Here is a 72,089-nt window from a genome sequence, read left to right on the forward strand (position 1 = left end):
AGGAAGACCTGAGTTTGAATCCAGTCTCAGATATTTGCTAACTGTATGATCCCAGGCAAGTATCTTAGTTTCTGCCTGACTCATTTTCCTCATCTGTCACATGGGGATATTATAATAAAACCTTCCCAGGATTGTTTTGAAGAAAAAATGAAATAAAATTTGTAAAGTATTTTGCAAACCTTAAAGTTCTATATAAATGTTATCATTATCTTCATCATATTTATAATCATGGTCATTGTCATACTCGTCATCATCATCATCATTACTATCACCTGTGTGATTTCCGGCAATTCACTTATTTCTGGGCCTCAGTTCCCTAATTTGTAAAATAAGGTGACTGGATTACCAGGCAGAAGAGCTCATAATTAGTCCCTCATCTCAGAGAGTATTTTCATCAATGGACAGATTGGCCTGTCTTGATTAATTATGACAGCAAAAGCTACTTTCAAAGAGGAAAAAAAATAAGGTTTTTATAAATAAGTGATTTAGATGGATGTAATATCTCAGTCATTAGAGTTGTTTTGATGAAACAGTGAACTGCAAAACTTTTATTGAATGCTTTTTTAGAGGAACAGTAGAAGGAAAGGGACTAAACTGCAATCTCCTTCCCCCCCACCCCCAAAAAGAGGGGAATGCAAACAGGTTAGAAGTTGAAGATAACTTTAATGTTTCTTAAATTTGTAGAGAGTCCTTATACATACTGGAAAATCAAGAGTAGAAACAACAAAGGAAGTGAAATGTCTATTATCAAAAGAGATCATGTGGACTAAAACTCAACTTAGTCAGGTTAAGTTTTAATATGAAATGACTATTTCACTAAATGCAAGGAAAATTTTATGAAAATAACCCACATTTCTTTGATGGTTGGATGGTAGAATGGTTTATGTTAAGAATTTTCAACATCAGGACAATCTTCATTTTTTAAGTCAGTTTTTATTGATATCTTTTAAAAAGCATTACAATGATTCCTCAAAGTATCTTGTCCCTTCCTTTTCCCAGTGAACCAACCTATATAACAAATGATATTTTTGAAGACAAGAACAATGAAAATTAGAAAAGGAAATTAAAATTAAAACAACTGATCAAAAAAGACTGAAAATATATAATTCTTGGCAAAGGTAAAGGGTGTCTTCTGATATATCTTCTTTCAAGACATGATTGTTCTTTATAATTTTGAAACATTCACTTTTATGAATGTTGTTAGAGTAATTATGAATATTGTTCTTATATATGTTTACATGTAGGTCTTTGATGTTGCTATATAGCCATCACATTCATCATTTCTTTTCTTTTTTTTCCTTTCTTTCTTTTTTTTTTTTGGTGAGGCAATTGGGGTTAAGTGACTTGCCCAGGGTCACACAGCTAGGAAGTGTCAAGTGTCTGAGGCTGGATTTGAATTCAGGTCCTCCTGAATCCAGGGCCAGTGCTCTATCCACTGCGCCACCTAGCTGCCCCACATTCATAATTTCTTACAGCACAGTAACATTTCCTTACTTTCATGTAGCAGAACTTTAGTCATTACCCCATCAATAGGCATTTATTTTTTTTTGAATTCTTTGCTATCACAAAAAATACTGTCATAAATATTTTTTCTCCTTATTAATGACTCCCTTGGTAAGTGAGCCTAATAGTGGAATCAGTGCGTCAAAAAGAATGGACATTTATTCATCTTTTTTAAAAATTTCATTTCAAATTGCTTTGCAAAATGGTTGTACTGTTTCACAATTCTACCAACTAATGGAATAGTTTGCCTATGATGTCACAACTCTTCTAATCCTAGCTATTCCCATTTTTCCCCTTTGATAGTTTTTAGGGTGTGAGGTGAAATGTCAGAGTTGTTTTGATTTGCATTTCTCCCATTTTAGTGACTTGGAGTATTCTTTCATTGTGCTGTTAATACATTGCTTTTCTTTGCAGAACTCTTTTTACATATCCTTTGTATACTGATAGATTAAGGAATGGTTTTTAGTCACATTTGCCTGCTTTTTAAAAATACTGATATCTTGTATACCAAACTCTTATTCCCAATCAAGTGCTTCCCTTTATATCTTATGTACGTTGGTTTGTCCAGAAGATTTTCAGGTGCATTTAATCAGAATCGTTTTTTTTGCCTGTAATTGCTTCTGTCTCTTTTTTGGTTAAGAATTATATTCCTGGGGGCAGCTAGGTGGTGCAGTGGATAAAGCATTGGCCCTGGATGCAGGAGGACCTGAGCTCAAATCTGACCTCAGACACCTGACACTTACCCTGCAAAACACATTGCCCTGCAAAAAAAAAAAAAAAAAAAGAAAGAATTATATTCCCTACCCATAACTGAAAGAGGCATATGAGTTACTTCTAGGTTTTAAAAAATAATATTAACTATCATATTAATGTCATCTATCCCTTTAAGATGTACTGTGGAACTCACTATAAGGTATTGATCTAAGCCTAATTTCTGCCAGATTGCTTCTAATTTTCCTATCAGTTTTTATCAAATAGTAGTTTTTTCCTAAGTAAGCTAAGTTTTTTGGTTTGTTGAACACTGGGTTTTTGAGTTTCATTTTCCCCCTGATTCTACATTGTCTATTCTGCCCCAGTATTTTTTGCCAATATTTTTGATGGCTTCTGTTTTATAATATAATTTGAAGTATGGAAGTGCTATTCCTTCTTCACCCCTACCTCTTTGCAAAACACTTTATAAATAACATCTCATTGATCCTCACAACAGCCCTAGTGCCTAGGTGCTATTATGATCATTCCCACATTCTAGATGAGGAAACTTGGTTAGGTAGAAGTGATTACTTGCTTAGAGTAACTACTAAGTGACTAAGACACGATTAGAATTCAGGTCTTCCTGACTCTGTCATCCAGTGCTATTCACTATACTACAATGCTGGGAATTTCAAAGAAAATTCAGAGGAGTCTTTCGTTTGAATATAGGTCATTAAATATATTTTTCAAAATCACAACAACTCAAGAATGTTAAGAGTAATAATTACTGTCATTGGAGGATGTGCCTATAATAATGAACTAATGGGCCTTTTGAAGTAGTGAACTACACAGTTGAAATTAAGAAACTGACTCCACAGGATACAGTGAAATAGTCATGCTGGTATTATTGATCCTTATTTATGATGTCAGACTGCTAAAGAACTCATCAGGATGTCTTGTCAAAAAGCTGATCAGAAAGATTATTATCCATTAATGCCCATCATCCATTAATATTATAACATACTGTCTAGAATCTGAAGTCATTAAGATACAATATAGGCACACATCTTATGGCTGCTATTCAGCTGTCAATGAAGAAGACTGAAATGGCCCAGATGGTGAATAAGAAAAGTATAAAAAACACCATTCCTAAATTTAAAACACTGAAATATAAATCCACTGCACATTGCTCCTTTCAAGCGAATCGCATTTTTGCATAATTTCAGGCTGCTCGATTTATTATACTTATCACCAACAAGTGATATTTAAGTTTTCATATGGCATTATAGGGTAATGAAAAGAGTACTCAATTCAACTTTGGAGAGACTGGGTTCAATTCCCAGTTCAGACACTTCCTGGTTATTAAAATTTGGGCATGTCACTTAGTTTATCTTTGCACCTCAGTTTCTTTTTCTGCAAATTAAGGGGATTGGATTAGATGACCTAGGTCCTTTGCTCTAAATCAATGATCCTATAAACTAAAAAATAAATTACCTAATTGAAAAGACAATTTGGGTCAAAATCAATACGTATGTCTATGCTTAACATAAGCTTCTAATTAGCTGTTTAAATGGTTATATATAGTCTTGCTCAAGTAGGTTATTCAGTTTTGTCAAAACATCTTCTAATCCCAGAGGGCCAGTAAAACATGTGTCTGTTTTCTTTTCAGTTAATCTTTATGAAAAGTTGCAAAGAGCACAGTCCTGTAGTTCTTAAAATATACAAAGATGTGCCAAGGTTGTTTATAGCACTTATGTTCTCAAAGATCCTTTTAATGGCTATTTCAAGGGACTTAGCTACTTGTTCCTTGACATTTATTATTTGTATATTAGTCTTTGGTGACTCATATGCCTTGCTTGAAAGACTAAAGACACCCCTAAAATTCTCCAATAGAATTATTTCTTGAAAATGAAATTACAACAAACCTTTCTTTTCAAATAAAACAATATTCATTTCCCTAATTTCAAATATTTGAAAAGAAAGTACACATTAAAATGGGGAGGGGGATGGTGACTGCTAATGAAAAGTATTATTTTAAAATGATAAATCTAAAGATCAAAATAAAATGATTATTCATTGTACTATCCAAATAGCCTATCTTTGTACAAAAAAAAAAAGCAAAAAAGCAAAAGAAAACCCTTTCATCTTCACAACTAAATTGACTAAAAGGCATGGTTTCCTAGCAACATTCATTGTGTTTATGACCTTTCCTCCAATCTGAGCACACAGATGTGGTTTTGAAGCTAATAAACATACATCATCCAACCTAGTCTGCTTCAGTTTCCCTAAAACAGGTTGTGCGAAATAGCTTTCCTCCAAAAATTGAGCTTTGGAAATAAAAAATATATTCAAAACAGGTTTGAGAATTAGTACCATAAGGACTTTATGGGGTGAGGAAAATAAAAATAATAGCAATTTGTATTTCTCTGAAACATTCTGACTTTTACATAGGGCATGGTACTTTGTAGACCAAGTTATAGATCTGATGGGGACAATTGTTTTTCTTCATCTGAAGAAATTCATATAGTTGTTCTGTGCCAGAATTTACCCAGGCATAAAATGGGATGAACAATATTTTCTAATTTTTTAAGGGATCTTTCAGGATCCCTGTCTAGATTTTGGAATGACTGGGGTAAAAACAATATAAATTTTGTTTAGGTTCTCAAATAATAGTAATAAAAATTATTGCTCTGTTCTAACTAATGTCCTAAATTTCAGATAGCACTGATATCCTTTTTCTTCTTTGAATAATAAAAAATACTAGGGCATTATGAAAATTACATCTTTGTAACTTTGTTACACTGTTAATTTCCATATGTTAAATGCACTGGCATAATTCCAGGGTGGGGGGGGGAGGAATTGGGAAGACATTTTCATAGGGTGCTCTTTTGAAGACATTAAAAGAAAAAGAATGGCCTGCTGGCTAATCAGCCAAAGGGTGTAGCAGCTAAAGGGCTTGGAGCCTTGGTCTGTTTGCTTCAGCACCATCTAATGAATTCCTCCAAACGTATATGTTTTGTGCATCACCACCACAGATGCAGGGTTTACTGAGTCTTGCTTATTCAAAATGAAAATAATTACAGGGAAGCTTTTAAGCCAGATGTTGAAAATCGCTAGAGAAGCGTTTGGGTCGGCATGTTTGACAGAGTTTACAGAAGTGGCTACTCTAACTGGCAACTGAATACTTGGTACACAATTAGCAATCGATCTTCCTTGTTTGCTAAGTATATATTTCTTTCATTTTAAATAATTGTGTCTGAGGTTAAGATGGCAATAAGAGGCATACATTTTCTACCCTAATCCTTTTTTAGTAAGGCTTGTATATGGCTTTGGCAAAACAGTAACTCCTTTACAAAATCCTATGGTATTTATTCTCTCATCCATATAAGATTTTCTTTGTTTACAAAGTCAAATGGATGTTTTTTTTAAAAATTGTCAGATCTTTGATGTCACAGTTTAAATACTAGCTCAGCCTTTTGGAGTCTTTTTCACTGTTATCAATAATGAGGAATCTATGATTAATACATAGCAGAGGAATTGTTAAAATATAGATATAAATGCAGATTTATATACATAGAAAGACAGAGATATAGATAGCTAGAGGGATAGAAATAGGTAAAGATATATAAACTTAGACATATACATAGATATTGATTTCCGTTGTTTTTAGGTCATTTTTTTACTTTTACCCACAGGAGTGGTTTGCCATTTCCTTCTCCAGCTCATTTTATAGATGATGAAAATAAAGAGGGTTAAGTGACTTGTTCAGAATCACACCATTAGTAAATGCCTGAAGTCAAATTTGAATCCAGGTTTTCCTGACTCCAAGTCTGACACTGTGCCACCTAGTTGACCCATAAGTATTGATAACTCTAGTTATGAACTTAGAAATAGTTATAGAAATAGATATAGATAGGCACAGACAGATATAAATATTGATATATAGGTATATATGATTTAATATTTTAATATATAATTATGTAAGAATATGGAGATTTAGACATATGTATAGATAGAGAAATAAAAAAGAAAGCACAATTAAAGAGTTAAGGAGAAAGACCACCAATCAAAACTAGCATTTCCTAACCAAGTAATATGATTCCAGGTTTCAGATATTCTAAACAGGAAGATATAGAACTATAGCTATTAGACACATTCATTGTTGTTTCTATGTAGATAGCTATGAATATAGATAGATATAAATTCAGACATGTACATGGATAAATATAGCAATAGCTATCCGTATTGATATATAACCAAGTTAGACACAGTTCATCTCTGTGATGGCCTAGAATGCTCTACATAGTTACAGTTAATAAGTAAGAATATTTTTCCGTGTATCAGTAGCAGTTTGTATTATGAAAACTATTGAAGATTTTGATATCAAACTTTAGCAAAGTTAGTCCCATATATTTAATTCTGAATTATTGATGAACCTCAACAGGCCAAGATTTTAATATTTAGCTTTGCCACTAGTTAGCTATTTGATCTTTGGCAAATCATTTTTTTTCTTATTGCTTCAGTTTTCTCATTTGTAAAATGAGAGGCTGAGACTAGATGATGTCTTTTTTTTTCTTTCTAGTTGGAGAATTCTAGGTAGCATGTCTGAAATTTATGTTCTTATGTGCTATAAAATACTGGATTTGTAGTCATGGATTTAAGAAAGTCTAATAAGTATAAATATCAAATTTGCCCCCTCTAGCTTCTATGAAGTCATTTTGCTTACTCATGTTCTCCTCCTGCCAATTACTGTGGACATCAACTAAGGTGACCTAGACCTATGCTACCACTTGGTGGCCAAAGCAGAACATTCTAATCCAAGGATTCTTTTGAAGCCAACTCCCTCCACCACCCTTGCCCCTACCCTATTTTTATGCTCCCTCACTCCAGGAAGATGGTGAGATTATTCCAATCAATGTTGACAAACATTCAATTATTTTAAAAGTAAATTAAAGGAAGATGAGGAGGGGAAAAAAGAAGGAAAATTGAGGAAGAGAAGAAGGAAAAGAAGGAAAAGAAGGAAAGGAGATAGGTAGATTGAGACAGAGAGAGAAAGAAGATGACAAATGGGGAGCAGGAAAGGGAGAAAGAAGAAGAGGAAGAAGGAGGAGAAGGAGGAGGAGGAGAAGAAGAACAAGAAGAAAAAGAACAAGAAGAGGAGGAGGAGGAGAAGATTGTGGAGGAGCAAGAACAAGTGAGATGGCAAAGTAGGCGGAGGAGAAAAAGGAGGAGGAAAAAGAGAAAGGGTAATACTTGAAAACTTCCCAGAAATTACTTTACTTAATATAAATCCCTCTAATGACTTTGTAAAAATCATTCTCTAATTAGATTTGCTCTCTCAAGTATCAGCATTCAAGATAATTAAAAAAAATTCAAGGGGCAGCTAGGTAATGCAGTGGATAGAGCACTGACCCTGGAGTCAGGAGGACCTGAGTTCAAATCCGGTCTCAGACACTTAACACTTACTAGCTTTGTGACCTTAGGCAAGTCACTTAACTCCAATTGCCTCACCAAAAAAAAATCACATTCAATTCCACTGTTATACATCTTTTCTTAAATTCTACTGTTGCAACAATATATTTTTCTGTGTATAGAATTTCAGCTACATCGTATATTAGATAGATGTTGTAGGCTAACCTCAGAAGCTAACTTTATATATAGAATAATTTATATACAACTTTTGGAATACAATAAGCTTATGAGGTGAGAATTGTCCATAATTGATGTTGTCAAAAGTTTTTAATTGTAAAAGGAGGTGACTTGGTCATATAGTGAAAGTAAGGGATAATGATAGATGGACAGTTATGTGTTCTACTGCTGCCCATACAATGTCAAGAGGTCAAGAAGAAAGCCCCTAGAATTGGAGGTAGAATTCCTGTGGAAGATTTCCAGGAAGACAAAACCAAGTTTGGCAAAGAACGAGAAGCACGAATGCATTCTGAATGGTACCAATGGATGTATTGTCCTTATTGAAGAGATTGCAGATTCATCAGATTTAGGAAATATCAAAATGTAAACTTACTTTGCATTTTCAGTCCACTGAAGCCCCCAGATCTTTTTTTTCAGATGAGTTTCTCTCTAATCACATCTTTCTTATCTTTTACTTGGGAAATTGATATAAAAAATCAAGTGTAACACTTTATATTTATCATTTTTATATTTGGGTGAAGGTTCTAGCCTGTTGAAATTGTTTTTACTCTATCAAATATGATTTTATTTATACTATCTAACATTAAATTATTTGTACAATTGATAAGCAAATTGTCTTAAAAAGCCTCAATCCAATTCACCAATAAAATCTTTAAACTGTGCAGAGTCCAGCACACACCCCTGGGATACTTCTCTAGAAAATTTTTCAATGTTAACAATGGGAGCTTACCTGAGTCTCCAGGTGGAGCTGCCAGTTCTCTCCATTCCTGGCGCCTCCTCTGGTCATTGGGAATAGGCCACAGAGAGGGCAAAGGGAAGTCTGGGTCTGGTGGAGGCTCTGTCAGTGGTGGGGAGAGGCAGAATTAGCTGAGATCTCAGTTCGCACATTTAGATGAATGAAAGCCAGGAGCTGTCCAGGTCAGCTCTGTTCTGTTTTGGGGGATTCCACATGTCTACCTCAAAGCCTTAGTGCTTTGTTTACAGTAACCTGCCCCTGTCTCTCCCCTTTGAGGTCAGGGCCATCTGGGGATGCCTACCTGGGTCAACAGTTTGATTTCATTTATTTTCCCTATAAATTTCTAACCTTGCTTTTCCCATTTAAATTCCTGTAATTTATGCCAATAAAATTTGCTATTATATAAATTTCAATATATACACACATAATTATAGTTCATTGGCTATATAATCACATGATCAAGATAATAAGAACCTTTGTTTCTTGCAGTACAAATGTCAGGGTGTTTGAAAACAGAGATCACAGGCAGTAATCAAAACAATCTGGCTAAGCACTGGCTAAGCAATAGAGCTATGGATAAGGGGAACAGGTAAGATTCATAATACATGGTTGTAAATGACCATAGGAATCTACTGTTTGATAAACTCAAAGATTGAAGCTTTTTTGTTTTGTTTTTGTTTTTTGTTTGTTTGTTGTTGTTTTTTGGTGGGGCAATGAGGGTTAAGTGACTTGTCCAGGGTCACACAGCTAGTAAGTGTGTCAAGTGTCTGAGTCCAGGATCAAACTCAGGTCCTCCTGAATCCAGGGCTGGTGCTTTATCCACTGTACCATCTAGCTACGCCTAAGGTTGAAGCTTTTAATGTGAGAATTCAAAATTTGACAAAAATTGATGGAAAAAACTGAAGACCACTGGCAGAAATGAGGCATAGATCAATTACTCACATTGTATACCAAGATAAGGTCAGAATGGATAAATGGTTTAGACTTAAAGGGAGATATCATAGTTTAATTAGAAGAGCATAGAAAATTTTATCTGTCAAATCTATGGATAAGAGAAGAATCTATGACCAAAGGAGAGAGAGAAAGGATCATGGGAAGTAAAATGGATAGTTTTAATTCCATAAAAATAAAATTTTTTTGCATAAACAAAATTAGTGCAGCCAAATTTAGTAGGAAACCAGAAAAATTACATAAGTTACATAAGTATATTTCTCAAATATATATGGAACTGAGCCAAATTTATAAAAATAAGAGCCATTTTCCAATCAATAAATGGTCAAACAATATGAACAGCAGTTTTTTTTTTGTTTTGTTTTGTTGGTGAGGCAAATGGGGTTAAGTGACTTGCCCAGCATCACACAGCTAGTAAGTGTCAAGTGTCTGAGGCTGGATTTGAACTCAGATCCTCCTGAATCCAGAGCCAGTGCTTTATCTACTATGTCATCTAGCTGCCCCACAGGCAGTTTTTAGAAGGAGAAATCAAAGTTACTAATAGTTACATGAAAAAATACTCTTAATCACTGTAGAAAATAAAAAAAAACTCTGTGATACCACTTCATACCTATCAAATTGACTAATATAAAAGTAAAGGAAAGTGACAAATGCTATATACTAATGCATTGATCATGGATTTGTGCACTGGTCCAATCACTTTGGAGAATAATTTTGAACTGTGCCCAAAGGGCTATAAAATTGCACATACCTTTTAAGCCAGCAATGCCACTAGTAGGTCCATATCCCAAAGAGATCAAAGAAAAAGGAAGAAGACCTACAAGTACAAAAATATATCAGCTCTTTTTTGTGGTGGCAAAGAATTGGAAATTGAAGGTATGACTATCAATTGTTGTGGTATGGTTGCAATGTAATATTATTGTACTAAAAGAAATGATGTATGGAATGGTTTCAGAAAAACTTGAGTAGACTTGTGTTAATTGACACAAAATGAAGTGAGAAGAACCAGCAGAAAATTGTATACAGTAACAGTGATATGGTAAGAATGATTAACCATGAAAGACTTTGCTATTCTGATCAATACAATGATATGAGACAAGTCTAAAGGACCCATAAAGAAAAATGTTATGTAACTCCAGAGAGAGAGAGTGAGTGAGAGAGAGGGGGGGGGGTGAGAGAGAGAGAGAGAGAGATCTGATAAACTGAGTGTAGATTAAAGCATACTTTTTTCAATTTATGCTTGTTGCTTATTATTTATCCATTTTTGTTGCAACATTGCTAATATAAAAATATGTTTTTCATCACTACACATGCATAATTGATAACATATTGGTTGCCTTTTCAATGAGCAAGGGAGGAGGCGGGAGAGAGAAAGAAAATTTGGAAATAATTCTTTAAAAATTATTTTTGAAAATTATTTTTTAAAAAAGAAAGAAAAAGAAAACAGATCATTTGGAAGGCAATTTATAAGACCTTTTGAAACCATCATGGATCAAAAGTTCTGAAGAATCAAATCTTATAATGCATCTTATTGAATAATTAAAGATGTTTTTCTAATGTATACTTATTCTACATTTCTATTATTATTCTATTTTCAAATGAACTTGTTGGCAACACTAGTCAGCCATTCAGTAGAGTTTTTATAAGAGTGTATCTTGTGCACTAATGGTAGAAGAGAAGAAAGTTACCTTTGAAAATATTCTTTCATCAAAAGGGTTAGTTCATATATAAGTATGGTTAAAAACAAAGCAATATATGTAAATTAAATTTAAATACATTTATGACTTAATAGTATCTGTCATTAGCTAAAAGAAAAGTAGATATTTTATATTGTAACTAGCTATTCATTTTCATTGATTGTTTAGGTCGACAAAAAAAATTCATCTCTCAAGAGCTTATAAAATTTTGCTATGTTTAAACTACATATTAATGTGATTGAGCATTTTCACTTTATCTTATTTTAAATAAAAATATGGATATGCCTCAATGTGGAACAAGATTTGAGATGGTGTATTTCTGATATTGAGCCAAATATTAAAAATATTTGTTCAAATAAAAAAGTCTAATACCGAAGTTAACTTTCTATAGGATGGTTATATTATGTTAAAATATTCCAGATGGTAGCTATTTTCATTAAAGTGTTATTTATATTAAATAAAATTACAAAAGAATTTTAATAAAGTGCTGTGAATATAATAGTAAGCATATGAAGTCTTGCTGGATCACTTCTTTTAATAATTATAGAATTCCACACATAAAATATTCACAATAATTTTATAATTAAATTTTTATAATTTTATATTTAGGGTTTTCATAATTATTGTAGGTAGAATGAAATGTTATATTTTATAATTATAATGATATAGTAAATTTTAATTTGGAGTTTGGGGGCAAAATTTTGTCATGGTAGTTATTGGAATTATTAGTGAATAAGTCTAAAATTATGTTATGAGTAGGCTACTAAATTACCATAGGAATTCACAACACATTTTTCTCTTGAAAGAATTTTGGTGACCAAAAAACATTGGTCCACTTCAATCCCCTTACTTTACAGGTACAAAAACAGTCTTGGGACAGTTAAGTGACTTTACCAAAGTCACAAAAAATATGAATATATAAAAGATAGGTTTTGAATACATTGTCCTCTGATATTTTACTTTCCACTGTATCACACTAACACCTTGATAGGTTATAACTGAAGTACTCTATTGTAATTACCTAGAAACCTATGGTGTTCAGTTGTTTTTCAGTTATGTCCAACTCTGTGACAGAATTTGGAGTTTTCTTTTCAAAGATACTGGAGTGGTTTGCCACTTCTTTCTCCAGCTTATTTTATAGATGAGGAAACTGAGACAAATAGGATTAAGTGACTGGCCCAAGGTCACAGAGCTAATAAGTGTCTGAGGCCAGTTTTGAACTCAAGAAGATGAGTCTTTCCTGACTGTGAGCCCAGTGCTCTATCCACTGTACCACCTAGCTGCCTATAGATAGACCTCTGGGTCTGTAAACAATTTAATATTACCATCTAGTGGTAACTTCAGCAAACTACAGACACGTGGTACCTGGAACTTTAAGAGGCAAAGAGATCCAAAGAAGGAGCTGGTTATGATTGGTATCTTCTTAATAGAGTTGTTTTGGAGAAAATGTTTATTTACTAACTTTTTTACCATAACTAGTACTTTCACGATCTCTGCCCCTCACATAGCTATGAAGCTTTTGAGTTATCATTATCTCCACCAAAGAAGAGAGTCTTACATGAGAGTTATATATTTCCTTTTATATATTTCCATATGTCCTATTTATAATGGACAATTTTGTCTTATTTGTCCTTTGGCCTATAATACTGATCATTGCATTTTTTTGTATTTGTGTTTATTCTGCACAATGAATTGGTACTAAAATTGTTTTGAAATGATATGTTCTCTTGAATAGAATGACCTGAGCATGAGTTTGATCCAGGTAAGCAGAGCAGGTGCTTAGGGGAATTGTTAGAATCAAGCTACAGGAAACCCATAAGAAGGACTCATGTGTATCTAAGAGATACAGAAGTTAGTTAGGTCAGAGGTGCCTGTTGCAGGATGCTGAAGAGGCATAGGTAAGGAATGGATATTAGGAGGGTATTATAACAAGGATCATGGTATTCGCCACTAGAAATAAGAATCATTTTAACTTAATGCACTGGTGCTATAATTCTCTCAATCTAGGGTCAGCATGGTGGAACAGAAAAAAACTCACAGAAATGAAGAGACCTGCTACAAGCAGTTCATTCTTTGTTTTGCCTCTGGTGCTGGAGAATTATTGGAATATACTTCAGTGATAACACTCCAAATAGTAAAGACAAATTGAGTTTAACTTGCATCCTGGAGAATGAAAGGATCTGTGGCTTTATATCTCCCTCACAATTAGTGAATAGCAAGTAAATCTATTTATTCAAGCAGATAGCAAACAGAAATTAATTAAATTCTACAGAAGAGAACATACCTGAAAATACACAGAAGTGAATGAACTCTTTAGTTTAGAACAGACTGGGATCCCACCCAAACAAGGGAGAGGCCCTAGTCTTACACAAGGATATATCCCCCAAATCACTTAGAAGATCAGGCATAAATCAGTAACATTCTTTCCCTACCTGTGTCTGCTTTCCACAACTGGTCTCTTTCCAAGGTTCTATCTCTAAATAGATTCTGGAACCATCTATGTTTCTGTATAGGAAAAAAATAGAGAATATTTCTCATCTCCAAAACTGGTTCACCATCTCTGCCCCTCACACAGGCATGCAACTTTGAGTCATCATTCTCTCCATCATTAAGGAAGTTTTGTACAAAATTCTACAGGTTTAAAGCCTGGTTTCCAAAGAGCCAAATAATTAGGATGGAAGCAGATGCCATATGCCATTGCTATCAAGAAATATCAAAGTTGTACAGTGACTGCCAGAAACTAGCCTGACTCCAAACAAACCAAATGATTTCCAAAGACATTAATTTGAGTGATCTTTTACTTTGCTATATTTTCCAATGGAATCATAAGCTTCTTAAGAAATAGAAAAAAAAAAAGATGTCTTCTACTTCTTTTGAATCCCTAACAACACTTAGCACAATGGTAGATACATGGTCAAAGTTCAATAAATACTGTTTGAATTCAGTTGAAATGAATTGAATAAGGAGTGCCTTGAGGACTACTATGTTATTTCATGTACAAGAAGAAAAATAATGCTTTGCATAACTTTATGGTGAAATGGATTTTTTTCATAACTCCAAGCTTATTCTAGGTAGAAGAAATCAAGTCACGTAGTGTTCCTTGCTATCCTTCCATACCAGAAAGGACAATATTCCGAGGACGAATGGAGATTTTTTTTCTCTCAGCTATTAGTGTGTTTAAATGGACATGAACCTCAGAATCTAACTGCAAAAATTCAATTGAATACCTCCTTTTGCAGTTAGGGTGACTATCAAAGTACACACATGGAAAATGCTTTGTGCATCCTAGGAAAAGGGAAAAAATAACTTTCAGGTTTTAATATTTCAACAACTCTCAAATGTTACATCTTTGCTATGTGCTATCAGTCAATAGGAATTACAGCCGATTTCAGAAGTGAATTCTACTGAGAGGCATAACAATTACTGTTATATATCTCAGCAATCTTTTAATAAATAATATGAGTCTTGTTTGCATTTATCAGAGTGATCCTTAAGCAAATACCCATGTGAGAAAGAAAACTTGCATATTTATAACTGCAAATTTACATATAACTGCACATAAAATATGCCATTCCTTTGTAAAATACTTCTTTATAATTTCCATTAAAATCATCATGTAATTATACCAGAGATACAAACCTAACAAAAATGATGCCAAGCATTATTAGAGGAAATGATTTACAATTGCAAGGGCATCTGTTCTGTGAGAATTTTCTGGTTCCCATTTCTGTTTGATAGATTATAAAAAGACCTTTTTACTTTACAAAAGGACCATGACCAAAGGTCACCCCTCTTTTTAAAAAAATTCAGGACGGAAGTGATTTCATTAGGAAATTCTCTATGTTTTAAGAAAAAATATTCATGGGAAAAAATAAAAAGAGCAACCTCAGTCTAGGAACACATTAATGAGCACAGCTCATTCCATAATTCATTCCATCAAGTATTCTTATGTATCTAAAAAAGATACAGTCAGATCATAGACTTAGAGCTGGATGGGACCTTATAAATCATCTAGCCTGTATTAGACCCATTTTATAAGATGAGTAATGGAGGTTTAGTGAGGTTGCAAGTTCTCTAAGTTCATTCATATAGTAGCTGGCAAATCTGGATTTACCAGCTCCTCTGATTCTAAGCCAGAATTATTTCTGTAGCACTACATTTTCTGCAGGATTGCATTTTTTGTTTGTGTACTTAATAGTGATTTCCAGATTATTTCCCACCATCTTGTAACAAAGAAAAAATTAAGGCACTTAATATTCTTTTTAAAAATGGGCATTGATATCTAGCTTCTCTGATACAATAACCTCTCACAAATATTAGCTTAATAGAATGATCTTCTACAAAAGTTTTGAAAGCCTTCGGCATATATTTTTCTCAGCTAAACATGCATTCAAAGTAGACAGAAAACCTGTATTTTTAAAAATTATTTTATAGATGAGAAATATAGTGGAAAAGTTAAAGACAGATCCTCTTGGTAAGATATCTAATAGCTTCCAAAGACCAACCCTTTATTAATATAAGGTGGCTCTTCTCTTTCTCTTGTGGGGCCATCAGTCACAATCTTCTCCCCAAAGTTTCTACTAGCATCTTATTTTAATTCCTTGGCACAAATCTTTGGGTATCACGGATTAATGATACTTTCCCCCAAGACTGAGATGACTATACCTACCCAAAATTTGAATTGGCAAAATGAAGTAGTATTGACTTGCCCCTGGTTAGAAATATTGAAGACGAATTTATACAGACATTTTTGGAGTATTTTGTCTAGGCAATTTTTTTCTTCAGGTTTTGGTTGACCCCTTCCCACTCTGAATTTTTGTGACTTTATGACTATAGCCAAGGTCTCTTGACTCCCAATTTCTCATTCTACGTTACAAAATTTCCCCTGATATTTAGAGGCAGCTTGGTCCAATTTATATCCAAGGAGGGAAATACACAAGATAGCCACTGCAAAATGTTTCTTTCTTCATTATTGTCTCTTCCATAGATGTCCTCAAGTCATTTGTTTGATTCTAAGTGTTGGCTTAAAGTAGAAAAAAATACAATTATCTTCATTTAATGTAAAAAGAAATTGTAGAGATCCAAATAAAAATAATTTGTTACTAGAGCCTAATATTGGTATACTATTGGTAGATTAACATATTAAAGAGATAGTGATGACTCAGAACTTCATTCTCATAAAATATGAACTGCCCCCCCAATTATACAATTTCCCTATTTTCCCAATTTAAAATTCAAGGGACAAAGGATTTAAGTAATATATAAGCATGGGGTCTGCCAAAGTTCCATCTGACCAGTGATTGATCCACTAAGCTATGTTATAGTAAAATATGGTGAAAGGTACAGTGAAATATGGTGAAAAATAAAGTATGGTAAACTGAAAGATCATGGGAAAAACTGTGGGATTCCCATTCCATTCAGTAAAAAAGGGAGGAAAGATATCCTTTATTGCACAAAGGCAAATAAGAAACATTTTGCAGTGGAAAATTTACTTTCTTAAAAAAGCAAGAATGTCCCTAAATTTAACTTTTATTAAAATCTGAAATATAAAAATTATACTTAAAAGATACTTTCTCCAAAATGTTACATTCCTTTTCATCACCTGGACCCACAGGTAGAAAGAGTATGAAGAGAGGAGAGCTGTTAAGACACATCACACATGGGGATACATGCAAATGAAGTAGCAATGTGGATCTTGAAATCATTCTCTACCATCTATAGTCACTCAGGCAGAAATACCTACTCTACTACCATGAGACCCCTGGGTAAATTCTTTAGCCTCTCCATGTCAAAATTTCATGACATATAAAATGAAGATAATAATGTCCCCCCTACCCTTAGGGTTATTATAAGAAAATTATTTTGTAAACTAAGTGCTATAAAAATGGATCACAGGAATTTAGAAGTCATCTAATCCAATCCCTCTATTTACAGAGGAGAAAACAATGAATTTCTGGAGTCTGATACTATAGCACCTGTCTTTTTTTCAACTCTTTTCAGGACACAGTTACTAACTAATATGGACCATCTCATCTTTGATCAAGTGTGGTTGTCTCCTCCTTAGTCCAACAAGCTTTTAGAGTCAGCAAAGGTTTTATATATACATTCATATATACAAACATAAGTACAAATATATGCATACATATGTACACACATATAATACACACACACACACACACATATATATATATATATATATATATATATATATTTACACTACCTTCTCAAAATTAAAGGCAATAAAGAAAAAAGGAGGAAACTGGCTAGACTATTCAGCTACTGTAGAAACACTTAGGATTTTTGAAGTACATAGGGTAATTACCTGAGAAAGAAAGATAATAGGATATATCTTATCCAAATCTCTTATTTTTCTATTTAGAATTTTATTTTCCAAAATACATGTAAAAACAAATTTTGACATCATTTTTTTAAAACTTTGTGTTCCAACTTCTCTTCCTTCCTCCCTTCCCACCCCCCAACCCTAAGAACTCAAGTAATTCAATATAAATTATACATAAGTAGTCAAGGAAAACCTCCCCACTTCAGCTAGGTTGTGAAGAAAAAGATAAAAACAAAACTTGTTTCAATCTGTTTTCAGATACCATAATTTCTTTCTTTCTAGATGGACTGCAAATTTCATAAGTCCTTCAGAATTATATTGGATCATTGCATTGCTGAAAATAACCACATCCTTCCCAGAAAATAATCTTACACTATTGTTGTTATTTTTGTATACAGTACATATCATGCTGCTTCAGTTTGTAGGGGCCAAATTTAATATGGGGAGAGTTAATTGGGTAGCTTGCCATAATATTGGGGTTCAGAAAATAATGATGGACCTCTAGGTCCAAAGTTTCCTCTATTCCAAACTGCCTTTTTAGTTATTTCTCCCAAGCTAACAAGAGAGGAGATTAAAAGCCTCTTTTCCACAAACAAATCAGGTTTTATTAATGGGAATAAAATTTATAACAAAGGTGAAGTTAATAAAACCAGTGACAATGGAATAGGGGAATAGAAAAATGGATAAGCTCCCTGGCTCTAGCAAATACTGACACAATCCCCAAATTTGCTTCCAGCTCAGCTAATTCAAAGAGCTGGCCTCATTTCTATTAACTCGCCACCTGGGGTTCTTAGTTTCTATGGGAGTCAGCTGGGCAGCCCCTCTGCAGTCTGCTCTCTGAAGCTCACCAACAGGAAAAAGAGCTCCCAGAATTAGCATTCTCTTTTCTACCTTTTCTCTACCTCTCCCAAAAGGGAGGTCCTTCAATCTGGATGGCTGAGAGAGTGGTCCCCCTGCTGACATCTGCAGCATATGTCACTCAGGACAGGCCAGGTGTGGCCTATATTTAATCATTCCAAGTAGGTACCTAGCCAGTTTCCCAAACAGTACTAGATCATTCAGGTGGGACCTCTGGGCATCTGCCAAATTCCATTATTTTATCACAGGTTCATGTAGGTCTTTCCAGGTTTTTCTGATAGCATCCTGTTCATCATAACTTTTACATAGGACCTTAAACTTGACAAATAATGTTCTTCACAATAGCCCAGCAAAGTAGGTACCATACATTTTGCCATTATAGTCAATCATCATAACTATTTCCCTCCATCCTATTCCCTTGCCATGATATTTATTCTATTTTCTATATTCTTTTAACCTATTCCTCCTCAAAAGTGTTTTGCTTCTGACTGCTCCCTCCCCAGATCTGCCCTCCTTTCTTTCACCCTTCCCTCCTTATCCTAAACTCCCCCTACTACTTTCCTGTAGGGTAAGGTAAATTACTCCTCCCAATTGGATGTGTATGTTATTCCCTCCTTGAGCCAACTCTGATGAGATTAAGGTCTTTGAGCTAATTCTGTGTTCTAAATTTTTCTTTCTCCCTCCTCAACCCTCCTTGTGAAATCAAGCAATTAAATATAAGTCATACATATGCAGTTATGCAGAATATCTTCACCTTCCTCAAAAGTGTTTTGCTTTTTACTTCTCCCTCCCCAAATCTGCCCTTCCCTCCTTCCCCTCTTCTCCTCCTTCCCATCTCACTTTCCCTCAGGGCAAAAATATATTACTAAATCCACTTGAGTATGTATGTTACTCCCTCTTTGAGCCAATTCTGATGTTAGAAAGGTTCTCTCACTCCTCCACTCCTTCCCCCTCTTCCCTTCCCATCCATAAGATTTTTTCTTGTTTCCTTCATGTGAAGTACCTCTCCCCTTACCCCTCCCCCAGTGCATTCCTTCTACCCCTGAACCCTGTTTTAAAGATGTCATCATGGGTTAGCTAGTGACACAGTGAACAAAGCACCAGCACTGGACCCAGGAAGCCGGAGCCCAAATCCAGCCCCAGACATAAGACACCGCACCCTGTTTGCCCCACAAAGAACAAGGATAAACAAAAATAAATGCTTTTCAGATATCATCCCTTCATATTCAGTTCAGACCTGTGTCCTCTGTCTAAGTGTTTTCCTTTCAGCCATCTTAATATTGAGAAAGTGCTTAGGAGTTAGAAGTATTATCTTCCCATGTAGGAATGTAAACAGTTTAATCTTTTAATATCTTTCATGATTTCTTTTTCCTGCATACGTTTTTATACTTCTCTAGGGTCTTGTTTTTTAAAATCAAATTTTCTATTCAGGTGTGGTCTTTTCATCACAAATGCCTGAAAGTTCTCTTTTTCATTGAAGCCCTCTTGTTTCCCCTGAAAGAATATACTCAGTTTTGCTACATACATGATTCTTGGCTATACTTCCTTTGCCCTCTGGAATATCATATTCCATGCCCTCTGGTCCTTTAATATAGATGCTGCTAGATCTTATTCTATCCTTATTGTAGCTCCACAGAACTTGAATTCCTTTTTTCTAGCTGCTTGCAATATTTTCTCCTTGACCTGGGAGCTCTGGAATTTGGCTATAATATTTCTGGAGGGTTTCCTTTTGGGATCTCTTTCAGGAGGTAGTCAGTGGATTCTTTCAATTTCTATTTTACATTTTGCTTCTAGAATATCAGGGCAATTTTACCTGACAATCTCTTGGAAGATGCTGTCTAAAGTTTATTTTGGTCATAGTTTTCAGGTAGTCCAATGATATTCAAATTATCTCTCCTGGATCTATTTTCCAGGTCAGCTGTTTTTCCAAGAAGATATTTCATATTGCCCTCTATTTTTTGATTCATTTGAATTTGATTTACTGTGTCTTGATTTCTCATAAAGTCGCTAGCTTCCATTTTATTCAATCCTAATTCTTAGGCAATAATTTTCTTCAGGGAGCTTTTTTATATCCTTTTTCATTTGGCTTTTCAAGCTGTTGACTTTTTTCTCATGACTCTCCTGCATTGCTCTCATTTCTCTTTCCATTATTTCCTCCATCTCTCTAAATCTTCCTTCTATATCTCCTACTTTCTCTTCAAAGTCCCTTTCAAGCACTTCCATGGCCTAAGACCAATTTGTATTTTTCTTGGAAGGTTTGGATGTAGGGGCCCTGAGGTTGTTATCCTCTTCTGAGAGTGCACCTCGATCTTCCTTGTTGCTAAAGAAACTTTCTATAGTTCTCAACTTTCTTTTCCTGCTCTTCGTGCCATCTTTTAATTGACTTTTAACTTCCTCTTACTGTAGGGCCCTACTTAAAAGCTACACATTACCAAGCTTCAGAGGTGTTTTGGTTTGAGGGAGGGCAGGTTTTTCTCTTGCCTGGCTTGTTCTCTGGTCAAAAGATAATCTCAAACAAACTTGCTAATTAACTAACCAGCAGAACTTGTGCTGTGGTTCTTTAGCACCAAGGATCCTGCTCCCCTCCCCCACCTTGGTCTCCCACCATTCAAGATTTCTTTGTGTTTCCTTTCTGGGGTGGGATAGCTGAATTCTTCATTAGGTTCCACAGAAACCCCTGTATTCCCGCCCCCCCCCATCGCCGGCCACACATTCAGCCCTCTCACCCAACCATAAGCTTAGTTCCAGAAGATGCTGGTGCTACAGCTGATTCGGAGGCTAGGGGTAAGTTGCTCTGACACAACATGCTTGGGTTCTGTGTCAGCACAATTGCATGTTTGGACTCTTCTTGCAGCCCAGCACAGTCTTTTAATCTGCCTTTGGCTGCCTGTCTTTTTGTGGGTTTTACCACTCCAGGGCTTGTTTTATTGTTGTTTGGGGGGCTAATTGTGTCAGGAGCTCTATGCATTTAATGTCTTTCCTTTGTCAACTTGGCTGTGGAGCCAAGGCTGTAGAGCCATGCCTCTAGGCTGCCAAATTTCTTATTTAAAAAATGAGAGAACTAATTTCCATAGAAGCAAAGTTCTAGGTAGTAGCAGAGCTAAACTTTGTACAGAGGCCTACAATCTCTACTCATCTTACTCTAAATTCAGTGCACTTTCCATCAATAGATTACCACTACTATGGAAACTCTACCACCTCCCACTGGGGCCCCCCACTCCTCATTCCCCAAATACTGCAAACAGAAGTGGTTTATTCAAATCAGTGGACAAAGAAACAATTTTCTTTTTATATTGATATGTTTGGGGATGGAGGAGAATGTACTCAGGAAGAAACATACCAAATAAGGACAAAATAATGTCAGCATTTCCCAGGCCTTTATCACAGCCTTTTTGTAGAGGCATTATGTGCTTGACCTTGAAATCTCCTTTTAAGAGTCATTACAAAGCCCAAAGAACTTCACAGTCTCTGCTTCTTTGTTACTGTCATAATTAGCATCTTTGTCATCACAAACAAATGCCAGCAGAGGTCTTTTGGGATGTCAAGCCACCATGAACCTCCTTAGGGACTAATACTGCATCTCCAGACCTTATCACCTGTGGCTACTTCATCAATGTTAATAAAGTGATCTTCAGAAGCTCATGAAAGGACCTTCCCATTATGGCTAAAACTGAAGGTTCTCATTAGCCAATCCAATCTGGAAAAACTATCTCACATACACTAACTTGGAAATATCCCACAGACTAACCAATGCATTAGCATTTCCTGGAGCAAATTACTTCTCTGTGGGGTCAAATTTGATACAAATGCAATTGGAAGGATGGGCATTGAAGGACAGAATAGACAGCTCAGGATAGTTAAGCATGTTAAGACAACCTTTGCCATTAGTCAGGGAGAACATATTGTTAGCAATATTCTAGGTTCAAATTTAAACTGCTCCTCTGCTTTTGAAGAGTGAGTTTTTGCATCAGTGAAAGTTAATACATCTTCTTTGCTGCCCACAGCAATGGTCTTGTAGGGGCCAAATTTAATATGGGGAGAGTGAATTGGGTGGCTTGCCATAATATTGGGGTTCATAAAATAATGAGGGACCTCTAGGTCCAAAGTTTCCTCTCTTCCAAACTGTCTTTCTCCCAGGCCAATAAGAAAGGAGATTAACAGCCTCTTTTTCACAAATCAGGTTTTATTAATGGGAATAAAATACACAGCAAAAGTGAAATTAATTAAGTCAATGACAAGGGAATAGTGAAAGAGAAAAATGGATACATTCCCTGGCTCTAGCAAAGACTGACACAATCCCCAAACTTGCTTCCATCTCAGCTAATTCAACAAGTCGGACTAGTTTTTTATAAACTCACCACCTCGAGTCTGTAGTTTCAATAGGAAAGAGCTGGGAAGCCCCTCTGCAGTCTGCTCTCGGAAGGTCACTGGCAGGAAAGATGAGCTCCCCTCAGTGAGCATTCTCTTTTCTTCCTTTTCTCTCCCTCTCCCAAAAGGGAGGTATTTCAAGCTGGATTTTGGAGAGTGGTTCCCCTGCTGACATCAGCAGCATACATCACTCAGGGCAGGCCAGGTATGACCCATATCCAATCATCCCAAGTAGGTACCTAGCCAGTTTCCCAAACAGTACTAGATCATTCAGGTGGGACCCCTGGGCATCTGCCAAATTCCATTATTTTATCACAGTCTGCTCATCAGGACTCCACCAAATGTTAATATTCTTCCATTTAGTTTTCAGAGTGATGCTATTTTTTTTAGTTCTAACATCCCAGATGCAAATAGTCTTGTCCCTTGATGCAGTGACAAAGAAATCTGAATTACTCAGATGGCAAAAAAGCTGATCTACCCTGTTCCCCATGCCCTCAGAAGTTATTTTCTTTTACCGGGTAGTCCTTCTCAAGCAAGAAGATGCTAGCTATCTTGTCAAAGGAGCCTGAGAACAAGTGGAACCCATCACAACTCCAGGACACCAGGGACATCTTGGCGCTGAATTTCAAGAACTCACTAATCTTGCTGTGGCTCTGGCCACATAGTTAAATGGACTGCCTGCCACAAGCCACAACTACCCCAGGGCTGGTCCCCAACACAGTGCCCAACTCCAATACTGAACTTCATATGAAGTGTGAAGTATTTGGTATTCCATGAAAAGAGAGCTGTGCAGCACCTCTAGACAATGCACTTTTAAGCATTTAGGAGACTAAAACCTAAAATATTTAAAGTTCAGAGGGAGGTGATGTGGATAAGGAAAGCTAAGGTTAACAAAAAGAGGGTAGGGTTAGTTATATGGGATAAAGTTGGGATTGAAATTGGGATAGGTCTTCTACTAGGTCTGTAAAACAAGTATATCAAAGAAAAAAAGAAAAGAAACCATATGTGTACAATTTTTATAGCTTTCTCTGTGTGTGTGTGTGTGTGTGTGTGTTCATGTGCATGTGTATGTGTGTGTATGTGGTGGGGTTAAGAATTGGAAACTGAGGGAATGCCTATTAATTGGGAAATGGGTGTATGGCTATACAAGTAATGTACATGAATGTGATACAATACAATTGTACTGTAAGAAATGAAAGGGACAGTTTCAGAAAAGCCTGGGAAGACTTATATGAACTGATGTAAAGTGAGCAGAACCAAAACAATCTGCACAATAATGGCAATATTGTTAAGACAATCAACTTTGAAAGATTTAGTAATTCTGATCTCCAAATGACTCATGATGTAAAATGCTCTCCACTGCCAGAGAGAGAGAGAGAGAGAGAGAGAGAGAGAGAGAGAGAGAGAGAGAGAGAGAGAGGGAACTAATAGACCTAGAGTGCAGATTGAAGCAAATTTTTCCTTTCTTTCTGTTTTTTTTTCTTTTTGCATTCTAATAAATTTTTTTGACCATGGTTAATGAATAAATACCTTTTGCACCACTTCATATGTATAATGGGTATTATATGTCTTGCCTTCTCAATGGATCAGGGAGGGAACTAAGGGAGAAGAGAATTTAGTATTGGAAAGCAAAATAAAATTTCAAAAGAGAAAAAGGGGTAGGACTAATTAATTGGAGTATATAGTGCAATGTTTGTGACAAAAGAGAGAAAGCAGATTTGCTTATATTTTTACTTTACAGTGTTTTCTCTGTCCAAGATAATTACCTTTGTATTGAAAATGATGGGAAAAAATAGCTAACCCACTAACATCTGAGATAAGTAAGGAGATAGAATGTATTTACCCTTGATGAATTCAAGTTTCCTTAGCCAGATCAACTATATCCTCAAGTACTGAAAGAACTGTTAGATGTAGCATCATGCTGAACCATGACCAATGATATTTGAAAAATTATGAAAATTATAATAGAAAGGGACTACAGAACTCTAAGTGGGCAAAAGCTGACACAATTTTTGAAGTATGGAAGGGAACAGGCCATTGATTTTGCCTTTAATTGCTGTGAAAATGTTAGTAAAGTATTTGGTAAATGTGTGTATATATATATATATATATACATATATATATATGTATATATGTATGTATGAGTGTGTGAGAGAAAGGAAATACATAATACAAACAGATGAATTCAGCTCTTATTGAGTACTCAGAATCAAAGAATAATCATTAAGAGTTCAATGCCAAAATCTTTAGTAGAGTACCTTAGGGATCTATGTTTGCTCCTTGTTTAACCTTCTTTTTTTTCAAGGACTCAGATAAAGGTATATCATGGTATTCTCATCAAATTTGCATATGACTGAAGGCTTGAAGTGATACCTTAAAGATTGAATATGAGAATCAGGCTCTGATAAGCTCCTGACATGACATAGCCTTGGACTGAATCTCAGGCAATGAATTTCAATAGGGACAAATGTCAAATCTTACTTGGCTTTAAACATCAACTTCATGAGTACAAGATGGGGGAGGAGATGATGTGGTAAAATAGACTTGACAAGACAGATATGGTATTTCAGGTTTGAAATTGCAATTATATGAAAGAATATTTAGCAGTTAAGTAAGGGAGGTCTACTTCACCATATCAGGAGAAAGGTATTCAGATCAGGGGAAGGCATTTTGTGAGCTTAAAACTGATTCAGGGGCAGCTGGGTGGTGCAGTGGATAGAGCACTGGCCCTAGAGTCAGGAGTACCTGAGTTCAAATCCGGCCTCAGACACTTAACACTTAACACTTACTAGCTGTGTGACCCTGGGCCAGTTACTTAAGCCCAATTGCCTCACTAAAAAAACAAAAAAAAAAACCCAAAAAATCCCAAAAAATTGATTCAGCTGAGTACAGATTTCTTGTGCCAGTGTAGGCCATGTTGCTATAGGTCTATAGTCAGGAGTCTGAGGGAAGAACTGAAATTTTTAGTACTCTGACATTTTATGTTCAGGAAACAAGAAAGCTACCTCATTGGTTCAAACCTCTGGTCCTCTGACATCATTCAAGTTTCATTTCCTTTTAAGGAAATGAACCAGACCAGATAACAAGGAAGAAGTACCCAAGAAGACAATCTTTCTACCATACATAGTAATTTATCTGAAAAAAAAATTGGGGGGAAGATTAAGAATTAAAATAAAGAAAAATATTAATTTTAACAATTAGTATTTTTTCACTGCAACCCTGAGGAAAGAATAATAGATTTCCTCAGAATTAGGGTGAAAGAATCCCTTTTATTGGTAATCTTTGAGACAGACCAAATGACCACTTTTCTGCTATCATTTAGTAGATATTTTATCAGGGTATAAGTTTGATTAGAAAAGTCACTGGGGTCTCAAACTCTACATTTCTATAACTTTTATTTCTGGTTATAATTACACAAAGCTCACAGATAAACTGAGTGTTGCTGTTCTTTGTCCTTCATTCTTGAAGAGGACTATGATATGGGGTGATGCCATGACTTGCAATGAATTGTATGTAAGTGAGGCAGGGCTGTTCAAATTCACCAACTTCACTCTCTCCTCCAGGGCCACCTGGGTACAGTGGCAAGATATAGATCAGTATGATTGGAGATGGCTCCAGATGTTTTTAAGGCAATTGGAGTTAAGTGACTTGCCCAGGGTCACACTGCTAGTAAGTGTTTGATAAACTGAGTACAAACAACACTAACCATTACTCTTCACTTACAATTAAGGGCAGTTTAAAAACTTTATAACATTACTGAGCAAAAGGCAAAAGCACCAACTTCAATTAAAAAATCATTATCAATAATGTGCAACACATTGCCAAATAAATGCACTTGTCTCACTGTGCAGTCTGATCTTATTGGCATTTGGCAGTCAGAAAAAGCTTTCTGACTTTTCTATTTTCTCAGTATAACAAAAGGAAGTTACTGTTGGAATAACAAGGAAAAAATTAACATAGATGAACATTATGTTTTTACCTTATTTTTCATTACTACATCTGGCTATAGTCTTTTCATCATAGTTAATGTTATTTTTTCCTTTAATGATGAGAGATATTTTAATAAGTATCTTATTTAAAAGAAGATAACCAACACATATTTTTAAGTGATCTTATTTACTCTTAAATAAATTTGAATGGGACATAACAGTGGCAACTGAGATCACCCAAGATTATAAATAAAAATAAACTTCAGTTTAATGGTTCTTGAGGGCATTTAGAAAAGAGAACCCCAGAATCTCAGCATTTTATGTGGCTACCACAACACATGTTTGAAGAAGAATTCATTCTATTACAATCTCTATGATCCTTTTGTTAAGACCTTCATTGAGGCGAGTCCACCACCTCTTGAGGTAGTCATTCTCCTTTTGGAAAACTCTAATTTTGGGGAAACTTTTTCTTATACCAAGCCTTAATTTGATTCTTTTTCTCTTCCAACAATTTCTACATATAGGGAAAAATTGAACAAATTTAGTCTTGATTCCATATAAAAATCTTCTGGATACTTGAAAAGGCTGTCATTCCCTCCTCTGCCTCTGCACTTATCTTCTGTTCTAAATTCTTTCTGTTCCTAAATTCTTTCAGCCTCTTTTCATTTGGAATGAAGTCTCAAGTTCTCTCTCCACTCTGGTACCCCTCCTTTGGATGCACTCCAACTTCTCAATGCTCTTCCAAAAGGGTGGTGCCTGGACACAATATTCCAGCTTTTTTGATATACTATGTTTTGTATGGTTGCCTAGAAGATACAAGTAAGATTCTTATATCTAGTTAGAAATCTAAACACAAATGACATCCCCAGTTATTATGATGTATTTCATTTGACAAAGTTTTTCATTTTATATTTATTTGAGGCTTGGAGAGTCAAACACTTAAGTGTAACTTGACGAATTCACTTATTCAGTTACAGAACACCTCAGAGAATCCAAGTTTCATGATTCAGAGCCCAGAATCTAAGAAATCCTTTAAAAAGAAGCATTTTAACCCTTTTGGGTCTATCTGTTAGAGAGGCAATATAGTATAGTGGATAACCAATCTTGGGAGTTAGAAAAAGAGGGGTTCAAATTCTTGCTTTGTCATGAAATAAGTGTTTTATATAAATATATATATATATATATATATATCTTTTACTAGTTGTTGGACTGACTGCTTCAGACTTATGCTGGCTATGTCACTTCAAATCTTGGTGCCCTAGTCAACTCTTTAGGATTATAAATTGAGGAGTAGGTGGTAATTCATATTGGTAGAAGGATTTCCCTTATTAGGAGATCCTATACCAATGAAATCATAGATCCAATGGTGAGTGTGTGTATGTGTATGTACATACATGTGCAAACATACATATATTCAGTCATATGCTTATGTTAATTTAAATTGTTAAATACAGCATTTCATTTCTACAAAGTTAGTTACATGTATTGGCAAAATAGGCAAGAGATATGAAACCCACCACATTATCCAATTATTGTCTGTCTGCCTACATATGGACATTAGTAGGATGTACTTTTCATAGAACTGTGCATTTCAGAGCTGGGATTTGAAGAGACATATGGATTTCCCTGAACTGGGCCACACTTGTCAGTGATTAGTAGAGTTGTGTTATGTGAGTATTTGAAATGATTCAATACTGATGTTAGACTAATTGGCAAAAGAAAAAAACAACCTAGGAATTAATACTACCCTTGATAATATGTAACATTTCCATGGCACACCATTGGGTCTTCTTAAAGCACCCTTATAAATTTATATAGTTCCTTAATTTGAAGAAAAAATATAAATGGATTTTAGTATCTCCATCAAGAAGTGCAGCTAGAATTAAATTCTCACTTATCTCAAAGCCATGCTGACTGTAAAACTCAAATAAATTAATTATTGAAAAGACTGATGACTTTTTACCCTTCAAATATATAACTCTTAGTGACTATGTTCATATCACTTAGGATTCACTTTACATGTGAGCAGCCTGAAATCAACATCAACTTGAAGACACATCATAGGTCAGTGTCTATTCAAAAGTATAACCCAGAAGCCCTTACTAATGTGGCTCTTTTACCAGCCAACCAGAAGATGTACTTCAAAACAAATGACATTTAATTAAACAGTCTGATAAAATACACTCTGTAAAAGATTGTATCCTATCCATATACACGTTATACTTTTCAATGGCAATTGTACCACCCGCAGGATATATGTCAGGAAAATATGTGACCTGGGGGCATATTTGGAGTAGCACACATAGTGGGTATGCATAGACAAGGGAATAATGTGTTCTTGGAAGACACATGGAGGGTACATGAAGCATCAACCCTGTCTTTTCCTATCTCAATAGCTTTGCAAATGCCTGGAATGTATTTTATTCCCTTCTTTGTCGGCCCTGCTTGCCTCAAGACCCAATTTAAGTGCTGCTTCCTCCATGAAGATTTTCCATCTCTTACAGTCTCCCTCTATTTTCTCCCTCTCCCAGACACACCTGGTCCCCCAGTAGAAATGATTGTTCCTTCCTGAATTTTTTTTCACTTATCTTAAGACCACATGATATGGCATAAAAAAACCCCAAACAAACACGGAATCAAGGTGGCTCTGGTAACTTTCATTGCTAAACTTGGACAATCACCTTACCCTTCATAGATTTAGTTTCATAATCTTCAAAAAAAAGGATAATACTATTTATCATACCTAATTCACAGGGTAGTTGTGAAGTATTTCGTTCTCCTTTGTAGCATGTTGATTTGCATACATATCATTATGCAGCATTAGACCATTAATTACTTTAGAACAGGAACTATATCATATCTTTGTTTTTTTAGGAACTAAGGGAATGTCTTATAAATTGTATATACATTATAGATATTCATTGAACTGAATTGAATTAAATAGAATATCAATATTCATGTAGTGGTCTTAGACCTGGATATTAGCTTATTGAAGATAATATGTTTCTTGCCAATTTATATGGTGCAAAACAGTTATAAATCTCAACCATGTTATCCTGAGAGGTTTCATGATTCCTAATGATCCATATAAGTTATATACATACACATATGTACATATAAATACACACAGTTTTAGGATTTCCAAGATTTGAAGCATAAAAAGTCATTCCAATAGTTCAGATAGGCACTTTTTCTGTCAATTATAATCTTAGAGTGTTGATAAAATAGTAAGAGATGAAGTGATTTGTCCAAAATAGATTTCTAGAAAAGACTTGAACCCAATGCCTCACAAATTGCCAAATTTGAGATGCTAACACACACAGGTTTTTTTACAAACTGTGGAAGCATAAAATAATATGGTTTCCTTTCATTGTCCCTTTTGACACTGGCACTTATTGCAATGCCTGCTCCATAATATGTACTTAAGAAATGTTTTTCACTTGCAAGTCCAGATTGCATCTGGGATTTTTTTTTCCTAGTGAGACTATCACTTATCTTGGTGACGCATTCAATTTCTTAATTACAAAAAAAAAAAAATGATCTGGTATGGAACAAATTTCTTGCAGTCTATGACTAGACCCTATATTCATGGGCTGGATCTGATATATGGATCTCAAAGGTATAATTATGTTCAAATACTAAACTTCTATCTTTCTCTGAGCTTAATTCTGTCTTACTTAATATAGCTAAGAAGGAGGTTGACTTATCATCAAAAATATTATTGAGGAATAATCTCATCTCTCCCTAGGTTTAGGCAGGTAAAAATCATCTCTCTCTCTCTCTCTCTCTCTCTCTCTCTCATGGACATAAAGTACTCTACATGAATTTTCTCTGCAAATATATAAACATGACTGCAGCCCTATATTGGATCAAATTTTCTTAAAATAAATGCCATTACAACCAAAATTTCAATGCAACCAAAAAAGATTCCAAAGCCCTAAATGAAAGACTTCTTGTTGACACCATCCATAGTTAATATAGCAAATTTCTAGGATCAGAAATTAATTTGGATAGTGTCAGTATTCATTGTAAAGTTAGATGTCTAGAAAACATACAAATAAATACTTTGTGTGAACAGAACCTAGAAGTGGCATTTGCAGCTGGCACATAGTTAGCTTTCATACTTTACCAGAAAGAGTGAATACAGTACTCAGATTTTGCCAAGGTGGGCACAAGTCCATGCCCTCTCAACTCCGAAGTTTGAACAGTAGTGAAAACTAAGTAGCCCCCTCTGCAAGGAAATGACAATGCATATGCTCACATGTCCTTGGTTCCACTGTTACGGTACCCATAAGAATAAGCATCTAGGGGCAGCTAGATGGTGCAGTGGATAGAGCACTGGCCCTGGAGTCAGGAGTACCCGAATTCAAATCCGACCTCAGACACTTAACACTTACCAGCTGTGTGACCCTGGGCAAGTCACTTAACCCCAATTGCCTCACTAAAAAACCCAAAAAACCCCAAGAATAAGCATCTACAGTCAGCGAATTCTGTCTAGGTTTGATCTTGCACCCGAATTTATATGTGTTCTGGTTCTGAAGGGGACTCATCTCCCAGGTCTCTGTCACCTAATGCCAATGCAAAGCAAATTTGGATAGATAATCACAATTACTAGCTCATATTTTGACATTTTATACCTAAATAGGTGTGCTTCTGAAGGCCTTGCTTTTGTTTCCAGATTAATGCCTTGGGGTCTTTGAGCATCACAACTTAATTGCATAGGTGGAAAGGAAAGGTCTGACTTTGGTTCATCTTAAAAGTTATCCTACATAGCACACAGATGTGTGTTGGAGGGAAACTTTCTCTACATGGCCTTGAAGGTATTCATTATGCAAATATACAGTTGTACAGGGTGGAAGCCTTGTATGGTGATCTCTTTTATATAATTCATAAATGAAACAAATAAACAAAAAGTATATAGATAAATAAGATCATAACTTTGAAGCTAAAATTTTACTTAAAGGTCACTTAGTCCATTTCATGGATGCCCTTTTATCAGTTGAGGAAACCAAGCCCCATAGTGATTAAGTGACTAACCTAAGCTTCCATAGTCACTAGGTAGAATAAAGATTTGAACCTCTTACTCTAAAGCCATGCCCTTTTCATTGCAATCCATGCTGCTTTCATGATAGAAATGTCTAGCTAGCTATTTTTGTCTAGATTTATGATTTCATTGATGTAGGGAATTCTCTGGTGAAAAAAATCCATCCAATAGTACAGATAAGTAATTCTCTGTAACTTAAAATCTCAGAGAATTGCCTGTGATAGTAAAAGTTTAAGAAATTTGCCCATAGCATGTATTTTAGAAAAAGACTTGAACCTGTCTTTCCAACATGAAACCTATCCCTCTGTCTACTATGCAATTCTGATATCTAGATATCAGCAATACATATATATATATATATATATATATATATATATATATATATATATATACATGTATGCATATGGATACACATGTTTGAATGTATTTGAATGTGTGTATATGTGTGTATATATGTACATTTCATGCTATCTAATGCAAATATTTCTATTTTAATTGAAATATTAAAATCACAGAGGGTGTTATAGTTGCATGGTACATCAGTAAGTATCTAGCCAAATCCATATCCCAGAAGGAACATCCTTTATGAAATATTTGATAAGTGGTCATCCAATCTGTCCTTGAAGAGTTCCAATGAGAGATAACCCGCCACCTCCTGTTGCAACCCATTTCATTGATGGTTACCTCTGATAGGAAATTGTTTGTTTCTGACATTAAACCTTAGTACTTCTTTTTACATTTCTAGCTACTGTTCTTGGTTTTGTCCTCTGGGATGAAGAAGAATAAATATTATCTCCCTTCTATGTGATACCTTCACTAATACATGAAAATGATTAAGTCTTCTATTCTACATGCTAAACATCCCTAGTTACTTCAATCTATTTTAACAGGAGGAAGTTGGTAGCACAGTGGATAGAGTGCTGAATTGGGAGTCAGGAAGACCCACCTTTAAATAAGGTGCCTCAAACACTTGGTAGCTTTATGACCCTGGGAAGATCACTTAAAGTATCTGTGCCTCAGTTTCTTCATCTGTAAAGTGAGGATAATAATAGCACCTTATTTCACAGGATTATTGTGAGAATCAAATGAATTAACATATGTAAAGTGTTTTGCAAGCAAGGTATAATAGAAATGATAGTTACTATTATTATTATTATGTCATACACTTAAGTTACGTAACAATTCATTACCCTAAACTGTTCTGAATCTTATCCATTACCTTTGTTGCCTAGAATTGAATTAAAGATTCCTGATATGATATGTCTAGAGCAGAGTACAGAGGAACTATCACCACCTTACACTTTTGTAAATGAGCCCAAGAATGAATTAAATTTTTTTTTGTTCTGTCACACTATTGATTGATTTGAGTTGGCAGTTCTATAAAACTCCTCCATATTTCTGATACAAACTACCGTCCAGCCATGCCTCTCCACCCTGTACTTCTGAAGCTAATTTATTTTGGACTCAGAAATCTTTATATCCATTCTAATTAAATTTCATCAGAGCAGATTCATCCCAATGTTCTAGCCTGTCAAGATGTCCTATACAAAGTTCTTTCAGTAACTGCACACATATTATCAGAATGCATGGCTGACTCAACAATCACTCATTTGGTCTATAATTCCATTGCTAATCCCCAAATTCCATACATATGGTGACTCCAACATTTACATAATTACTGACAAACTCTCTCTTTTACTAGCAGTTTTGTGATAGTTCTCACTGTGGGTTCACAGGCTTTGAGAAACAGAGAAATAGAAGAGGCAGAGCAAGGAGAAGAAAGTAGGGATGACTTGAATGGAAATTCTTTCCCCTTTCTTACCTAGAAAGGGATTTATAATTGCCATTTTAGCATAAGTAAGAAATTGGCTAATTCTATTCACATCTAAAATAGTAGTAATTTATTTTTTGTTCACTCAGAAAATATGGAAGGACAAAACTGTCAGAACTTCTTAAGTACACAGATAGATTCAGTAAAGGGACAAGGAAAAAATGTTTACTATTCTTTTTTTTTTCTTTTTTGCAGGGAAATGAGGGTTAAGTGACTTGCCCAGGGTGACACAGCTAATAAGTGTCAAGTGTCTGAGGCTGGATTTGAACTCAGGTATTCCTGAATCCAGGGCTAGTGCTTTTTCCACTATAGCACCTGGCTGCCCCTACTATTATTAACTGGCTGAAATGCATATTACTTTTTTGGTTATTTTAATGAGGATGTAAATAGTTTGAATTTTAAGAAATTATATGAAGGTTTACCCTATATTTTGTTATATTAATTGTTGTAATATGCCCCAGTGGAGAGAGTAGCCATATTGATGATGAGGAATCATGGATGCCTCAGTGTATTACAGTATTTTTTCACAGCAGTATTAAGTTCATTCAAAATATGAACAAAAGAAGAGTGGTGTGGAAGGGTTATTAATTATAATTTAATTATATTAGATGATTTTCATCTATATATTTAAAATACATATTTTGATAAGAATTTTATTTCTATGATAAAATATTATACTTTGTCTTTTTATAGACCAGAAATTTCTTAAATGTGTTTATTCATTCCATTGATGGCAGATCATAGCCCTCCTCAATGCCTTTTCCTTTCATCAGTGTTGTACTTGAACTATCCAATATACTGGCGCTCCTCCTCCAGTTCTTGTAATGGTGGCCACCAAGTAGTCCTTCAGTTTTGCTTCACTCTGCCTGATCATCTCCTCACCATGCAACCTCTAACTCTGGGCATTATTAGCAATTCCAATGCCATTTATCCACATGCTTCATCCCTACCCCTTTCTAGATCCCCTTTATGTGTTGTCTTCCTCCATAGAATATGTTTCTTGATATAATTTATGTCTTACTGATATTCTATTCCCAGAACTTAGCCCAGTACTTGGTACATGGTAAATACTGTCTGACTGTCTGACTGTCTCTCTATCTCTATCTCGCCTCCATTTACAGGCATACATATCCATTATGACTTCTTTTACCCCATGTTCAATGTGAAAATCAACATTGCTAATAAGCTATAGCTTACATCAACCTCCTATCCATCTTTCTAATGCCCTGTGGCTCACCTACATTTTGATTCAATTATGTAAAGCCCACTTGAAGGATGGATATTTATTTTAAATTTCTCAAAAATAAGAGACCCTAGCTAATATGTGCAGGAAATACACAATATTTCTAATTTTCCATGGAGGAAAAAAGGAGTCAAGAGAAATGTTAAGAGTTAATAGTTTTAATATTTTATGGCTAATGGGTTTTGACCTTTAGATATGACACATCATTATTCCTGAAGAAAAAGGAGCCAAAGCTGTGATATTTATCAATTCACCATATCTATCTAATTGTGATTCTAATTCTAAGAAATGAAACATTATATTATGGTGTCAAAATTCAAGGAAATAAAAAGGCAGCTTTAGGAGCATTTGGATAACTTATCTAAAAGTAGCTACAGTGGAAACTGCTAAGATTTTGTATTTTTTTAAGTCAGTAAGGTTTTTTTTTTTTTGCACTTTACTATCTTTCCTAGTTTCACATAAGTACATAAGTGAGAAAAAAGGACTATCCATTACAGAGCTTCTCAAAAACTCATGTTTTGTTCATCTGCCAGACTTTTTCAGCAAATGTGTCTATGATGAATTTCTCTCTCTCCCATCCCTCTCCCCACCCCAGGCTTTCTCTCCCCAAGAAAATACAGTTGTAGGATTGGCCTTAAATAATATATTTTTTCATGTTCTGAGAGATCTGGAAGGCCAGATGAAATGTACTCATTGCTATTTAAACTGTGTGGGAAGACGAAAATTCATAAGAGAATGACATTTTATTAAGAGCAAAATATTAAATTTGCTTCCATTATTTTTCTGCTTATTCTTTTTAATTATTGGTTCATTTTCCAGATTTCCTTCACAGCCTTTTGAGGTGCTTGTGTATGTATATGTATCTTGGCATGTATGTGGAATAGGAATTTGAAAGTATTTCTATGAAAATAACACTCCCCCCACCCCACAGCTGCTGAATGTTTCACATAATTCTTTATAAGACCATTACATCTGTCTCATTCAAGGTCAGAGTGCATCTCTGAGTTTTGATTCTTCTGGATTAGTTTTACTCTTTCTGGCTATATATATATATATATATATATATATATATATATATATATATATATATATATATATATAAATGCATTGGCAGTTAGCCCCTGAATTTGGGCCATGTAACCAAATGATCCAGATAAAACAGAATGAGTACATTCATTCTTGAATTATCATCACTTGACATTACCTAAGTTCAACATGATGTTGTCATCCAGGGAAAGCTAGGTGGCACTATAGTGGATAAAGCATTGGCCCTGGATTCAGGAGTGCCTGAGTTCAAATCTGGCTTCAGACACTTGACACTTACTTGCTATGTGACCCTGGCATGCAAGTCACCTAACTCTCATTTCCCCACAAAAAAAGAAAGAAACAAAAAGAAAAAAGAAAGATGATGTTGTCAGACTTTCTCTTCACTGTTTGGTTTGTGTGAGTAGCTTGGATGTCCACATTTTAATAGGTGCAGCCTTACCGATAGATTACCTGTGATGCAATTTTAAGGGCATTGAAAAGGGAAGGACATAGTCATGTCTACTTCCTAAGGTAAAATTCCTTTCAAACAAATTACATGATGTTTTGTTCTACCTCTGATGACAAGACAGGAATCACCTCAATTTGAGCGTCTTCCAAGTTGTTAATGATGATCATACAATGTTCTGAGAGCAGGTTTTGATGGAGACATAAGTAAGAAAGTTTCATTCAGCTGCTGGAATGGTGTTGGAGGGGGAATGGGATTGGAATGGATATACTACAGAGAGGTAAAAATGGTACTAAGAAGAAAAGCTTAAAGATGCCAAGACAGAATTCCAAGTCTTTGCAAATTTTCATAGGGCTGACTCTGAAAGAGTTTGAGGACTATTTTGGAAAGAGTTTGTGGGGTTTTATGTTATTTTTTGACAAGAGTAAGAAATACTGTGTACTATAATATTATCGTACTATAAAAGCTACATATCAAGAGTAAGAAATTCTGTGTACTAGGATAATATTGTGCTATAAAAGCTACATATATAAGGAATTGGGGAGAAATATGAAGACTTATAGGAAGTGATGTAAAGCAGAACCAGGAAAACCATATCCACAATGACTACAGAAAAGCAAATGAAAAGAATAATACTGATCATAACTTAATACTGTATAATAAAAATAACCAAACTTAGCTCAGAACAGATAAAAGAATGCATCTCTTTCTTTCCTTCCTTCTTTCTTTTTCTCTTCCTTCATTTCTTCCTTCCTTCCTCCTCTTCTTCCGTCTCTCTCTCTCTCTCTCTCTCTCTCTCTCTCTCTCTCTCTCTCTCTCTCTCTCTCTCTCCATACTTTTTCTTCCTTTTTATAAAGGTTGATTCTCTGGGTGGAGTAGGGAGAGAATCATAAGATTGTAAAGTTAGAGTTACAAGGTACCTTCACGGGCATTCAAAATAACCCTCTTATTCTACAGATATCTGCACTATGGGGACCATGCAGTGTAAAGATAACTCCTGTTTGATAACCCTTCTAATACTTGAGGGCATCTCTCATGTTCTCCAAGTCTTCTCTTCTCCATGTTCAACAATACCCACTTATTTCAAGTGAAAAAGACTTCTATACTTCTTCATTCTTGCCTCCCAGATAGCGTAGATACTTATTGGTTGTTTGAATAATTGTATTTAGAGATTGGGAAAGGTTACATGACTTGTCTGTGGTCACATGCTTAGTAAATTTTAAGACACTGAACTTGGGTCTTCCTGATTTTAACCCCAGTTCATCATCTTCTGCCTCACTGAAAGGCATCTAATGGAAAATGAAGGTGAAGTAAAAACAAAAGACATCATAAAAATGATTTTTAAAAAACTTTTACAATGTAAAAGGATAAAAAGAATGGATTTGACATAGAATTAAAATTGCTAGACTAACAGTTATGATTTATTTCCTTATTATTAACAACTGTTATGATGGTGATCAAAGGGTTGAATATTAGTTTAATTTAATATTCTATTATGCTAAACCACTGAATGAAATGGGGGTTGAATGCATAAGAGGGAAGGAAGCAGTTTTCTACCAAATATGAATCCTTCCCATAAGGAAGGGAGGGGAAGCATTTATAGTTTAAAATAAATTCCTGAAAATCACTTTGCATTTGCTATAGTTAGTTCATCAACAGGAAAAAAGAAAATTCAAACACATGCATTGAAAAGGAAATATCTATGCTAAATGTCTTTGGTATCCTGCCAGATTTACCCACAGAAGGTCTCAACTATAAACAAACAGCTACTTACACATGTATGACCCTGGAAAGATGAAGACTGAGTGGGCACAAAATGGTGTCTGTTTTAGCTTGAGTTTCTACTTCATTGTGAGCTGTCAGATTTTCACCTCCTTCCAAGAAATAAATGCAAACTGGGACTATGCTTCTACTGCTATAGGAAATATTTAGTATAACCATCTCAAAACCAGAATGATCCCTTTTTCCTTATTAGGAATGGGTTTCAAAGGAAAATAAATGACTTTTTGTTGTTCCTTGTGCATCAGAAGTAGGTATTTGTAGATTGTGACACGAGCATACTCCCAATAAGGTCACCACCTACCCTTGGCTCTAATTTTAAGTCAGTTCACAACATGTGTGGGCTATTTTCAAAGCAAAATAGGTGGAGCAGTAAATAGTGTAGACCTGGAGTCTGGAAGACCTGAATTCAAGTACCCAGACAGTAGCTGTGTGAACCTGGGTAAGTCAATTAATTCTATTTTCCTCAGTTTCCTCGTATGCAAAATAGGAATGATAATAACAGCTCTCTCTCAAGGTTGTTGTGAGGATAAAATTAAATAATATTTATAAGACACCTTATGTACCTTACAGAGTTATTAAACCCTATTATTATTAAGTCCCATTTTATGTAAATATAGAAAGTTTCTTGCATGGAGACTATCTCTCTACATTGCAAAATCAGTATTACTGTGTCACACAATTTAATATTTGAAAGAATTCAATGGCTGGTTTTCTAGACCTAAGAATTTCTGAAACACTTCTCTCAACATATTGCCATTCAGTCTTTATTTGAAGATGCCCAATAATAAAGACCTCCACTACTTCCCTAGGCTATCTGTTCAAGTTTTGGATAGTTCTTGTTATGAGGAAGTTTTTCCTTTCAAGGAGACTAAATCTCTCCTTAATTTCCATCTCTTGCTCCTTCCCCTGCCCTCTGGAGGCCAAAGAGAAAAAGGCCAAGTCCCATTTCATTTGCAACCCTTCTAATGCTTAATTGCAGTTTTCTTGTTCCTCAAGTCTTCTCTTCAGGATAACACATTCACAATTGCTTTAAGCAAAAGGAATAAGTCTATACCCCTTCATTGTTAGTTCCCAACTACATTGAATTGGGTTTATAATAGGCACTTAAATACCTATTGATTGCTTGAATGACTATATCCAGAACAAACCAAGTACATAATCTAGCACTAAATTACTCTTCTTGGGACACAAATAGACATCTAGTAATTATAAATAGTCAATACTTGATATATTTGCTTTTAGTACAAATTAAGCCAGGTGGTGCAGTGGATAGCACTCTGAGCTGGGAATCAGAAAAACCCATTTTTATGAGTTCACATCCAACCTCAGATATTTACTATGTGACCCTGGCCAAGTCACTCAACCCTGTTTGCCTAAGTTCCTTATCTTTAAAATGAGTTAGTCATGAATAGTCAGACACAACTAAAAAACTACAGAACTCTGCACATTAAATCAGACAAAAAAAGAATCAGAGTTTACTTTTTTTGATAGGTAACTTGAATTGGCTATTCAACCTAAATAAAAGCTTTAATTTGATAGATTTCTCAGAAAATATCATCAAATAACTTTCATTTTGAAATTATACCTACTTGTTTATTTAGTACCAGGATGTCATTATTGATTGTATATTGGAATTTGTCTATTCTCTTAATTTGCCTTGAATTGCCTTGGAAATAATCCTTCTTTAAGCTCTTATCCTATGGTGACATTTAGAATAGAGTCATAGTATTGACAATTCTATTGAGGAAAAAGAGTATCACTGGATATTAGAATTAGAACTAGAAGAGACTACAGAGGTCAATTCATCCTACCTTCTGACTTTGCAGATGAGACTCTGAACTCCAGATGCTTGAAGTGATTTGCCCAAGGTACCATAAATAAGCTCACTGAGCTCTCTTCCAAATCTTATATTGTGTAACTCCATAATTCTGATTCTGCAACATATCCACACTTCTTGTTGCTCAGTCTTCTAGTTGTGTCTGACTATTCATGACTCCATTTGGGGTTTTCTTGGCAAAGACCCTGAAGTGGTTTGACATTTCCTTCTCCAGTTCATTTTACAGATGAGGAAACTGGGACAAACAGGGTTAAGTGGCTTGTCTAGGGTCACACAACTAGTAAGTGTCTGAGGCCAAATTTGAACTCAGGTGTTCCTGACTCCAGGCCCCACACTCTATCCATTGAATCACCTAGCTACCATATATAGACATATAGGAATAGTTTCTATATTCCAGAAATTTACCATATTGTTGACCTGTTTTCATATTCATGTAAAAGAGGACTTAGTGCTAGAAAATTAGGTGGTGAAATAGACCGGGACTTCTGCAAGGAATGGAAAATCAAGGGATAACTGAGGGAACATTTTAGCATACTGTAGGATTAAGGAGATATTTTGTACATGCCATACATGTTATGGTTATTGCTATTGATTAATTTTTTGTGTCCAACTCTTCATGACACCCTTTGGGGTTGTCTAGGCAAAGATCCTGGAGTGGTTTCTCATTTCTTTCTCCAGCTCATTTTACAGATAAGGAAACTGAGACAAACAGGGTTAAGTGAATTTCCCAAGGTTACACAGCTAGTACATTTATTTCTGAGACCAGATTTGAATTCAGGAAGAAGTCTTCCTGATTCCAGGCCCAGAAATCTATTCACTGCCCCACCTAATTGCCCTTCTATGTTGGAAATTGACTTACAATGAAAATTGAGAGTAAATGATGTCCTCATTAGCAGTATATATCAGTTTTTAAATACTTTTGACACACAAATCATAAATAGCAAAACTAGGATTTGAAGGCAGGTTCTCTAACTCTAGGTACGGCATTCTTCCATGGCAGAGGAATTAAGACTAAGTAGATTTGAAATAAATCCTTAATAATTCAAAAAAAAATTTTTTTACAAAATTCATATTTATAATGGTCTCAGTTTTGTAGTGGACTAGAAAAAGTAAAACATACCATACTATAAAGAATATCCTTCAGAGAGGACTTTGAATTCAATAACTCAGTGAAATAAGCTCTTAGGAAGTAAAGTACTTAATTATCCTTGGGAAAATACAGGTAGCCCAGTATGGTGAAAACAAAAAGGCACTGAATTAGGTATCAGAGGGCCTAGGTTTAAACCTTACCTGTGCCACCTGTGGGTTAGTCAGGTGACCTCTCCAGGCCTTAGTTTCTCATCTGTACATTGAAGAAGTTAAACTAGTTTAGCTCTGAGATTTCTTCCATTTCTAATTCTAGGGTTCTATGATTCTCATGACAGGGGGTTCCTGGAGCCAAGTCATAAGTCCAGAAAGCCAATTGTTAAAATTTTACTGTGAACCGTTACATATCAGAAATTGGAAAACTACAAATAAGGGCATAATTCATTGTTTTGTTTATTACCCATCCTTAAGAAAGGGATAGAAAAATAATAATACAGATTGAATTAAAAATTTGTGGTATGTTGTGTAAAGGGTCAGTTGTCAAACAACAGCATACCACTCCCTAATAATTGGCACCTACCATGATCTAGGCTAAAGTAAAAAAAAAAAAAAAGGTTAAGTTGGGATTTATACATGTGGTGCCAATTTGGTATGTTTGGTCACGTGATTCTCTCTGGCATAAGTTTGTATGAAACTGTGACTGCTTTAAAAGTTGCTTGAATAACAGACTGGAACTTTAATTTTGCTGTTGTTGTTGTTGTTGTTTAATTTGGTATCAGAACTTTAGTCACAACATTGAATTCAGTGGCCTAGACCTTCTAATTCATTTTGCATTCCTAGCAGATATATTCTAAGTGTAAGAAGAATAATTAAATTAGCAAGCATATACAAATTGGCCTTGTAGTAATTTTGTCAATGACTTAGAATATGAGATCTAGAATGTTCTTAGATTTCATTTAATTCAACCCTCTCGTATTAGAAATGAGAAACCAAGTACCCTTAGACTTTTGATTCTAGATCAAAGGCTTTTTTAACTTTCTCCATGTCTTGTGTTCAAACTTTGTTATCTAAATTTCTCCATCTCCAAGATGAAGAATTCATCTCCTAGAATTCTTATGAATTCTTCCTCTATCTATCTTACTGGAATGTTTAAGACTCAGTGGCATATTGCATATGAAAGCATTTTGCTCTCTTGAGAAGAAAGGTGTCATCTAGAGTTCAAGGTATGATTATAGGCAGTTCTCAACTTACAAATGAGTGTGTTCCAAAAGTTCATTCACAAGTCTGTTGTTTGGAACATGGAATGCATTTTCCCACAGAAATAATGTTATACATTGCAGTTCGGATCCCTGACTAGTTCACAATAGCTTATTTAGCCCATGATGTAGCTGAAATACAATACATTTGCAATGAAAAATAATAGAAAACTATATAGTTGAAATACTAGGAATGAAAACAGAAAACCCACAAAATTATGTAAAGAGTAGTTTATCTTTAAACCTGCTTGGAATGCTCATGCATGATGGAAAGCAGGGTTAATTGAAGAAGGGAGGGGAGTTGGATGGAGCCTTATGAACCACCTAAGTGAGCTTCTGGGAATTTTCAAGATCTTTGGAGACTAATGCCACTTGATTATGATATCTCATTTCATTTTGAGACATATCTTTGTTTTATCCTAATACAAATTTGTTATTTGCACAGCCCTTCCAATTATTGGGGTTGTTTAGGATTCATAAATAGAATAAAGAGAGAGGGGGAAAGAAATGAAGGAGAAAAGGGTAAATAATAGACTGAGAAAGATTTTTTTGTGGTAACTATCCAAAAGTTGACTTTGAAAGGAAAGTATAATTATTCCTTCCACATTAAAACTTTCCCATCAGAGTTTTAATATATCACTGGTTGGTATGAGAAATTACTGTAGTATATTATATATATATATATATATATATATATATATATATTTTAAAACTCCTTCTTATAGTATTTTTCTTTCTTTTTGTTTGTGGGGCAATGGGGGTTAAGTGACTTGCCCAGGGTCACACAACTAATAAGTGTCAAGTGTCTGAGGCCAGATTTGAACTCAGGTACTCCTGAATGCAGGGCCGGTGCTTTATCCACTGCACCACCTAGCTGCCCCCCATATAGTATTTTTACTTAACATTGGCCTACAGATAGACTATGCCTAAATACTTAACCCAAATTTTATAATAATGTACTGTAAACAGCCCATAAAAGAAAAAGAAATATTTCAGATTTCTTCTCTGATACAAAGGTAGGACCAGAATATTTTATACAGATTTTCCAGATTATGGGTGTGTGCTCCCTGAACACCTGTGATGTGGAAGGGATAACTGTAAGGGAGCTTAAAAGGATATATACATATATAGAGATTTTTATGGAGATCCAATTACTTAAGCACTGAAAAGTAAAAGACAAAGGAAGCATGGAGAACACATCGTTTGAATGATCTTGCTGAGGGAGAAGAAAAAGATAGGAAAGAACTATGGGTCAGATATTTTCTCAGGATAGCTTCTTTTTTTTTTTTTTTTTGCAGGGCAATGGGGCTTAAGTGACTTGCCCAAGGTCACACAGCTAGTAAGTGTCAAGTGTCTGAGGCCGGATTTGAACTCAGGAACTCCTGAATCCAGGGCCAGTGCTTTATCCACTGCGCCACCTAGCCGCCCCTCAGGATAGCTTCTAATGCTATCAGGATAGAATGGCTTCTGTCTAGAGTTTGAGGAATTGACGGAAGGGAAGAGAGCACAAATGAGAAACTCACTTTATAGTATGCAAAAGCAGAGAAACAATAGAAAAATGTGTTTCTATATATAAGATATTCGCAAATCAGAAGTTCATCTCTATGTTCACATTTTATTATATTTCATACCAAGTCATCCACACAGACACAGAAAGTGTTTCCCGTTTCTTGGCAAATATTCAGCGAGCCCTTGATTAGTGAGAATAAGGATTCTCCTAAAATGGTCTTACACTATTCAAAGTCATAATTATGTAAACTATGGTCATTGGTTCCAACCTAATGGAAATATGTAGTCCAAATTGAAGTAATGCAACTACCTCAGGGCATTTAATATTCATACTAATCAAGACACAGCTTTATTTCTTAATATCTTCTACTTCATCACTACTCTGTTATTCCTCAGCTTCTGGGAATCTAGCTTCTCCTTCCACCCCTCTGTGGACATGAGTTTCTCTACTGTTGTGATGATCCTTGTCATCCACTTCAAAGTCCTTTTCTCAGTCTTCAGCATTCTTGATTTCTTTGCAGATGAGTCCACCATTGATAGTCCTGTCCTAAATCCACAATCCTCTTTTTGTTCTGCCTCCTTCATTGATTTTTCTACCTGATCCCCTTAATATTTTTGGAGGGGTCACATGATCACACAGCATATCAGAATTCAAAAGGACCCTAGAATACACTGAACTAAAGGTTGTGTAGAATATAGGAAGGTTCTAGACATAATTTGGGGGTAATTTAATAATTTTATTAATAATGCCAGAATTTTAATAAAAGGATGGTCATTTGGCCATCTCAAAGACCATCATGGAAGTGGGCTCATGGCTTATATGCCCATAAGAAGAAGAATTTCCCCCCTGAGGAGTGCAATCAACTCTGATTCACTAACAATTAATGAGAGAATGAATACTACAATGATGTACTGGACCTGAACTTTCATTGTATCATTTAGTTCTAAGTTACCCCGAAACCTTGGGCAACCTATTCAAAGAATTTATCTCTTACCCAAGTCTGATCAAAAAATGGATTTTCACCTTAGATTAGAAGTCTGATCTGTTTGGGTAGAGTAGCAATATCCAGAATGGAGTAGCAATATCAGAATAATGAGAATGTTATTCTTATCTTCTGTTGCCCCTTTCTTTGAGAGGTTGGACACGGAAATAGGACAGAGGAAAAAAATGCTGGCTTCTCCCTAATTTAAAAAATTGGCTATTAGTATGAGAGAGAAACAATAATGTCTCTCAGTTACTTATACAAGAATACACTGTATAATTTACTCAGTTAGTGATCATCTTAGCTTGTAGTGAAAGATCTCTAGTAGGGTCAAAGGGAAGAATTTAGTCTGATTTCTTCGAAGAATTCTAATTGTTCATAAATTTTTCTTTCTATAACATTGTATGGATAGACATTTATATTTTCTCTCACTATACTCTATCCCTTGGCAATCTTTCTCATTTGTGTGCCTTAAACTATCATTTCTATAGTGGTAACTCCCACTCTATTTCTCTGACTCTAAATTTTATCTTATTTTTTTTCTGATGTACATAGCCACAATCTAAAAAATCTGGATAAATTTTGGCCCTCCCTTCTTACCAGGGAAGGCTGCATTATAATGGTATTAAAAGATAAAATATGTTGATATTATCCAATACCACATATATTTTTATGCATTTCTGAGTTTTAAAACTTTCTCTGTTGTTTTCTGGCATTTGCATGTCAAATGTGGCACTTGCAAAACTCCCCCAAAATTCCCATTTACTTTCTTATGCCAACTTCTGATATATTGAAACTCTGATGGGGAAAGTTATGATGTGGAAGGGATAACTGTATAGTGCTTTAAGAATAGCAAAGTACCTCACAAATATGATCTCATTTAACCATCCTGAAACCCTGGTAGGTAGATGCTAACTAAGGCAGATAGACACCAGTTGAGTTCCCCAGAATTGTGTAATTAACAAGTATCTGTGTTGGATTTTGTAGTTGTTTTCCTGACTACAGGCATAGTGATCTAGCCACGGCACCACCTAGCTGCCTCATATATACTTGCATGTCATTTTTTTTCCTTGAGAATTCAATAAATAAACTATATTTTTATTGTAGCTTCACCACAGACAAAATTTTTATCCACAATCACCTGAGGATAAAAGTTTCCCATACAACTAAGAATGTCGTTTTTGAAATATGTTGTCATGCCCCAAATTCACAACCTACAAATTACAAATTTGCTCCCAAATGTAAAGAATTAAGGGAAAGCAATCAAAACTCCATGTGAAGTGGGTATCATCTCCATCATTTTCTTTTGTATTAGAATTATCCCAAAGATGCTTTTGATGAGACTAGAGAAAATGAACTTATATTCCAAATTTCTATTCAATTTCAAAAAAATAAAAATAAAAAAATGATCATCTCATCCACCCATGTAATAGTTTGCCTACAACTAAACATAAAATAAAAATGGTAGGATATTGACATATCCCCAGATTATTTCTACCTGAATTTCATTAAATATGAGGTAAGATGAATGGGAAAAATATAATATAATTAGAGCAAAAATAATATTAATTTTTATATTTATATATTGCTATAACATTTACAAAGCAGTTCTCTCAATGACTTTTGAGGCTGGTAATATTCATTTTGTAGCATTTAGCCTCACAGTAAAGAAGGCATGCCTGTGTGATGTCTAAGATTAAACCATTTTTAAAAGAGATCCTAATAATTTTTTTCTGTTTAGAATTTTGTTTCCCATATTACATCCAAAACCAAATTTTGACATCAATTTTTTAAAACTTTGTATTCCAACTTCTCTTTTTCCCTCCAGTCCAACCCCACCCACAAGAACTCAAACAATTCAATATAAATTGTACATGAGTAGTCATGGAAAACATCTCCATATTAGCCAGGTTGTGAGAGAAAACAGACAAAAACAAAACTTCAGATTAAGGAACTATCCCCCCCCCCCAAAATTATACTTCAATCTATTTTCAGATACCATCAGGTCATTCTCTATAAATGGACGGCAATTTTCATAAGTCCTTCAGAGTTATATTGGATCATTGCATTGCTGAAAATAACCATGTCCTTCCCAGCAGATCATCTTACACTATTGTTGTTATTTTGTATACAGTACATTTCACTCTGCTTCAGATAATGTAGGTCTTTCTAGGTTTTTCTTTTTTTTCTGTTTAGAATTTTGTATTCCATATTACATGTAAAAACAAATTTTGACATCAATTTTTTAAAACTGTGTTTCAATTTCTCTTTTCTCCTTCCCTTCCCACCCACCAACCCCAAGAACTCAAGTAATTCAGTATAAGTAATTCAATATAAGTTATACATGATGTAATGATTGGAATGATGCGACCTGCTGGAGAGCTAATGTAGGAAAAGTCTGCCATGAGGAGAAGACAGCTTAGGGCAAGCCATGTGGTCAAGGTCCTTGGTGTCAGGAAGTGACGTTTACTTGTGGGTACTGTCTATCAAGGCTACCAGCCAATCAACTTGAGGAGCCTCCCATTTCTGGGAGGAGGACATGAAGTAGGAAGTGGACACTCGCAGAGGGTTTTTTCCCTCTTCTTGTTCATGAGCTCTCCATGGTGGATCAGATGATGGGGTCTCTTAGAAATAGTAAGATTTTCACCTTTCTCTCTGATCCTAATGCTCTTTAATAAATATTTCAACACTTAAATAATCTTGCTGAAGCTTATAATTTATTGATGACCACTCATTAGATTTTAGATAGTGTAGCTAGAATTTTAGTCCCTTATAATGACTAGTCATGGAAAACATCTCCCCATTAGCTAGGTTGTGAGAGAAAACACATAAAAACAAAACTTCAGATTAAGGAACTGTCAAAAAAAAATTATGCTTCAATCTGTTTTCAGATACCATCAGTTCATTCTCTATAAATGGACTGCAATTTTCATAAGTCCTTCAGAGTTATATTGGATCATTGCATTGCTGAAAATAACCATGTGCTTGCAAGCAGAACATCTTACACTATTGTTGTTATTTTGCATACACTACATTTCACTATGCTTTAGATCATGTAGGGTTTTCCATGTTTTTCTGATAGCATCCTGTTCATCATAACTTTTATATAGTACATTAAACTTGACAAAGAATTTTCTTTATAATACCCCAGCAAAGTTGGTACCATATATTTTACCATTATAATCAATCATCATAACTGTTTCCTCCATCCTATTCCTTTCCCATGATATTTACTCTATTTTCTATCTTTTCTTACCTGATTCCTCCTTAAAAGTGTTTTGCTTCTGACTCTCCACTCCCCCATTTGACCCTCCTTCTTTCATCCTTCCCTCCTTAGCCTCTTCCCCTCCTACTTTCCTGTAGGGTTAGGTAGATTTCTCCTCAAAATTGGGTGTGTATGTTATTGCCTCCTTGAGCCAACTCTGATGAGATTAGGATCTTTGAGCTAATTCTGTGTTCTAAATGTTCTTCCTTCCCCCACTCCTCAACCCTACCTATGAAATCAAGCAATTCAATATGTCATACATGTGCTGTTATGCATAATATCTTCGCCTTCCTCGAAAGTGTTCTTCTTTTTACTGCTCCCTCCCCCAATCTGCCCTTCCTTCCCCTCTTTACCCCCACTGCCTTCTCCTTCCCCTCCCACTTTCCCTCAAGGAAAAATATATTACTATCCCCACTTGAGTATATATGTTATTCCCTCTTTGAGCCAATTCTGATGATAGTAAGGTTCACTCACTCCCCAACTCCTTCCCCCTTTTCTCATCCCCTCCATAAGCTTTTCCTTATTTCTTTTATGTGAGCTATTTTTTCCCAGCCTACCTCTACCTTTCCCTTTCATTCAGTGCAATCCTCTTACCCCTTTAATTTATTTTAAAGATGTCATCATGGGTTATATATATATATATATATATATATATATATATATATATATATATCCCAGTGGACAAAGTACCAGCCTTGGACCCAGGAGGGCCCAAGCCCAAATCCGACACCAGACACAAGCCACCCCAACCTGCCTGCCCCATAAAAAAAGATAAACAAAAGATAAATGCTTTACAGATATCATCCCTTCATATTCAGTTCAGACCTGTGTCCTCTAAGTGTATTCCTTTCAGCTACCCTAATACTGAGAAATTTTCATGAGTCAGAAGTATTATCTTCCCATGTAGGAATGGAAACAGCTTAATTTTTTTGTTTGTTTGTTTGGTTGGTTTGTGGGGCAATGAGGGTTAAGTGACTTGCCCAGGGTCACACAGCTAGTAAGTGTCAAGTATCTGGGGCTGGATTTGAACTCAGGTCGTCCTGAATCCAGGACAGATGCTTTATCTACTGCACCACCAAGGTGCCCCAGCTCAATCTTTTAATATCCCTCATGATTTCTTTTTCCTGTTTACCTTTTTGTGCTTCTCTAGGGTTATGTATCTGAAAGTCAAATTTTCTATTCAGTTCATGTTTTTTCATCACAAATGCCTGAAAGTCCTCTTTTTCATTGAAATCACATTTTTTTCCTCTGACAGATTATAGTCAGTTTTGCTGGGCAGATGATTCGTGGCTATAGTCACAGTTCTTTTGCCCTCTGGAATATCATATTCCATTCCCTCCAGTCCTTTAATGTAGATGCTACTAGATTTCATTTTAGCCTTACTGTTGTGGTAAAAACCGGAAGTTTTAGCTGAATCATTTGAGAGTTGAGCACATGCTACTGTTGCAGCTTTTGAAGGATTGCCCTTTTGGGGAGGAGACTGTGATGAATGGCCCTGCACCTGCTGCTGCCCAGAGAGCTGGCCAAGCACGCTGTGTCAGAGGGTACCAACTTCCAGGATGGCAGTTTAAAAACTGAGAAGGAATGGAAGTGGCTCTCTCTGGTGTTTCGGCTTAGCCGTGGAAGTGCCACACTTTTGGTGGTCGGTGCTGGTTCTAGGCCTGGCAGGCAGTTTGGGATTTGGTGAGTTTTATAAAGGAATATAGACTAAGCTTAGGTCTAAGATTATTCATTTGTGTTTCTACTTTCCCATTTCCCTAATTGGTATCACCTTTTGTTGCTTAATTAATTCCCAAACAATAAAAACTAATCCCTCACTGATTAAAGCTCAGAGGCTGATTTTTCTTAGTGGCCTGGGAGATATTATAAGGGAAAAGTTAAAGGGGGAGTTTAATGCTCGTATATCCGATTTTAAATCTCACACTGTAGATCCACAATATTTGAATTCCTTTTTTCTAGCTGCTTGCAATATTTTCTCCTTGACCTGGGAGCTGTGGAATTTGGCTATAATATGCATGGAGATTTTCCTTTTGGGATCTCTTTCTGGAAGTGATCAGTGGATTCTTTCAATTTCTAATTTACATTCTGCTTCTAAAATATCAGGGCAATTTTCTGTGAATATTTCTTTGAAGATGCTCTCAAAACTCTTATTTTGGTCATGGTTTTCAGGTAATCCAATGATATTCAAATTATCTCTCCTGGATCTATTTTCCAGGTCAGCTGTTTTTCCAAGGAGATATTTCATATTTCCCACTATTTTTTTTTATTCATTTGTATTTGCTTTACTGCATCTTGACCTCTCATAATGTCACTAGCTTCCATTTGTTCAATCCTAAATCATAAGGAGTTATTTTCTTCAGAGAGCTTTTTTATCTCCTTTTCCCTTTGGCTTTTCAAGGTGTTGACTTTTTTCTCATGACTCTCCTGCATTGCTCTCATTTCTCTTTTCATTCTTTCCTCCACCTCTCTAAATCTTCCTTCTATCTCTCCTACTTTCTCTTCAAAGTCCTTTTTGAGCGATTCAATGGCCTGCGACCAATTCACAATGTTCTTGGAAGCTTTGGATGTAGGGGACCTGAGGTTGTTATCTTCTTCTGCAGGTGTACCTCGATCTTCCTTGTTGCTAAAGAAACTTTCTATAATTCTCAACTTTCTCTGCTTGCTCATCTTTCCATCTTTTTTTTTTTTGAGTGGCAATGAGGGTTAAGTCACTTGCCCAGGGTCACACAGCTAATAAATGTCAAGTATCTGAGCCTGGATTTTAACTCAGGTCCTTTTGAATCCAGGGCTGGTGCTTTATCCACTGTACTACCTAGCTGCCCTTCTTCTTGCCATCTTTTACTTGACTTTTACCTCCCTCTTACAATGGGGCCCTACTTCTAAGCTACACTGTCCCAAGCTTTAGACGGTCCCAGGTGTTTTGGTTTGAGGGAGGGCAGGTTTTTCTGTCACCTGGCTTGTTCTCTGATCTGAAGATAACCTCATGCCAATTTCCTAATTAACCAGCCATCAAAGCTTTGTGTGTTGTGGTTCATAGCTCCAACAAGTCTTCACTCCTCCCCTACCTGGGTCTCCCACCACCCAGGATTTCTTCCTGGTTCCCCACTGGAGTGGGATAGCCAAATTCCTCCTTAGGTCCTGCAGACACCTCTGTATTTTCCTCCCTGGCCAGCCATTCAGCCCTTTCCCCTGACATAACCTTTGTTCCAGAAGATGCTGTTGCTGTAGCTGATTTGGAGGCTCAGGGGTAAGTTTCTCTGGCATAACCTGCCTGGTGACTGTGTCAGCATGAATACAGTGTTGGACTCTTATCACAGCCCAGAATGGCACCCTCAAAGCTGTCTTTGGCTGGAAAATAAGCTCAGCCTGTATTTTTGTGGGTTTTGCTACTCCATGGGGTTGTTTTATGACTGTTGGGGGGTGGGGTAATTGTGTCAGGAGCTCTGTGCATTTACTGTCTTAACTCTGCCATCTTGGCTTGACCCCCTATATTTGCATGTCTTAATGGCATCATGAAATTAACAGACAAAATATATGATTGCATATTTTCCCCAAATTGATCTATCTCCTCTGACTTCAGTACTTTTGTCAGTGGTACAACAATTCATGTATTAATCCTTGGTGTTATCAACTTCTCCCTCCTCATCTCCCTCCCACCTCATAGCCAATCAGTTGTCATCTCTAATTATGAAAGATGCTGTCCAGTTCCTGCTTTTGATTATGGCTTTCAGGTAGTCCAGTGATTCTGACATCTCTCCTGGATCTATTTTCCAGGTCAGTTGTTTTTATGATGAGGTGTTTTACATTTTCTTGTTCTTGTTTTCTTCATTCTTTTGATTTTGATTGATTCTTGATGTCTCATAGAATCACTAGCTTCCACTTTCCCCATTCTAACTTTTAAGGAGTTGTTTTCATTGACAAGCTTTTGTACCTCCTTTTCCATTTGGCCAATTCTACTTATAAGCATTTGTTTTCTTTTTTCAAGCTCTTTCTAAGCTTTATCATAATTCTTTTGACTCATTCTCATTTCTTTTCCCAATTTTACTTCTACCTCTCTTATTTGATTTTTAAGTTCCTTTTTGTGCTCTTTCATGAATTTTTTTCTGGGCTTGAGGACACTTTCTGTTCTGATTTGGGGCTTTACTCATATTTGGGTTTTTTGTTTGTTTTTTGGTGGGGCAATGAGAGTTAATTGACTTGCCCACGGTCACACAGCTAGTAAGCGTCAACTGTCTGAGATCAGATTTGAACTCCGGGTTTGAGTTCAGGACCTCTTGAATCCAGGGCAGGTGCTTTATCCACTGTGCCACCTAGCTGCCCCCCTCATATTTGTTTTGACATTGTTGTCCTTTTCTGAGTTTGAATCTTGATCTTCCCTGTCACCATAATAACTTTCTTTGGTCAGATTCTTTTTGTTGTTGTTTTTTGTTCATCTTTTATAGCCTTTTTCTTTACTTTTAAATTTGAGCTCTGCTCCTGGGTTGGAAGGGGCCCTCTCTCAGGCTTCTTGTGCTAGGGACTGCAGGCCCTTGCTGTTTACCTGGTGCTGCACTGATGTTGCCCTGAGGTCCACAAGGGACCCTTGTGTTTGGTGTTGCATTGAGGGGGTGAGGTGGGGCTGCTGGAAAAGCTAGGAAAAGCAGATATAGCATAATGGATTACAAGTATTACAAAGGATCACAAGGGGATGTAGTTTTCTTCACGTGGACTAATGCTTATTTTCCCTCAAGAATATTACACTGATCCTGGTTTACCAGTGAAGCATATCCATGAAAGTGTTTTCCTCACAGAAATGTATTTTGTTTTTTGAGAACTGTGTTCCTCCTAAAATAACTTCAAAGTATACATGAATATGAGTCATATAAAAATGTTATTCACAAGAGAAAGAAAGGGACAATTTTGATAGATATTAATATACATCCATTCAAGATGGTTTAAAAGTCAAGATCATATAAAATGAAATTTTTTAAAGTCAGATTATAAGGGCAAAGAATACTGGATCTGGATAGAAAGACTTTTGTTCAAATGCTGATTCTCCTACTTACTACTTATATGGCCTTGGAAAAGTCACTTATTTTCTCTGTCCCTCAATTTCCTTATTGGTAAAATGAGGCAATTTTGCTAGAAGACTTCCAAAATCTTTTCCCACATATTCATACCTGTTCTCTTTCTTTATGAATATAAAATATCCCTGCATGTAAAATATCACTCTATAGAATATATTATGATATTATATGTATATCCAATTATCTATATGTCTATTATCTATCTATCAACTATCAATCTATCTATCTATCATGTTGTTGTTAATTTGTTTCAGTCATATCTGACTCTTTATGTCCCCGTTTTGGGGTTTTCTTGGCAAAGGCACAGGAGTGTTTTGAAATTTCTTACTTCAGCTCATTTTATGGATGAAAAAACTGAGGCAAATAAGGTTAAGTGGCTTGCCCAAGGTCATACAGCTAGAAAGTATGTGAGGCTGGATTTGAGCTTAGGTCTTTCTGATTCTAGGCCAAGTGTTCTATACACTGCACCATCTTGCTGCCCTTCCATCCATCCATCCATCCATCCATCTATCTATTTATACTTAATTAAAAGAAAAACAAAAATAAACACCTCAGTTAAATCCCAACCTGCAAGCCTTTGATGAACAACTTATTTCTAGAATACTCTTACTGTCCCCCTCCTCTCAACAACCCAGATGTCCATTTGGCAAGTGTGAGTAGGTAAATAATTCCATTTGGCATCTCCATTCAAAACCTATAGCCCAAGGTCTAATATTTGACAGTATTTACTATTTTTTTTCTCCACTAAAGAGATTAAGTCCAAGGATAATTTCAAGACTGAGTCCAAGGATACTCAGTCATTGACAAAGTCTGAGTTAGAACTCAAAGCCATTTGAAAATCTAAAACATCTTTTCAAATAAGTACAAATAATTAACCAGGAAAGAAACTTAAATGCATGAATAAATGAGCTCTCACAATAGGGGGTAACTTAAAATAAACAATTCCATTGTTTATTAGTTGCCTATTTCTAATCACCAGGTCAGTTGTTCAATTCATGCTGTCTGCCAAAAAGTTAATAATATTTATAACAAAAGCAATAGGAATGCAAGAGATGGGTTCTGCATTTACTTTCAATTTATATTAAGAAAGTTTTTTTAATCAAAGAATTTATGAACAGTTTTGAGAATTTCTAATTAAAAAGAAAGAGAAAATGTATGTTAAGGAAAGCTGTGCAAAATTCAAACACACCTAAGGATACCACATTTTTTGAGAAGAAAAATCTAGCTTTGATATTTTTGTTACAAAATTAACTGACTTTGCATATGAAATTTGGAGAAATGAAAACTGAAATTTCGCCCACCCCATGCCATTAAAGATGAGGTTCCATTACCATGGAGATCATCTCAGGATAATGCATATTTCTTGTGTGTGGTTCATCCTTTTTTCCCCCAAAAGGAAAAAAAAATGTGTAACAAGTTTGGAATTACTTTATTTTTGAATATATTGCTCTGCAACAATGCAATGAAGCTGTTAATGTTTTTAAAGGATCTAATTTTCTTTCTTGTTATAATATTATCTGAGATTATTGTAATAATTCTTCACACCTGAAATGTGAAAAAGAGCACCTGTGCTATGAATGGGGGACAAGGCAAGATCAGTGTTTCTTTTGTGGCTTGATAATAAAACAAAAGAATTGAGAACAGTAGCCAATTTCAAGTACGAAACCAATGTGGTAAGATGCACAATGACTTCACTGTGTAGCTAGTTAACTACAATTATTTTTGGCAAAACAGAAGGGCAAAAACATTTGAAGCAATAGATCGCATAGATAAAAATAACAGATGAGAAGCTTTCTTGAATGAACAATTATATTAAATGGAAAGAAAATAATGAGAAGCAAGAGTTCTATGTTCTGAGCATCTGAATTTTATACCAGCATTTGTAATAGTCCTTACCTAATGATGATGCACTTCCAGAGGTATCAGTCTTTTATCTTAAAGAAAAATCAGTGATTTGTCATTATAATCATGGTAAGGCACTTGAAATTTGAGAGCTCAAGAGAATATATGATATAGGAAAACTAACATAGACGGGTCTTGGAGAAATTAGTAGGATTAAGAAGAAAGAATTGTTTAGGATAAAAGTCATCCAGAATATTAAGCTACTGTGTTCACATTTTTCCCCCATGGTGGATTAATGCCTAAGATTCCCATGCTTTATTCAGAGCACTAGTGAAAAGGCTTTATTATAATTGATGCAGTTCTTATTCCCTCAAGCTTTCTCTCCTAAACAGAGAGATGTGCCAACAAGCTTTGTATCTTTACTACTCAAATATTTATTATGAAAAACATTTCATCAAGAGACAGAAAAACAGAAGATAAAGAACTGCTAAATTTAGATTTCACATATGAAGATGTAATTTCCCCCAAGGAGGGAGGCTTGGTATGTCTATATCTTTAGGTGCCCCAATATAATTATCTTGTTTAGCCTTTGCCTTTTTATACAGATGTAGCTAATATCATATGGACTACCATAGTTACTTTTGTGTGTGTGTGGGGGGGTGGCAATGAGGGTTAAGTGACTTGCCGAGGGCCATACAGTTAGTAAGTGTCAAATGTCTGAGGCTGGATTTGAACTCAAGTCCTCCTGAATCCAGGGTTGGTGCTTTGTCCACTCTGCCACCTAGTTGCCCCCTACATTTCTTAACCCATGACAGATTATGTCATTTTTTATTCTATCATATGTAAAGATACATATTGACTTGAAAATTCTCTTGAAAAGTTGTGATGTATGTGACATATATGAGAGCAAGTCCTACTTTTCATCAAGTCAGTTCAACGAAGGGGTTTCTCACAGTCCTGAGTAGCATACTTGAGAGACACTTGGGGTTCCCAACTTTCATGAATACTTTTTCTTCAGATAACAAACATTCTTGAGGACACATCTTTCTTTTTTTCTTTTTCTTTTTTTTTTTTTACAACTTTCTTTTTACACTATGGTTCTGCTTAGCCACAGCTATAACAAAGTATTACTCACTGTTTTAGAACTCAAGCTTCTGAACTATTGATGCATAATCCTATTTGCCATGGTGTTATATGTTTGGGTTTGTATGATTAGCAGATATGAAACTTTATATCATCTGAGATACAATGCCTATGCTTCAGAAGACTATTTTTAAGTGGACAATGGTTTGGCTGAATAATAACAATGATCATATATGTGTATAATACATTAATGTTTATGGAATTATTATAAGATCAATATATAGCACGATACTTCCCCCACCCTCTTAATTATGTATATTATACTAGTTTGTTCCCTAAACAGGAAAGAAGCTGTCCATAATACCTAAAAGCCTAAGGGGCTAAAACTTGAACCTCATGCCAATAACACCTCAATAAGGCTTCCTCATGGATCCAGAGCATAACAATTCCAACCCATGAGGAATGAGGACCTTAAAATTTGCTGTACATAATTCTTTCTTTTTTGGTGAGGCAATTGGGGTTAAGTGACTTGCCCAGGGTCACACAGCTAGTAAGTGTTAAGTGTCTGAGGCTGGATTTGAACTCAGGTACTCCTGACTCCAGGGCCAGTGCTCTATCCACTGTACCACCTAGCTGCCCCTGTACATAATTTTTACCATATAATGTCAGAGACTCTCTGAGATCTATCCACCAGACTTTGGGGCATTTGTGAACTCCAGGCTAAGAACATCAACTCTACTAACTAGTCAAATCTGAAAGCCAATAATTCTGGTGATTCACATGAGAATGAATAATAGCATCAAAAGTAACCTAAAAAGTTTGATCAGGAATTATTAATGCCCAGGAAAGATCTTGGGAGTATAGGTATTATTTTAATTACTAATTCTGCTTCAAACTAGTGACTTATGAAGTAGAAGCATATGACATCTAATGTATAGAAAGTGGAAATTATTAACAACAACAATAACTAACATTCATTTAGCATTTCAATGTTAGTAAAGAACTTTACAAACATTATCATTGTATCTTCCCAACAACCCTACTATTATTCCTTTTTTACAGATGAGGAAAATGAAGTAGTAAGAGGGTAAGTGATTCACCCAGAGTCACACAGTGACCAAGTAGGTGTCAGAAGCAGAATTTGAACTCTGGACTTCCTGACTCGAGGCCCAACCCTCTACACTGCTTAGCTGCCTAAAGACAAGAAATTGTATAAAAAACGAACCCAAGTCTGCCATAAAGGCATGAAATATTACTGATGAAGACTCAATCATCAGGATGTCGAGGGTTTTTTTCCTTTCTCTTACCCCTTAAAAACAAGCTGATAAATGTTTGATTCAAAAAGTTGATGAGATGAAAAGGTTTTGATCTTTCTCTAACCAATAAAGAAGAACTTGCTGTTCAGAAGAAATAATGGGCATTTGGGAAGGAAGCTCTGTCTCAAATGCATGAAAGAAGAAGAAAATGTGGTTATAGTGTTACAAGTGCCCTATCTTTGGTGAAGGCAGATTTCAAATGGTCTAAAGAATGGATAGGCAGGACTCAATAAATGAAAATTATTCAGAGAAAGGTGTTCACAAGGCATAGGAAGCTCTTAATGATAGATAAAAGGACAAAACCCACAAATGACTGTAGAGAAAGGGAAGGAAGTCCTATTTAGAGAGGCCGAAGTAAATGTACAGGGAATTCATTGCCAAATTTAGATTTTTTAAAAAGACATGCATTAAGGATGTACACCAGGGCACATAACGCAAAATGAATATAAAAGAATGTCACTGTCATTCAAGAATAGTGCCAAGATTGCTAAAGCTCAGATTGAGCTGATGCATGTGATGAATGCTAAGGGCAGTGGAAAGGGGTTTTTTTGCTATGGGGAGGAGGGAAAAGGAACTATGAAAGAAAGGATAGAAGAAGCTTAAGTTATGTAAGAGGATGAAAACAGGTTAAAGCAAAACTACTAGATGCACTTTGCTTATATTTCTACTTCTAAGGTGAATGATCAGAATAATGGGAAGAAGAGAATCAAAATGGTGAATAATAGGCAGATTAAAGTTAAGAGCAAAGATTCTGAGAATTCTTAGGTGCCCTAAATGAGTTGGGAGTTATCAGTTAGGGATGAACTACATCTAAATATACTGAATGAATAGGTGGGTATGAGTGCTGACCTGTTTTCAGAGACCTTTGAAAAATCATTAAAAGTAGGAGCAAATGTTCTGTTTAAAAAAGAAACAAAGGGAAGAAGGGAGAATCACAAAATGAACCAGTGAGCTTTCCTTCAAATCCCGGTGTAACACCAGAATATATTAAAAGAATTATTTATGTTTACTAAAGAAAGGAGGTGGCAGTCACTAAAAATCTGAATGGCTTCATCAAGATCAAATACTGCCAAACTAAAATCTTCCCTTTTTGAGAGCGTTACTAAACAGTAGTTCATGATATTGTTATAGACTGTGATTAACTATATTTCAGTAAAATATAAAAGTGTTTCCTTATGCTTATAAACAAATTGGACAGTTTTAAGTTAGATAGTAATGGTTGGTTTGAAACTGATCAAATCACTAGACCCAAATCATTAATGGATCAATATCATTTTGAAGGAGGGATTTGGCATAGGTTCTATGATGTTAATACTTATACCAATGACTTGATGACAGGCATTGTGGATGTGTTTATCAATTTTTCCAAATAATTTAGCTAAGATGGATACCTAACATGTTGGATAACAAAATAAGGGTCCCAAAAGAACTCAACAGGATTAAATGATGAGTTGATATTAATAAAATGAAATTTAGAGGGATAAATTTGAAGGATAATATTTGATTTCTAGAAAGTAAATATATAATAAGAGAATTTGGGAGTCATCACTAGACCAAAGTTCATGTGAAATTAATCTAGGTATTTTAATGACCTTCATAGTAGAATGAGTCAGTAGTGTAACACTGTGGTTTAAAATTTTAATGCTATCTGGGTCACAAAGTGCATAAAGCAATGGCCCTAGATTCAGGAGGACCTGAGTTCAAATCTGGCCTCAGACACTTGAAACTTACTAGCTGTCTGACCCTGGGCAAGTCACTTAACCCCAATTGCTTCACCAAAAAAATAAATTAAAAAATAAATAAATCTAATGCTAACTTAGGCTACACTAAGAGAGAAATGTGTCCCAAACCAGGAGATTAATGACCTGCTGCCAAGATGAGATCCCACATGGAATATTGTGTCCAGTTTTAGGTATATTTTCAGAAGGACTCTGATGGGTTAATATGAACCCATAGAAGAATCAAGAAGGAACTATTACCATTAGAAGATGAATTACCTTGAAATTTCTACCTTGGAGAAAGTAAATTTTAAAGGAAATATGTTAATTATCTTCAAGGATTTAAAAGATTGTCATATGGAAGTCTGATTTGAATTATTCTTGTTGTTTGTTCTGTGTTCTTGAAGAGGACTGTGACATAAGGTGATGTTGTGACTTGCAGTGAATTGGTTTAAATGAGGGAGGACTGTGCAAGGTCACCCACCTCACTCATCCAGAGCCATCCATTTCCAACCTCTCTGTGACTACTTACCTTATCTTCCATTGTTTCACAATACATTCTCCTTGGAGGTTCTATCTAACAAATTTGAAATCTTCCTCTTATTCTTATGCATGCTAATGTATCACTTGGTGGGTGCAACCTCAGTGAAGGTCTTCAAGGAAAAGAAAATGATAGAAGTTCACTTTTGTGGAGGGAGGAGTGTGTGTGGGGGGAGGAGACTTTGTAGAGAGGATTCTCATTCCTTTAATGATTTAGTGGATAAAGGACCATAAATCATGAAGTCCTTTTCTGAGACATATGGGCTATGTGATTATGGACAATTCACTTAACCGCAGAATTCCAACCTTCCCCCTAGGAAATCCTTTAAATGTAAATTTCAGAAAAGGTGTTTATTTGCATTGATAAAGGAAATTTCTCACCAAGAGCTACCTACAGAGATGAAATCATAGATCTGATACACACACACACACACACACACACACTTGAGAGGCAACAATATATGTATAATAAGGCAAAAACATTCACATATAAATAATATAAGCAGGGCAGCTAGGTGGCACAGTGGATAAAGCACTGTCCCTGGATTCAGGAGAACCTGAGTTCAAATCTGGCCTCAGACACTTGACACTTATTAGCTGTGTGACCCTGGGCAAGTCACTTAACCCTCATTGCCCCCCCAAAAAAACCCAAACAAACCAAATAATATAAAGCATAATTGAGAGGCAACATACTAGAAATTATATATAACATATTTTATTTAAAAATCTACTTATGCACATGTATATATATATTTAGTATGTTGCTTCTCAATTATCCAATATTAGTCATATTTTATCATTTATATCCAGGTTTTAAGAAACAAGCAAAACAAGATAACTGTTAGGAATTAGAAAGGAAGGTGCTGAATTTACTGACAGACAGGTATTATTTCCTGGGTTCTCATACCAGTACAACTCTATAGCCATAAGCAATGCTATTATATTATGTATCCATTCAGCCAATACTGTTGAAAAAGATCTCTTGGCTCACATTTTTCTATTCAATCAAATCAAGCTATCTAATAAGTGAAGCAGGCAAAGTAGATACCCATAACATAACACCCATGAATTTATCCCTGAGTTCCAGGATCCCTGAACTCTGATATACGTAGCAGCATAGATGTCTTGAGAACATTGACAAATTCTTAGGTTGTCAGGTACAACTCAAGACTAACTATAGGTTTTGTTTGTTTGTTGTTTGTTGTTTTGTTTTGTTTTAGTGAGGCAGTTGGGGTTAAGTGACTTGCCCAGGGTCACACAGCTAGTAAGTGTCAAGTGTCTGAGGCCGGATTTGAACTCAGGTTCTCCTGAATCCTGGGCCGGTGCTTTATCCACTGTGCCCCCTAGCTGCCCCAAGACTAACTATAGTTTTAAGAAACATGGGTCAGTTAAAATCACAGATATTAAATCAATTAGTTTCCATGTAGCTATAAGGAATGAGTTAGTGAAAATCAATCAATGAATAGTGACCAACCTAGGAAAAACAAACACTTAGCTAGTTATGAAAGGAACACTGTGCCCTACCTAATTAGGGTAGAATGGAGGATCTTCTGAGATATACCATATATTGGGATAGATAGATTTGTGCCATTTGTTTTGAGAACAGGGATCCTCATCTGAAATTGGCTATAGAAAACAGGGACAGAAAAAAAAAAAAAAACCTCCTGAGACTACCAAGTAGACAAGATACACTGAGTTACAAGAATAATTATGCATGATGAAATAGAGACAGACTGTTAAAAAATACATCCTTTAAGCATTTATACCCTGTGGTAATTAGATTCAATAAACTGATACACAGTAGTGAAGGATGAAAATTCTTCCTTCTCTACCATGACAAGTTCAGTAAAGGGACTGAGTTTTACACTCAGGGTACTCTTGAAATTTGAAGAAAATCAAGATGCTTACTGAATTTGATTGTCAAACTTTAAATAGGATTTCTTCAAAGAATAACAAATTTATGTTTGTACTTATTTAGTACATTACAAGTAATATTTTATTTTAGCTTCACAATAACTCTTGGAGGTAGGTGCTATTGTAATTTCTATTTTACAGATGACAAAATTAAGGCTGAAAGCTATTACTTGATTTTCAAAGGGTCACACAGCTTGTGTCTAAAACTGAATTTGAACTCAGTTCTTCCTGGATACAAGGCAAGAATTCTATTCATTCTGCTTTTTTATGTCTTCAAGTTTTTAATGTCCTACCTAAAAAGTATTTCTAATGGTAGTCTGACTGTAGGAGAATAAAATGGGAATTTTTCCTACTACATTTTATATACTATTTCCCCCAATTATTTTTAACACTTTTCTTTTAAGTTTTGAATTCCAAATTCTATCCCTTATTCCCTCCCTACCCTCCCTGCTTTATGAGACAGTAAGCAACCTTTGGAAATCTAGGAAATACTAGTCACTTTCCAAGAACAAGTTAAAAATTCAAAGACAATGTTATTTTACTTGGTTTAGGTGACCTGTCAGGAAAATAAATCATTTGAAATACATGTGAATAGGGGCAGTGATGTGGTGCAGTGGATAAAGAACCAGCCCTGGATTCAGGAGGACCTGAGTTCAAATCCAGCCTCAGACACTTGACAATTACTAGCTGTGTGACCCTGGGCAAGTCACTTAACCCCCATTGTCCCACAAAAAATAAAAATTTAAAAAACTAAGCTAAAATACATGTGAATAGACACACACAAATGGAAATGAATGAATACAATATGTATATATGTGTCTATATTTTATGTGTGTATATATACACACATATTTATGTATATATGTGTGCATCTATATATCTCTATCTCTATCATCTGTCTCTATAATTCAGATAAAAATTCCTCTACATGTACCCTTGTTTACTTTCTATCTTATTTTCTTAAACAGACTTCCCCCTCTCTCATTCCCATTCTCTCTATACACTAACTATTTCCATGCTGCCCACAAACATGCTCATATCTCCTTTATCCTTTGAAAAAATCTTTCTTGAATCAAGCATCTTCACTAACTATTGTCCTATATCTCTTCTAACTTTTTTGCCTAAACTCCTTGATAAAACCATTTACAATAAGTACCCCCACTTCATCTCCTCTTACTCTCTTCAAACACTTCAGTATTTCCAACCTCATCATTCATCTGATACTACCCTCTTCAATGTTATCAATGACCTCGTTTTTGAATTTTAAATTTTATTTATTTAGAATTTTATTTTCCCAAATTAACTGTAAAAACATTCAATTTTTAAAACTTTGTGTTCAAAATTCTCTTCCTTCTTTCCTTAAACAATTCAATATATGTTATACATGTGTAGTCATGCAAAATATTTCCATATTAGTCAGGTTGTAAAAGAAAACAGACTAAAAATCTTTAGAAAAAGGAACTAACAAAAAATTATGCTTCAATCTGTATTCAGATAGTATCAGTTCTTTCTCTGGTGATGGACTGCATTTTTCATAAGTCCTTCAGAGCTGCTTTGGATCATTGCATTGCTGAAAACAACCAATTCTTTCACAGCAGATCATCTCAAAATATTGCTGTCATTTTGTATATAGTACATTTCACTTTTCTTCACCACATGCAAGTCTTTCCAGGTTTTTCTGATAGCGTCCTGCTCATCATTTCTTATAGCACAATAGTGTTTCATCATAATCTCATCACACAATTTGTTCAGCCATTCCCCAATTGATGGTCATGTCCTCAGTTTTGAATTCAACTTTTTAAAAATCTATTTTTGGATACCAAACTAGTAGTGGTATTACTAGGTCAAAGAGTATGCATGGTTTATAGCCCTCTGGCCATAGTTCCAAATTGCTCTACAGAATGTTTAAATCAGTTTACAACTTTACCAAGAGTGTATTAATGACTCATTTTCCCCATATTCCCTACAACATTTGTTGTTTTCCTCTGCTGTTCTATTATCAAGCCAATAGATATAAGACAATACCCAGAATTGTTTTGACCTGAATCTCCCCAATCAATAGTGAGTTAGAGCATTTTTTCCCACATGGCTATAGGGGGCATTGATTATTTGATCTGAAAACTTCATGCCTTTTGATCATCTATCAATTGGGGAATGGCTCTTATTTTAATAAATTTGACTCAGTTCTCTAAGTGTTTGAGAACTGAGGTCTATCAAACAAAGTGGCTTCAATTTTTTTTCCATAATTACTATTGCTAAGTCTATTTCCCTCTATCCAAATACCTCCCCATGACATTTACTGTATTTTATACCTTCTTTCACCCTATGCCTCCTCAAAAGTGTTTTGCTTCTGACTGTCTCCTCCCACAACCTGCCTTCCCTTCTTTCACCCCCCTTCCATTTTTTCCTTCCCCTCCTAATTTTATGCAGGGTAAGATAGATTACTATACCCAATTGAGTGCGTATGTTGTTTCCTCTTTGAGGCAATTCTGATGAGGGTAAGACTCATTCACTTCCCCATATCTTCCTCATCTTCCTGTCTACTCCATAAGTTTTTTCTTGCTTCTTTTATGTGAGATACTTTACCCCATTCCACCTCTCCCTTTCCCTTTCTCCCAGAACATTCCTGTCACCACTTAACTATATATTTTAAAGATATAATCTCTTCATATTCAACTGACAGCTGCACCCTCTGTCTAAATATACTCCATTCAGCTACCCTAATATATAGAAAGTTCTTATGAGTTACAAGTATCATCTTTAAATGTAGGAATACAAACAGTTTAACTTTTAATATTCTTTATGCTTTCTTTTTCCTGTTTATCTTTTTATGCTTCTCTAGGGTCTTGTAGTTGAAGGTCAGATTTTCTATTAAGCTTAGGCCTTTTCATCATGAATGCCTGAAAGTCTTCTCTTTCATTCAATTCCCATTTTTTCCCCTGAAGGATTATACACAGTTTTGTTAGGTAGGTGATTCTTGATCATAATCCCATTTCCTTTACCTTATGGGGACGTGGGATTTGGCTATAATATTCCTATAAGTTTTCAATTTGGGATCTCTTTCAGGAGGTGATCATTGGATTTTTTCAATATCTATTTTACCTTCTAATTCTAGAATAATAGGGAAATTTTCCCTGATAATATCCTGCAAGATGATGTCAAACTCTCTCTTTTTTTTAATCATGGCTTTCAGATAGTCCAATAATTTTCAAATGATCTCTCCTGGGTCTGGTTTCCAGGTAAGTTGTTTTTCCAAGGAGATATTTTACATTGTCTTCTAGTTTTTCATTCTTTTGGATTTGCTTTATTGTGTCTTGATTTCTCATAGTTATAAGCTTCCATTTGCCCAATCCTAATCTTTAAGGAATTATTTTCTTTTTTTCTTATTCATTCATTCATTTATCTGCTCATTTATTTATTTATTAAGATATCCATTCATTCATTCATTCATTTATTTGTTTATCCTTCTTTTTATTTATTTATTTGTGTGTTTGTTTATTTATTTATGATTTCCCCCACCTTACATATAATAACTAATTGTAGGGGAACCTAGGTGGGCACAGTGGATAGAGCACCAGCCCTGGAATCAGGAGGACCTGAGTTCAAATCTGGCCTCAGACACTTGACACTTAATAGCTGTGTCAAACAAAACAAAACAAAACAAAAAAACTAATTATAACAATGATTTTTTTTTTGGTGGGGCAATGAGGGTTAAGTGACTTGCTCAGGGCACACAGCTAATAAGTGTCAAGTGTCTGAGGCTGGATTTGAACTCAGGTCTTCCTGAATCCAGGGCTGGTGCTCTATCCACTGTGCCACCTACATGCCCCTACAATTAGTTTTTACATGTAAGGTGGGGAAACAATGATTTTTAAAACTTTGTGTTCCAAATTCTCATCCTTCCTCCCTATTACCCTTTTAAGACCTCCAGCCAATCAATATACATTATACATGTGAAGTCATGCAAAACATAGCAGACAAAAACTTTAGAAATATGAACTAATAGCAACAACAATAAAATATACTTCCATCTGTATTCAGGTACCATCAGTTCTTTCTCTGTAGATGGATTACATTTTTCATAATTCCTTCAGAGTTGTCTTGAATCATTGCATTGCTGAAAATAATAAGTCATTTATAGCAGATCATCTTACAATACTGCTATTAATTTGTATACAATACTTTTCAATTTCCATCATCTCATGCAAGTATTTTCAGGTTTTTCTGATAGTATTCTGCCTATCTTTTTTTTATAGTAAACTACATTTATATAATATTTGAAAGGGAGATTTCATTGCAAAACACCCAAGGAGTTGATTATTGCAACAAAAATAATAGCTAATATTTATATAGTACCTTTTACCTGACAACAAATTTTCTTCACAATAGCCCAGCAAAGTAAGTACCATCCTCATCCTCATTTTACATTGTTCTTCTCTCTGCTTCAAGTTTTCCCCCAGTTCCTATTGCTGTGTTTCCCTACATCCTATTCACTCCCCATCATATTTATTCTATTTCCTATCTACTTTTGCCATATCCCTCCTCAAAAGTGTTTTGCTTCTGACTGCCCCTTCCCCAATCTGCCTTCCCTTCACCCCTCCCCCCTTATTCCCTTTCCCTCCCCCTTCCCTGCAGGGCAAGATATATTACTATACCCCCTTTAGTGTATGTGTTATCCCCTCTTTGAGTCAATTCTGATGAAAGTAAGGCTCATTCACTCTCCTGCTCCTCCCCCATCTTCCCCTCCATTCCATAAACTCTTTCTTCTTTCTGTTACATGAGATACTTTGCCCTATTCCACCTCTCCCTTTCCCTTTCTCCAACTGAAATCCTCTCACACCTTAATATTATTTTAGTGATGTCATCATGGGGCAACTAGGTGACAGAGTGGACAAAACCCTTGCCCTGGATCCAGGAGGACCCAAGCCCAAATCCAGCCTTAGACATAAGACACACCCCAACTATGAGACACTGGACAGGTCCTCCAATCATTACTTCCTCACAAAAAAAAAAAAAACACCCAAACAAACAAACTAACAAAACCCCAAATGATAAACAAACAATAAATGCTTTACATATATCATTCCTTCATAATCAATTCCCACCTGTGGCCTCTGTCCAAATTTATTACTTTCTTCTGCCTTAATACTGAGAATATTCTTATAAGTTAGAAGTATCTTCTTCCCGTGTAGGAATGTAAACAGTTTATCTTTTTAACATCTCATATAATTTACTTTTCTTGTTTACCTTTTTATACTTCTCCAGGGTCTTATATTTGAAAGTAAAATTTTCTATTAAGTTCAGGTCTTTTCATCACAAATGACCGAAAGTATTCTTTTTCTTTGAAGTCCCGTTTTTCCCATGAAAGACTATACTCAGTTTTCATTGTAAACCCAATTCTTTTGCTCTTCAGAATATATTTCATACCCTCTGATCCTTTAATGTAGAAGCTGCTGGATCTTTTGTTATCCTGACTGTGGCTCCACAGTACTTGATTTGTTTCTTTTTGGCTGCTTTGCAATATTTTCTCCTTGACCTTGTATCTCTGGAATTTAGCTACGAGGAAGTTTTCATTTTGGGATCTCTTTCAGGAAGTGATCAGTGAATTCTTTCAATTTCTAATTTACCTTCTGCTTCTAGACTATCAGGGCAATTTTCCCTCATAATTTCTTGGATATTTGCTTCTTCATAAGTTATTATGACACTATTTGTTTCTGTTTCTCCTCTTACCTATGTGACTATTTGAATCCAGTATCTTCCGCTGGATTTTCATCTAGGTCACTCACTAACATTAATATTTCCAATAACCCATATGGGTTTCTTTTTGTCCTTATTTTCTCCCTCTATAATATTTCACTTGAGGATCTCATAAACTTCCTTGTGTTCAATTATCATTTTTATGCAGATAGTTCTTAAATTTGTCTAGCCTTAACTCCCCTTCTGAAATCTAGTTTCACATCACCAACTGCCAGTTGGATCTCTTGAACTGAATGCCACATAGGCATTTTAAACACATGTCCAAAATAGTACACATTATATTTTTTCTACACCCTCCCCCACTTTTAAACTTCCTTAGTCTCTCAATCTAGGTGACATCCTTTACTCCTCACTGTCATAAGATATATTGCTACAACCTGTTATTTAGATGTTCACAATATCTCTTATATAGGCCTTATGCTATCCTCTGCTACAGCCAGCACTTTGCTGTAGGCCCTTATTACTCCTTACCCAGGTTATTACTATAACCTTTTGATAGGTCTCCATTCCTCAAGCATCTCCCAACTTTCATCTGTCCTCTACTCAGCTGCCAAAATTATCTTCCTAAAGCAGGGTTCTGATAATCTCAACACCCCCTTTTACCCAGTTTACAACACATTGATACTTGCCTTTTTGCCATCATTTGCAAATGATTATCCTTTTCTTGACTCTATATCTTCCCTGTTTTTCTCCAATACCTATAATGATTTTGCCTCCTGGCTTCTTTAAAGATCCAGTTTAAATCCCACATTTGATAAGAGGTCTTTCCTTTCCTACCTTCCTGCCTTCCCCATCTAGTGCCTTCCTTCAGAGATTAACTCTTATTTATCCTTTACATATTTTGTTTGTACATACAGTAGTTATTTGCTTACTGTCTTATCCATTAGAATGTGTGCTTCTTCAACGAATCCACATTTAGAAGGGAGGCAGAAAGCTGGGAAACAATTTTTTTTGGCCAGTACTTCTGATAAAGGCCTCATTTCTAAAATATATAGGGAAATAAATTAATTTTTTAAGAATCCAAGTCATTCCCCAATTGAGAAATGGTCAAGGGATATGAACAGGCAGTTTTCTGATGAAGAAATCAAAGCTATCTATTGCTATATGAAAAAATGCTCTAAATCACTATTGATTAGAAAGATGCAAATTCAAACAACTCTGAGGTACTACCTGACACCTACCAGATTTGCTAATATGACAAAAAAGGAAAATATTAAATGTTGGAGAAGCTGTGGAAAAATTGGAACACTAATGCATTGTTGGTGGAGCTGTGAACTGATCCAACCATTCTGGAGAGCAATTTGGAATTATTCCCAAAGGGCTATGGAGCTGTGCATATCCTTTGACCCAGCAATACCACTCTTAGGTCTTTTTCCCAAGGAGATCATAAAAAAGGGAAAAGGACCCACATGTACAAAAATATAGCTGCTCTTTATGTGGTGGCAAGGAATTGGAAGTTGAGGGGATGCTCATCAACTGGGGAATGGCCGAACAAGTTGTGGTATATGAATGTGATGAAATTCTATCGTGCTGTAAGAAATGATGAGCAGGAGGAGTTCAGAGAAACCTGGAAGGACTTTCATGAACTGATGATGAGTGAGATGAACAGAACCAGCTGAACATTGTATACAGTATCATCAACATTATGTGTTGATCAACTGTGATAGACTTGATTCTTCTCAGCAATACAATGGTACAAGATAGTTCCAAAGGACTCATCATGGAAAATGCTTTCTAAATACAGAAAAAAAGAACTGTGTAATATGGATGCTGATTGTACCATGCTATTTCTTTTGTTTTTTGGTGCTGTTGTTTTTCTTTTTTGAGTTTTTTTTTCCTTTTTTGCTCTGATTCTTTTCTTATAACATGACTAATGAAGAAATATGTTTAATGTTATTATAGATATGTATATATATATATATATATATGTGTGTGTGTGTGTGTGTGTGTGTGTGTGTGTGTGTGTGTGTGTGTCTATATAACCTATATCAGACTCTACATGTAACTGGAAAATAATTAAATACATTTATAAAAAAAAAAGAATGTGTGCTTCTTGAATTGTGGTACTGTTCTTTCATTTTCTTTTATACCCAAAGCTTAGCACAGTGTCTGAGACATAGTAGATAGTTAATGCACATGTGTGGGTTGACTGATCAAAAGCAAACAAAACAATTCCTCAGTTATTGGAAAAAAATTTTAAATGAAGTTTTGATCCTGCAATTCCAAATTTGCACCTACAATATACATTTTGGGGCAGAATTAATTCAAGTATTTTGCTTGATTAAACATATTTGATACAAAGATTTTACTTTTTTTCTTTTTTCAAACAAGTAGTATTTGGGAGAGAAAGAAAATATTTTTAAATTGAGGGGGGAAACAATTTAATAGGAAAAAATGAATCCTGAGTTTGATCCTATGACACTGGAAGACACAGTTCAATGTCATGAAATATGCTACTAAATTATCAGAACATTATTTTAGAAAATATGGAAAAATTGAAACACTAATGCATTGTTGGTGGAGTTGTGAATTGATCCCACAATTTTAGAGAACAATTTGGAATCATGCCTAAAGAACCATTAAACTGTATATGTCCTTTGATCCAGTAATACAACTAATAATTTTATATTCCAAAAAGATCATAAACAAGGGGAAAGGACCCACATGTACAAAAATATTTGTAGCATCTCTCTTTGCAGTGTCAAAGAATTGGAAATTGAGGGGTTGCACATCAATTGGGGAATGCTGACCGAGTTGTGGTATATGAATGTAATGGAATACTATTGTGGTATAAGAAATGATGAGTCATCAGATTTCAGAAAAGCCTTGAAAGAATTAAATGGATTGATCCTGAATGAAGTGAGCAAAACCAGGAGAACATTGTACACAGTAGCAGCAACATTGTGCAATGATCAACTACATCCAGAAAAAAGAACTGTGGAATCTGAATGCAGACTGAACCATACTATTTTGACATTTTTTCCCTTTTCTTCTGATTCTTTCACAACATGACTAATGTGGACATATGTTTAATGTGATTGTACATATATATCTTCCATCAGAGGGGGGAGGGAAGAGAGAGAGGGAGAAAAGTTTGGAACTCAAAATCTTATAAAAACAAATGTTAAAAACTATCTTCACATGTAACTGGAAAAAAATACTATTAAGATTGAAATGAAAAAGAAGAAAATATGTTACTTTTATTCCCTTCTTTCCAATTAAAGAAGACATATGACTTCCAGGACATCTTTACATAGGTTAGGTGGATCAAGGAGAAAGGCAAACCAAATCGTACAACAAAAGGATTCCTCTTGTACAAAGGCTTTAGGAATCACTATTTTAATATTGTTAAAGTCACCAGGAAATCAATTACACACTAGAGGTAATGTTTTATAATTGAAAGAGTACTATACTTTTTGATCCAGCAATACCACTAGTAGGCCTATAGCCCAAAGAGACTAAAGAAAGAGAAAAAAGTCTTTGTATGCAAAAATATTTATAACATTTCTTTTTTTTAGTAGCAAGCATCTTGAAACTAAGGTGCATGTTCAACAAATGGGGAATGACTGAATTACTACTGCACTATAAGAAATGATGAAGGTGACAGTTTAGAGAAACTTGGGAAGACTTGTATAAACTGATGCAGAGTCAAGTAAGCAGAATGATGCAAACTATTTATACAATAACAACAGATTGTAAAGACAAACAACTTTGAAAGACTTCAGAATTCTGATCAATGAAATAACAAACCTTGTTTTCAGAGGAACCATGTTGAAGCATGGTATCCATCTCATGATGGAGAGGTGATGGACTCACAGTACAAACTGAGAAATATTTTTAGGACATGGGCAATGTGGGGATTTGTTTTGCTTGACTATGTATTTTATTACAAGAGTTTTATATTTTTCTTATGGGAAGAATTTGGAGCGAGAAACATATATTGTTAATTAGAAAAAATGTAAAAGAATGCTCCCCAAATTTGTAACCAGACTTATTCTGTTCAAAGCCCACCTCTGCTACTGACTAACATTATGTGACCTTGAGCAAATCACTCCTATCTCAGAGTTTCAGTTCCCTCCATAAAATGAAGAATACCTTCTAAGTTTCCTTCCAACTTAAAATCTGTGATGCTGTTATTCTTTAAATCCTAATTTCACATATAGATACAATGAAGTAGCAAGTGAGATTCAGAATGGAAGAAACTTGGCAAACTTCATATGAAATGATTCAAGTTTTGATTAATGTGACCACATCTGTCACCCTGGTGGCCCAAGTCCTCTTATTTACCTAGTGAGGACGTATTCTGAGAGAATAACCACCCTTTGAGTCTTTCCACAGGAAGCCAAAGAGACATGACAAAACACGTCTCAATGCTTGATCTAACCTTCAGCTAAATCAGCTGGCTGGGTGTGGAGCCATGTTCCCCAGTCTTTCCAAAGCATATGTGCACCTGAGGGGTTCATAACATTTTGTCTGAACAGAGCTCTGAGTGAGCATTGCCTCTCTATGTACTCTTTCATGTCCTGTGGGCAGAGTCTGAACTGAACATAGCAGGAACATTGGGGACAAGAAACACAATGTCTTGGCTGAGTACTGAATGCTACAATTTTGGGAAAATGTGACAGGTATCACTTTTTTTTTCTTTAAATCATCTCTTACCATACTTTCAAAACTGTTGGAACCCTATATCAAGTTTTCTAGGATAAGTTAACTTTGACACATTTTAATCATGTGAAATATGAAATACAGTCATGCCTTGTTGAGAAATTAGACTTTGGGGCTTATTCTAAAATCACTAGGGATA

At 35.4% G+C, this 72,089-nt stretch overlaps 1 pseudogene; it reads right to left on the reverse strand.

Moving 5' to 3' along the window:
* Positions 1–21,854: 21,854 nt before the first annotated feature.
* Positions 21,855–59,618, reverse strand: LOC122738570 (annotated as a pseudogene).
* Between the last annotated feature and the right edge of the window lie 12,471 nt (positions 59,619–72,089).

The sequence above is a fragment of the Dromiciops gliroides genome, chromosome 2 (assembly GCF_019393635.1).
Source record: "Dromiciops gliroides isolate mDroGli1 chromosome 2, mDroGli1.pri, whole genome shotgun sequence".
NCBI classification, from domain to species: domain Eukaryota; kingdom Metazoa; phylum Chordata; class Mammalia; order Microbiotheria; family Microbiotheriidae; genus Dromiciops; species Dromiciops gliroides.